Source organism: Typopeltis vanoorti, chromosome 14 (genome assembly GCF_054136105.1).
Source record: "Typopeltis vanoorti isolate ZY-2024b chromosome 14, IOZ_Tvanoo_1.0, whole genome shotgun sequence".
In the NCBI taxonomy this organism is placed as follows: domain Eukaryota; kingdom Metazoa; phylum Arthropoda; class Arachnida; order Uropygi; family Thelyphonidae; genus Typopeltis; species Typopeltis vanoorti.
Window position 1 is genome coordinate 708,815 of NC_143562.1, and position 72,089 is coordinate 780,903.

Here is a 72,089-nt window from a genome sequence, read left to right on the forward strand (position 1 = left end):
GGAGATATTCAGTTGTTTGCAGAGTAGATGCAAAGTTGGGATGAACCATGAAGAGTAGGAAAATGTTGTGGCCTTAGAAGAAGATGAATAAATTGAGTGATTGGGCACAGAAATGGAGATGCGAGTTCAATGTTACAAAATGTAAGGTTTTAAAATTTGGAAAACAAAGATGGGATGTAGAAGTTATGCTTGGTGAGAATATATTGTTGGAAGTAGAGGAAATAAGAGATCTGGGGGTGATAGTGGATAAGGATCTAAAATTTAGGGGACACATCGCCAAAATTGTGAAGACAACACAAAGACTTCTGGGAATGATGCGGAGGACACTGACGTGTAGAAGTAGGGAGATTGTTGTTCCATTGTATAAAGCTTTGATTAGGCCACACATGGACTATTGTGCCCAGATTTGGTCACCTGGTTTTCAGAAGGATGAAGAGATGTTGGAAAGGGTCCAAAGGCGACTGACTAAGGTAGGTTCTGGCCTCTGGAATGTCGAGTATGAGGAAAGATTGAAAAGATGTAATTTGCAGAGTCTGGTGGAGAGAAGGAAGAGGGGAGATATGATAGAGACCTACAAGTTGGTAAGGGGTTGTTATAGGATCAATGGTGGAGAAGTTCTACAGAGAATAGTGGGAGATCAGGGGAGAACCAGAGGTCATCCCTGGAAACTGTATAAAGAGGGTGTGAGTAGGGGAGTGAGAGGCAGGTTTTTTTCGTGCAGAGTTGTGAATGATTGGAATGCCTTGCATGAGAGTGTGGTGTCTGCAAAGAGTTTGAATGTGTTTAAGATGCGGTATGATGAGATGTGTGTGAGATAAAAGGACCTCCTAGATGAGTCTTTGACTCCATGAGGTCTTGTTTAATAATAATAATAATAATAATAATATAGCAGGAGAAGGAGTTTTAAGTGAAGGCTTTCTTTAGTATTGTTCACATAACTTTAAGCTTTCTTACATATTACTTTAATGGTTTAATAGTTTGGTTCTTTCGGCGTATTTTTCTCTAGGGTTTGGTTCTGTATTCGGTATATTAATTTTTTACTCTTTGATTACATTTTTTAATCTGATGCCATATCTGGTTTTCTCTATAGGTTTTAATATACTATCATCATTTAACCATGGAGATCTGTTTAGCTCTGTGGGAGTGGCATGTGCCGCTCACGTCGTTAGACCACTCGAAGGCTATTTCTATTCTATTTACCAACTAGAGAAAAGTCTTTTTCAATCAGTTACCAAGTTGGTCTATCTCTGGCACGGCAAGCGGATTTGTTGCCTGTAAAATTCTAGAAAATCGAAGGTAGAACATGTACTGTTTTCCACAGTAAAAAATAGTGTTAGGATTAGGAACTATGAGATGGCAGCACTTGTCAGCTGCATCTCTTCATTGGTGCCACTCTTGGGGCAGCTATCTCTGATTATCTACCGATAAAGATTGCACTGCCCATAAGTTATGAACAGGTGGGGTAAAATGGTTGTCATTACTTCCTTTTTCAAGGTTTCCTACAAAGCTTGCCTTTTATCCTGTTCAGTGCAACCACATGACACTTCTGCACATGCCTCCATAATTTAAACGTGTATCTGCTTTCTATTCCAAATCATAAGTTATACAAATTCTCACGAGTTGATTTGTCTGAAATTCTGGTTGTAATCTTCAGAAACATTGATTTTGGCTGCCAGTGTAGTAACCATCTGACCTCTGCAGAATAATGGTTATTTTATTCCTATATTTTGTTCCATTTTATTTTTATTACTATTCTTTTTTTCCTTATTGAATCTTAATATCAATTTTCAGAATCCCCATTTGTCATTTCTTTCTAAAACTGCTGCTTGCTCTCAAGTGCATTTACTCCTCCTCTCCAAAGATTTAATCATTCTGTTCACTCTCCCCCCCCCCCCCAAACACTATTCTGATTCATAAAAGCATAATTAAACAGGAATTGCATGCAAAAAAGAGACTATGGAAGAGATATAAGGAGAATTAAGAATATAAGACACAGGCCAGAAGAGTGACTAGTATGATAAGGAAGGTGAAACTGGAATATGAGACGAGATTGGCTCTAAGATCCAAAGAAAATCCAAGGGCATTTTTTAGCTATGTGGCCAGTAGGAGGAGAAATGACTGTGGAAGAATGATATTGTGGAATAGAAATGGGAATAGAGTGACTGATGCAGAGGACATAGTGGAATTGTTCAATGAACACTTTATTGGAGTATTTCATCCTGGAAGAGTCAGTTTTAATACCTAGAGGGATAGGGCAGGTTTGAGGTTTAGAGGTACAGGAGGAGAGTGTGTTTCAAATACTGAGTACTCTGGATGTCAGTAAAACTATGGGACTGGATGATATTTCACCACGAGTTTTGAGAGAATGTGCTAGGGAACTGACAGTGTCTTTGACCTGGCTTTTCAGTGAAAGTCTGGCTGTGGGAAAGGTGCCCATGGAATGGAAGGAAGGTAAGATAGTACCATTGCATAAGGGTGGTAGCAGGCTGGAAGTGTCTAATTATAGGCCAGTTTGTGTGTCATCAGTAGTTAGTAAGATCTTGCAGAAGGTAGTTAGGGATCGTATACAGCATTGAGCAGATGAGGGTAATATTATCTGTGAGAGTCAACCTGGATTTGTGAAGGGGCACTCTTGTTTTAGCAATATGCTAGCCTTTTATAATAAAGTTACAAGAGCATTAGATGAGGGAAAGGCATATACTGCCATTTTCCTTGACTTAGCAAAGGCATTTGACAGGGTGCCAGATGATAAGCTGATATTCAAGTTGCAGCACATGGGTCTGGATGTCAGATTGGTCAACTGGATTTAGGATTGGCTGTCTGATAGGTATCAGAGAGTAATGTATGGTGGAGCAATATCAAAGAAGCAGAGGGTTACAAGTTGGGGCCTCCCCAGCGCTCAGTACTGGGATCTATATTGTCTAACCTTTATATCATTGACATTGTCCTTGGATTGCAAGGGGACATATTGCAAAGGTAGTGAAGATAACACAGAGGATTCATGATGCGAAGCTAGGAAGGATTATTAATAATAGTGCAGATGTGGTAGCTCTGCAAGAGGATCTGAATAAGCTAGATAGATGGGCCAGTAAATGGGGGTATCTGTTTAATGCAGCAAAATGTAAGGTCTTGAGGTTTGGGAAACATCGATGGGACACTGCATACTCTATGGGAGGAGTTATACTGGAGGAAGTAGGGGAGACAAGAGATCTGGGTTCATGATTGATAGAAATCTGAAATTTAAGGGACATATTGCAAAGGTAGTGAAGGTAACACAGAGGATTCATGCAATAATGAGAAAGACACTGACCTGCAAAGATAAAAGGGTTATCGTTCTTTTGTATAAGTCTCTGATCAGACCACACGTAGACTATTGTTCTCAGATTTGGTCCCCAGGATTTGAAGGGGATAAATTAACTGTGGAAAGGGTATAAAGGTGGATAACAAAGATTCAGGACTGTTCAATTATTAGGATCGGCTGAGGGAATGTGGACTGTAGAGTTTGGTGGATAGAAGAAGGAGAGGTGATATGATTGAGACTTTTAAACTGTTGAAAGGTGGTTACAGGGTTGACACTAGGGTGTTCTTTTGCTTGATTGAACAGAGGAAAGAAGTGATGACAAAAGTCCATGCCTGGAAGTTACGAAAGAAAACCGTGAGCAAGTGGGTGAGGAGTGGTTGAACCATGGAATGTATTGCCTGATGAAGTGGTGAGAGTGATAACGGTCAATGAGTTTAAGGAGTGGTATGATAGAGATTGAGTTTCTTAGTGGGCGACCTCCCCTCGATGAGTCTTGATATACTTTGTGTTTCTTAGGAGGGACCTCCCACGATGAATCTTTTGACCCCGTGGCGGCCTGGATGGTAATAATAATAATAATAATATATTAGAACATTGCACTTCCCAAAAATCTAAAAAAATTACTACACTACAATACTTCCGACATGGTAGAATAAAAATGGGCCAAATAAACTGAACAAATGTAACATTTATTAATTTTTACATTCTCAGAAATTCAGGGATAAAAAATCCCAGTTATAAAATTATGATTTGACAAATGCTCTTAGAAATTCGTTATACATAATTTTTCCTGTCAGATTGGGATCATAATACTCTAATAACTGGAAACTGTCCTCTTCTGATAATCTTATTCCAACATTAGCAAGACTGCTTTTAAAGTCAGAAAATTCTATTATGCCTGACATCTTTGGATCTTTACGTCTAAAATTCTGGCGCAATTCTCTCCAATGCCTCACCACTTTGCTTTTCATTTTTATCAACACCTTATTAAAAAAAGCTGATTCAGTTCCTAAAATATCCTGAAATAACAACATGAATACATACAATATATAAACTTACATACATTTATATATATATATATATATATACACACACACACACACACACACACACAAGCACACTGCTTGGAAAGAAGTAAAGTACACCAAATATTGTCAATGGACATCACAATGTGAACAACAAACAGCCATGACACCCACCTTATTAAGATGTAGGAATTTTTTTTTTTTTTTTTGATGCAATGACTGCAACAATCCCACCAGGCATACTCTCCACATGCATACAATAGCAATCAGTGGGAATTTTGGACCATTCTCCCTGTAAGTATGTAATGAGATCCTGGACTGTTGTGTGGGTGGGGGGGGGGGGGAATGCCCCTTGACGTCACCAGATGCTCCAGTTCATCCTGAAGATGTTCAGTAGGGTTGAGGTCAAGCCTCTGTGGAGGCCAGCCAAGTGTAGTGACATTCATGTCCACACAACCACCCAGTTACAGCAGCCTTAATGACAATGAACACTGTCTTGCTAAAAGAAACAGTGGTCAGTTCTATATAAATGCCACATAGCATTGTGTTGTCTAGAATGTTCAGATACTTCTTGGAGTTCAATGGTCATTGCACCACAGAGGTCCGAGGCCAAACCAGGAAATACAGGACCATACTATCACACTGCCATCTATGAATTTCATAGTTGGGATTATGCGCTCTGTTAGGTGATGTTTGCTGGGCATCCCCAGCCATCCATCTACTCGATGGAGGGTGTAGCGTGATTTGATACTCCATAATTCCGCTTTTGAATCTTCCACATGAAAACGACTCTGCATGCTGGTTTGAGTAATGGGGATGGCATATTGCATTCCTACCATGGAAACCCATGTAAGCCTCAAATGTTGCAGTTGATGCCCAGGACTGCACATACATCATGTTGGCCAACAGGTGGCTGTTTTTTCACATTATCCTTTGTAGCACCCTATGGTCATGTTCAGTGAGTGTGATGGGTCATCTACTGAGGGCAGCACTTGCAGTTGATCTGTGTGATTCCATCTAAGGGTGATATCACTGATTGTTGACCTCAGATGGCCCAATTTGTGAACAAATTGCTGAACAGATAGATCTGTAGCATGGCATCCTATCACAACACTTCTTTCAAAGTCCATCAGTTCCCTTCTCGCAGCCATCTCACCACAGTTGCACTGATTTGGGAGCATCATAGCCCTCCAATTTATACTGGATACAAGCACGTGCATTGTTGCAATGCGCCTGGTCCACTGGGATGTCGACTTCTTTCCCTGCAGTATACAAACACGAGGGTCATTTCAAAGGTTGTGTATACTGTACACATATTCTTAAATCAAATACTAACAACATGACATTTACAGACATTCAATATAGTCGCTCTCTATTCTGTCCTATCTTGGCTGGCTGCTCAGAGTGTGGTAAGTCTTGTATTCCTGTCAGCAAACATTTTTGTTGACATGTCATCAGTAGTTGTTAAGATCTTGGAGAAAGTAGTGAGGGACCGTATACAGCACTGGGCAGATGAGGTTAATGTTATCTGTGAGAGTCAACATGGATTTGTGAAAGGGTGCTCTTGTTTTAGCAATATGCTAGCCTTTTATAATAAAGTTACAAGAACATTAGATGAGGGAAAAGCATATACTGAATTTTCTTAGAATTAGCTAAGGCATTTGACAGGGTGCCACATGATAAGCTGATATTTACGTTGCAACACATGGGTCTGGATGTCAGATTGGTCAACTGGATTCAGGATTGGCTCTCTGATAGGTATCAGAGAGTTGTGTATGGTGGAGCAGTTTCAAGGAGACAGAAGGTTACAAGTGGGGTCCCACAGGGCTCAGTACTAGGACCTATATTGTTTAACCTTTATATCAATGACATTGCCAGTGGATTGCAAGGGGATATTCAGTTGTTTGCAGATGATGCAAAGCTGGGAAGGATTATTAGTAATAGTGCAGATGTGATAGCCCTCCAAGAGGATTTGAATAAGCTAGATATATGGGCAAATGAATGGGGGTTTCAGTTTAATGCAGCAAAATGTAAGGTCTTGAGGTTGGGAAAACATCGATGGGATGCTGCATACTCTATGGGAGGAGTTATACTGGAGGAAGTTGGGGAGACAAGAGATCTGGGGTTGATGATTGATAGAAACCTGAAGTTTAGGGGACATATTGCAAAGGTGGTGAAGGTAACACAGAGGATTGCTGCAATTATGAGAAGGACACTGACCTGCAGAGATAAGAGGGTTATCATTCTGTTGTATAAGTCTCTGATCAGACCACACTTGGATTATTGTTCTCAGATTTGGTCCCCAGGATTTGGGGACCAAATCTGATTTGGATGACAAAGATGGTCTCAGGACTGTACAAGGATAGTTATGAGAATCGGCTGAGGGAATGTGGACTGCAGAGTTTGGCGGATAGAAGAAGTAGGAGAGGTGATATGATTGAGACTTTTAAACTGTTGAGAGGTGGTTACAGGGTTGACACTGGGGAGTTTTTTCACTTGATTGAACAGCGGGAAGGAGTGATGACAAGAGACCATCTCTGGAAGTTACGAAAGGAAACTGTGAGCAAGAGGGTGAGGAGTGGTTTCTTTGCATGGAGGGTGGTTGAGCCATGAAATGCCTGATAGAGTGGTGAGGACGAGAACAGTCAATAAGTTTAATGAGTGGTATGATAGACTTTGTGTTTCTTAGGGGGAACCTCCCCTCGATGATTCTTGATAGACTTTATGTTCTTAGGAAGGACCTCCCACGATAAGTCTTTTGACTCCATTGAGGCCTGAATAATAATAATAATAATGTTTAATAAGTTATTATTATTATATTACTATAGTACTGTAGTACTATACTATATTATATTACTATACGAGTGCTAAGAAATGCATAACAATTCTCGGTGTGACAAGGGGAATCTTTATTATTATTATTATGTTACACCTCCAGGGAGTCCAAAGACTCATCGAGGGAGAGTGTGCAAACAGCATTGAATGATTGAATCCCTTCCAACTACTAATTGCGCTCAAACTTGCTTAACTGTTTTGTGTAAGCCATTAGTAGCAGAGGCTCTAGCAATCGACCAATCTTTGCTGGCTATGTGGTTTTTCAATTGAAGTTGAATTAATCAATCAATTTCATATGGAGATTTCAGTTTAATTTTCTATTTCAGTTGCTTTAATATCATTTTTGGTCTTGGTAATTATCAGAACTTTTGAATCCCTCTGGTATTTACCCTTTTCCTAGTTTATAACAAGATGCATAGGCTTACTTGCCTTAATTAAATTAGATATGGGTTTTATAATATCCTGAAAAGAGTCCCCAAGGATAATGATGTCATCAGCAGAAGACAACAGGATATTCTCCCGTTCATTACCATCCTCACTTAGACTTATATGACTTTTCCAAGGCTAGGTTGAACAGGGCCAGTGCCCGAGCATCTTGGCGAAGTCCAGATTTTATTTCAAAACTTGATGAATATTCCTATAGGAAACATACCTTACGGAGAGTGTAGTGATTTTATAGTTGTATCATATTTACATACTTTGTGGTATTTTAAAAAGAGTCTCATTGCATTCCATAGTGCACTTCATGTATACTGTCATCTGCTTCTTTATAGTCCACAAATACTAGATGTAATTCTTTATCAAATTCATGATGCTTTCTAACAGTTGTTAAAGCATGAAAATATGGTAAATTGTGGACTTTCCCTTGCAGAAGCCACAGTAAAAGTCTCTGATGATGTTTGAAGTAAATACATTAACTCTTTTCTAGATCAGTGGGGATAGTATTTTGTAGCAAGTGCCCAAGAGGGAGCTACCTCTATAGTTACTGTCATCATGGAATGTTGGTTAGAAAAAAAAAATGCAATATAGTTGTATTCAAATTAACTAGGATTTTTTCATATGCCATATTAGCATGATAAGTTTATAAATCTCAGTTGAAGATTTCCTCAAAATTTTACATGTTCTGCTACAATTTAGTTTCACTAGCTGCCTAATTATTTTTAGTGCTTTAATAACATTCTTTATTTCATTTTATTTCTGGTGTAAAGATTTCATTTGGTAGTGATTGTGATGAGTTCAGTTGCCTCTCCAAATACTGTCTTAATTCCTAAACAGTTTTTTTTTTCCTTGGATAATTAAATCTGATTGGTTGTTATTATTTGAGTTTGTGGTTCATATCCTCTTTTTTTAAGTACCCCACTGCATCTGAAGAATCTCTTTGAGTTATTTGCATTATTTTAAATTTCTACAATTAATATTTTTTTCTGTTAGCCTTAATGCAATTTTTACTAGTTAATTTTCTAGTCCTACAGTTTTTTTTGGGATAATTCTTCTTCTTCTTCTTCTTCTTCTTATTATTATTATCACAAGACCCCATGGAGTCAAAGACTCATCTAGGAGGTCCTTTTGTCATACTCACAGCTCATTGTACCATGCATTAAACACACTCAAATTCTCTGCAGACACCACACTCTCAGGCAGGGTATTCCACTCATTCACAACTCTGCATGCAAAAAAAACCTGCTTCTCACTCCCCTGCTCACATCCTCTTGTTACAGCTTCCGGGGATGTCCTCTTGTTCTCCCCTGATCTCCTATTGTTTGCTGTGAAACGTCTCCAACATTGATCCTATAACAACTCCTTACTAACTTGAGGTCTCTATCATATCACTCCCTCTTCCTCCTATCTCCTAGACTCTGTAAATTGCATCTTCTCAACTTTTCCTCATATCCGACATTCCAGAGATCAGAAACTACCTTAGTAAGTCATCTCAGGTCCCTTACTAACATCTCTTTGTCTTTTTGAAAACCAAGTGACCAGATTTTTACACAAAAGTCCATGTATGGCCTAATCAAAGCCTTATACAATGGAACAAGAGATGGTAAGGGACCTGAGATGACTTACTAAGGTAGTTTCTGTGTGTCCCTTAATTCCAAGTATAAATTCTACATCCCATTTTTGTTTCCGAAATTTTAAAACCTTACATTTTGCAACATTGAACTCACATCCCCATTTCCATGATCATTCACTCAATTTATTCAAGTCTTCTTGTATTGCCACAACATCTTCTCTGCTCTTCATAGTTCATCCCAACTTTGCATCATCTGCAAGCAACTGAATATCCCCATCCAAATCTTTGCCAATTTCATTAACATACAGGTTAAACAGCAATGGCCCTAAATCAGACCTCTGAGGCACACCACTAGTGACTTTCCTCTTCTTGGATATTGCTCCCCAATATAAAACTTGCTAATGCCTATCAGACAACCAGTTTCCAATCCAATGCACTAATCTAATATCCAACCCCATCTGTTCTAGTTTGACTATCAACCTATCATGTGGTAATCTATCAAAAGCATTAGCATAATCTAAGTATCCTGCTGTGTGTCCCTCTGCTCTGTCCAAGGAAGCCATCACCTTTTTATAATAAATAAGCAGATTATTAAAATATGAGCTCACTTTAGCAAATCCATGCTGTCCAATAAAGATAATTCCATTGTTGTCAATGTCAACCTACTTCTAGATCCTGGTTATTGCCAGCTTCTCAAACAACTTAACCAGAACACCTGACACACACAGATAAGCATATAATTCAATGCCTGAGTTTTATTATCTCCCTTGTGAATGAGCACAATCTTGCCTTCCTTCCACTCCTTTGGAACTCATGTAAGACTCGTATTAAAAAGATATGTCAAGGTAGATGTCAACTCCATGGCACATTCCTTCAGAATATGTGGTGATGTATTATCAAGTTCCCACAGCCTTATTAACATAAAGTTTGCTGAATTCCCCATACACCTCTTACTCACTTACAGTCAATCTCTCCTCCTCATCATCTCTTAATCTCTCCATGATGTCACATTCACAAGAATGAAAGACCTTTATGAACTGATCATTAAGTATCTCAACTATATCTTCTGCAGTAGTTGTGCTTATACCATTTTCTCCAATGAATGTCATCTTTCCATAATCATTCCTTTTTTTTGCTTGGTACATATTAAAAGAATTCCCTAGGATTATTTTTGGCTGCATTAGCTAACTGCTGCTCATACTTCACTTATGCTATCCTTTCCAACCAAGTCACCCTGCTTGCCTGGTTTTTGTAATCCTCATTGAATTGGTTATTATCCCTTCTCTTATGCTGTCTCCATAATGCGTTTTTTTCTGTAATGCATGCTTAATTTCTTCATTCATCCATTTCACATCTACCTTATTTTACCTTCTGACCCTTGGAATACATTTAGACACTGCTTCTACTAGATAGTTCTTGAATATCCCCCAAGCTGCATTGATCTCTTTTCCAACTAACTCCTCATTCCATGCTACACCTGCAAGCTGTCTCCAGAGCTCTTCATGATCACTAGCCTTGTAGTTCCACATATCATATACTCTTTTCTCGCAGAGGTTTTCATGCTGCTGGCAGCCACTCAGTTAATCACTTCATTTTCATTCTCACCAACTCAAGAGTGATTTGACAAGCTGTCTCCAGAGCTCTTCATGATCACTAGCCTTGTAGTTCCACATATCATATACTCTTTTCTCGCAGAGGTTTTCATGCTGCTGGCAGCCACTCAGTTAATCACTTCATTTTCATTCTCACCAACTCAAGAGTGATTTGACACCTCCTTTATAATTACATCTTCTGATGATATGATCAAATCCAAGACACTCAGTCCTTGTGTGTCATCTGTTATACTGTCTGAGGTAGTTGTCCCTCAAAAACTCTAGAAACTCATTTTTTTTTTTTTACCTTTCATTTGCTATCTTATCATCCCATTCTATATGGCCATAGTTAAAATCACCCATAATAATCACCCTTTTCTTATTTGTTTGGCAAATTTGATTATACATTTCATAATCACTACTATCCACATTACCAGGTCTATAACAAACAACATCCAACTAAGTATTTCATTCTATTCACCTCTATCTCACACCATACTGCCTCAAAACTACTGTCACTATTTCCCTCTTGCATCTCTAATTTGTATGGACATAACTCTTTCTTTATCATCAATAGCACTCCACTTCCCTTTTTACCCTTTCTAACTTCACAAAATACATCATACCTTTCCATCTCATCAGAGGATGTAATCATAAATGAGGTGTCAAATCACTCACGAATTGATGAGAGTGACCATGAGGTGATTACCTGGGTAGTTGCCAGCAGTGTGAGGACCCCTATGAGAAAGGGATATATGTGGAACTACAAGAGGGGTGTGGTGATTATGAAGAGCTAAGGAGACAGCTTGCGGACATAGCATGGAATGAGGAGTTAGCTGTAAAAGAGATCGATGCAGATTTTCAAGGGGCTTTTCTTGGGGGATTTTCAAGAACTAGTAGAAGCAGTGTCTAAATATATTCCAAGGATCAGAAGGTTAAATAAGGTAGGTGTGAAATGGATGAAGAGATTAAGCATGTGATACAGAGAAAAAGGGCATTATGGAGGCAGCATAAGAGAAGTGGTCATAACCAATTCCATGAGGATTACAAAGACCAGGCAAGATGGGAGACTTGGTTGGTAAGGATAGCAAAAGTGAGGTTAATGAATCCAAAAATATTAGTTAATGAATCCAAAAAGAATCCTAAGGAGTTCTTTCAACATGTAGCCAGTAAAAAAAATTGATTATGGAATGTTGACATTGATTGGAGAAAATGGTATAAAGGCTGTTGTGGAAGATGTAGTGGAGATACTTAATGAACAGTTCATAAAGATCTTTCAGTCTTGTGAATGTGACTTCATGGAGAGATTGAGAGCAGTTGATGATGGGGAGGAGAGACTGACTGTAAGTGAGCAAGAGATGTATGGGGGAGTTGAGCAAACTAGATGATAATAAGGCTGTGGAACATGATCCAGGGAGTTGACAACTGCCTTGACATATGTTTTTAATATGAGTCTCGCATTGGGTGAAGATCCTAAGAAGTAGAAGGAGGACAAGATTGTGCCACTTCATAAAGCAGGTGATAGAACTCAAGCATCAAATTAGGGCCTATCTGTGTATCAGGTGTTGTGTTGTGTTTAAGTTGTTGGAGAAGCTTGTGAGATCTAGGATCCAGAATTGGGTTGAAAACAATGGTATTATCTTTGATGGACAGCATGGATTTGCTAAAAGGAGGTCATGTTTTAGTAATCTATTTACTTGTTACAATAAGTGATTGTTTCCTTGGACAGAGGAGAGGTATACACAGTAACATACTTAGATTTTGGAAAGGCTTTTGATAGATTACCACATGATAAGTTGATAATAAAACTAGAGTGGATGGGGTTGGATATTAGATTAGAGCATTGGATGAGAGAGTAGCTATCTGATAGGTATCATCAGGTTGTGTATGGGGAGCAATATCCAGGAAAAGGAAAGTCGCTAGTGGTGTGCCTAAGGGGCCTGTTTTAGGGCCATTACTGTTTAACTGGTATATTAATGATATTGGCAAAGATTTGGATGGAAATATTCAGTTGTTTGCAGATGATGCAAAGTTGGGATGTCGTGGCCTTACAAGAAGACTTAAATAAATTGAGTGATTGGGCACAGGAATTTGGATGTGAGTTCAATGTTGCAAAATGTTAGATTTTAAAATTTGGGAAACAAAGATGGGACACAGAATTTATGCTTTGTGAGGATATACTGTCAGGGGTGGAGAAACTCCACCTCCGACAGTAAGATCTTGGGGCGATAGTAAATAAGAATCTGAAATTTAGGGAACATATTGCAAAAATTGTGAAGACAGTACAAAGACTTCTGGGAATGATGCAGAGAATACTGACTTTAAGAAGTAGGAAGATTGTTATTTCCATTGTATGAGGCTTTGATTTGGCTGCATGTAGACTACTGTGCCCAGATTTGGTCACCTGGCTTTCAGAAGGATGAAGAGATGTTGGAAAGGGTCCAGAGGTGACTGACTAAGGTAGTTTCTGACCTCTGTAATGTCGAATATGAGGAAAGATTGAGGAGATGGAATTTACAGTCTGGTGGATAGGAGGAAGAGGGAGATAGAGACCTACAAGTTAGTAAGTGGTTGTTACAGAATCAATGTTGGAGAGGTTCTACAGAAAACAGTGGGAGATTAGGGAAAACCAGAGGTCATCCCTGAAACTCTAAAAGAGGATGTGAGCAGGGGAGTGAGAAGCAGATTTTTTTGCAGAGCTGTGAATGATTGGAATGCCTTGCCTGAGAGTTTGGTGTTTGCAGAGAAGTTGAGTGTGTTTAAAGCACAGTATGATGAGCTATGTGTATGATAATAGGTCCTCCTAAATGAGTCTTTGGCTCCATGGGGTATTTGTTGATAATAATAATAATCTCTATTCCTCTCAGTATGTCATCCTCATCCAACCAAGTCTCACTTATACCAATAATTTTTGCGTGAACAGACCCAATTAATGCAACCATTTCCTTTGCCTTGTTTCTTACTCTTTTAGTATTTGTATACAAACATAGTAAGTTATTCCTGGATTTATAACTAATTCAAATGACACCACTTATTTGATATGACTTTTCCATGCTTAACTCTAGCTATTTCTTTTTCTCCTTGTTCATCTTATTCATAATACACAGTCATGTTAATTTTCATCTGAGGCACAATGAGCATAAGACACAGCTCAGCATGAACATGTTAACTACTCTTCTGTTCGTCATTTTAGTTACCATTATCAATAAACAAATAGATGTTCCCCTTCAAATCATTCCCAATATCATTATTGTATAAATTAACGTGGCAGTGACCAAAGCATGCAGCCCTGTGGCATACCACAGGGCTGTCTCCTCCAAATGACTGCATTATGAACAAGTGTGTCCATATATTTCCTGCAGTTAAAATTTTGAAATAGGATGTTAAGACATTTTATTAGTTTTGATACTGTATTTAGCAGTATAATAAAATTTTTGCTTTGTTTTGCTTGTACCTATGTCGTATAGTGCCCTCTGTATAGTGTTTTATTCTATACAGTGTCATTTCATTCTATTTGTCTTTAATTGCACTGATTATTCTGTCACTAAATACATAGACTAATTGTTACTGTTCTGATTCATCTAGGATTACATCCAGTGATATAACAAAAGTTCTGTTTTGTTTTGCTTGTATCCGTTCAATATGGTTTAGGTCTGTGATGGGAGGTTTTTTGATTATACAAAGATATTTTCATTCCATTCTTCAGAAAGAATAGATGTAGTGAATAAAAAAGGAATTCAAACATGAATCATGTATATTTTACAAGAAATGAACTGCATCTGGTGATTGCCAACAAAATATTAGCATATCTGGGATTTATTAATATGTAAAAAAAGCATATACTGATCATAATAATCATTACTGAATAAAAGAAAATTCTTCTTAGAAAACATCATCATCATCATCATCATCAAATTCCTGCCATGTACCCTCAAGGGGTGTAGAGGATATGACAGTACTACATGAAAAAATTACATCATTATTAACTTCCTATCTACAATTTTCCGCCAAATCAGTCTGTTACTTGTCAATACTCCAACATTATCAGATCTTATATTTCTATCATCTAAGGCACTTTGTACCGTATCAATCCACCTATATCTTGGTCTTCCTCTGGGTCGTTTTCCTGCCAACCTGGCAGAGAACACTTGTTTTGCTAATCTTTCCTCTCCCATTCTATTTAAGTGACCATACCACCTGAGATTAGCTCTGCTAACGCATTCCTGGATGCTGACAATGTCAAGTTCTTTCCTAATATCCTCATTTTTAATATGATATTGCCATTGATGCCATCTGTTCACGCCTCTAATCTTTCTCAGGACTCTCATATCTGCGGTCTCTAGTCTTTGGTCAAGTGTTTTACTTCTGACCCAGCTCTCAGATCCATAAGTTAAAACTGGTTTGAACACTGTCTTGTATACAGCTAATGTAGTGTTCCGACTAATTTCTCTCTTATTCCATATGAATTTATTCAATTGACTTCCCACCATACCAGCTTTGCTGATTCTCTTGTCTATTTCTATATTTAATTTACCACCTTCAGTAAAAATCGTGTCTAAGTAGCTGAAATGTTTTACTTGTTCCACAGGTTCTCCATTCACAACACAGTTGACATTTTCAATGATTCTGCCTATTTTCATTGTCTCTGTCTTTTTATTGCTGACCTTCACACCATATCTATTACAACAGCTATTCAATTTAGTCAGAGAATCTTGCAGACTTGTAGCGGATTTATTTAGAAGTATAACATCATCCGCATAAAGCAAAGAGCTGACATTAACATCTCCAATTTTGATATCAGGTTTAATACCACATTCCTTCATAATGTGATCCATATAGATAATGAATAACAGAGGAGATAATGTACATCCTTGTCTCACACTAGATTTAAAATTAAACCATCCTCCTGTACTTCTTTCAATTCTAACTGCTGACTTACAACTCAAATAAAGACTAAGTATTGCTTGATATAATGCCCCATTGACACCATATAACTGCAGCGTATTGAATAGCTTCTCTCTTGGCACTTTGTCATATGCCTTTTCCAAATCGACAAAACTTAAATACAGATCTTTGTTATATTCCCATGTTTTCTCGACTATTTGTCGTAAAGTGAAGATCTGATCCTGACAGCCTCTATTTGACTTGAATCCAGCTTGTTCTTCACCAAGCTTTTCTTCCACAATTCTTCTCAACCGTTTCTCAAGTATACTTGCATAGATCTTGCCAGGAACACTCAGTAGGGAAATACCTCTATAATTCTCACATGCAGTTTTATTTCCATTTTTATATATGGGCACTATGAGAGCTCTACTCCAATCATCGGGAATTCGTCCCTCTGTCCAGGCTTTCTGAACTATGCAGTGCAGCCACTGTAAGACTCTTATACCACCATACTTCAGCATTTCTGGTCGAATATCATCTACTCCTGCTGCCTTTCCACATTTCAAGCCTTTGATGGCTTTTTCTACTTCAAGTATGGATATGTATTCCTGACTGCATGCCTGGTCAGTGTTTTTTATCACTGTGCTGTCATCACTGCTTGTTTCATTTAGCAGTTTTTCAAAGTAATTACTCCATACTTCAAGGATATCTTTTTCTCCTGTTTTCATGTCACCTTTATCATCTCTAATTCCTTTTACAGCACTCTTTTATCCATTCCTAAGCTTCTTCAACAACCACCATAATATTTTGCCACCTTCTTGATATTTATTTTCTATATTCTTGCCAAAGTCCTCCCATGACTTTTGTTTAGCTAGTTTTACACACTGTTTAGCTTTCTTACATTTGTCTCTGTATTCTGTAAGAGTAAAAGCTGACTTATTTGCCAGGAACTTTTGATATGCTTTCTTCTTTTCCTTCACTGCCTCTTTAACTTCCTGTGTCCACCAGGGAGTTCTGATTTTTTTATCCTTGCACACAACCTCACCACATGCCTCTCAGGCAGAATCCATCAATGTTTTCTTCAGAGTTTGCCACTGAATCTCCAAGGTTTGATTCCTGTTCTCAAACTCTTTCATTTTCTTTTCAATAATCTTTCTGTATTTTAGTCTACAGTTCACATCTGAGAGATGCTCAACTTTTATTCGCTTTAAAACTTTCTTACATGTTACTCTTTTCAATATGAAATTCAATTTTATCCTGCTCAAGACTAAATAGTGATCACTTCCAATTTCAAATCCTCTGTACACTCTGTTGTCCTGCACCAGGGAGAAAACATCACTATCAACAATAACATAGTCAATGAGACTTTTCTTATTCCTAGCCTCTTCTCTCCATGTGAATTTGTGCACATTTTTATGTTGGAACATGGTGTTAGTAATAACCAGTCCATGTCCTGAGCAGAAATCCAACAAATATTTGCCATTATTATTAGCTTTGCTCTTTTCTCCAAATTTTCCCAAAATATTTTTGTATGTCTCACAATCATTTCCTACTCTGCTATTTAGATCCCCTACAAGGACCAACTTTTCCTTTTTCGTTGTGTCAGTTGCTTTTTCTAACGCCTCAAAAAATTCCTCCACTTCTACCTTAGTAGAACCTTCTGTGGGACCATAGGCACAAATGAGTCTCATTGTCCAGTTCCCCATTCTCATATTTGCCCACATTACTCTACTTGAGACTGACTGATATTCAAGAAGATTAACCTCGTATTTTGTGTTGAATACTATGGCTACTCCTTCTTTTCCTTGATTGTCATTGCCTGAATATAACATTTTGTATTTATTGCTTAGAAAGATCTCACCAGTTTTGGTCTTTTTTGTTTCAATCACCCCTATTATGTCGATCTGGTACTTATCTAATTCCTCAGCTAGCTCCATTTCTTTGCCATTCATGCTTCTTACGTTGATAGTACCGATCTTTAACTCTGGTGATGTTGAGTTGGGGTTTGTTTTCAGATTTGTTCCAGTAGCTGACTTTTCGCTGTTCGCCCTGGTTCCCTGGCGAAAACAACGTGGGCCTTGTTTAACTGGGCGACGCCCCAGCCGGCATGAAATTTTGTCGTGTTGTACCATCATTTTTTATTTTGGTTTAACCAATAAGAATACAATTTGGTCGGCTAAATCCCAAATTGCCAGTCCATCCTCGTTCGTTCAGTATCAAAGTAGATACCCAACAGGGTACACCACGAGAAGGTGAGGATTGGACATTAGGTCAGAAGTCCTGGTCGGTTCTCTGCATTCCTTTAAAGGCTATGTGGAGGTCTCCTGTCAGTTATACAGCTTTGACCCTTAAGCACCCCTTTATGTTTTCTTAGAAAACATAAAGGTATAATAAAAATTAAAAATTAAAAATATAGAAATAAGCACACATAACAAGCAGAATATATAGGTGAATCATCAGATCAACATTGTTAGTTCAATGAATTGTGTAGCACTCCCTATGTTCATTTGCTGAGCTAATAATTTATACAGGCATGATTCGTTATTTATTGGTTAGTTATTTATATTTCATGAACACATCTCTCTCCCTCTCCTTATACGTTTTTAAAAAATTATGCCTATCATAAATGCATGTCTAAAAATTATACAGTGACATTTAATTCATTCTTCCCTACATCAGCTTACTGAAAAACATTTATAATACCCCAACTCCTACACTATCTTGAAGACACTCACCAAATGAATGACCATCAGTATGGATTTGGTTGGTAAGGGTAGGAAAAGTGAAGTATGAGTAACAGTTAGCTAACGAAACAAACAAAGATCAGGGGAGAACCAGATGGCATCCCTGGAAGCTGTATAAGTAAGGTATGAGCAGGGGAGTGAGAAGCAGGTTTTTTGCATGCAGAGTTGTGAATGATTGGAATGCTTTACATTAGAGGGTGGTATCTGCAGAGAATTTGAGTGTGTTTAAGGCATGGTATGATGAGCTGTGTGTATGACAAAAGGACGTCCTAGATGAGTCTTTGACTTCTAGGAGTCAAAGACTCATCTAGGTGGTCTTGGGATAATGGGGTCTTGGGATAATAATAATAATAATAATAATATCCCTTCTGCATAGCCGAAGTATGTTTTACAATGTTTTCAATATGTATGAATGAATGCTGCTAAGAAGGGGGTTAGGTCTAGATTTTTCTCTCATATAATGATGCGTGATTGAAATGGATTGCCATTTGATGTTGTGAGTGCAAGCAGTATGAATGAATTCAAGAATAAGTATGATAGTATGATAGTATGTGGAGTCCCTGACTCCCTGTAGGTCTCTCTTTATAATAATAATAATAATATAGCATGCCACTTTCCATTTATGTAAAGCAAATAATCACTTCTATATATATAACTTGAAATTAGACAGAGTTACATTTGAGATGCTCTGTATCATTAAAACAGTTTAGAACTATTATCATTATTATTACAGATATCTCTATGGAGTCAGTAGACTCATCGCAGTAGACCCAAGCTATCAAAACAATATCTATCATACCTCTTCTTGAATTCATTTACAGACGAAGAACTCACAACTGAGTCAGGCAACGTATTCCACTCATTCACCACCCTCCAAGCAAAAAATCTAGTTCTCACACCCTTGTTAACCACACTTTTCCTTAATTTCCAGGGATGACCTCTTGTTCTTCCATCACTATCACATAGCTGAAACATTTCCCCTGCATCAATCCTATAAAAACCTTTCAGTAATTTAAATGTTTCTATCATATCCCCTCTTCTCCGCCTATCAACCAACCTCTGCAATCCACAAGCTCTCAATCTATCAATGTAGGGAGCATTTTTTACATCACTCACCAACTTAGTCACTCTCCTCTGAACCCTCTTCACAACCTCCTCATCTCCAAGGAATCCAGGTGACCAGATTTGAGGACAATAATCCAAATGTGGAAGTGTCAATGCCTTATAAAGGGAGAATAATAACCTCTTTATCTCTGGATGTTAGTGTGTTCTTCAAAAACCAAGCAATCCTACGTGCAATCTTGGACATCTCAGCAATGTGCTCTCTGAACTTCATCTCCCTACTACCACCCTCAAGTCCCTAGCCTCAACAATCTCTTGGAGTACCGTTCCATCAATGTGGTACACAGCTGGTAATCTTTTAATCCCAAAATGCATAACTTCACAATTTTCCACATTGAACTGGCATCCATTACCTTTTGTCCATTTTGCCAGCTTATTTAAATCATCCTGCAAACTCTCAACATCAGCTTGATTTTTTTATTGCACTACCCAACTTTGCATCATCAGCAAACAACTGAATATCTCCCTTCAAGCCATTTCCTATATCATTTATGTACAAATGAAACAATAACAGCCCAAGCACAGAGCTCTGAGACACACCACTGGTCACCTGTCTCATCCTGGACTCTGCTCCGCCATACACTACTTTCTAGTATTTCTCCATGAGCCATTCTCTTATCCATATCACCAGTTTAGTATCCATCCCCATGCTCTAACTTGTGCAAAAGCATTCCATGTGGTATCCTGTTAAAAGCCATACCAAAATCCAGAAGTATCACTGTGTATCCATTCCCCTTGTCCAACTCAGATGTCATTCTGTTGTAAAAAGTTAATAAATTATTAAGGCATGATCGACCTTTAACAAAACCATGTTGGCCCTATAGATATCATATTCTGATCTGCCCATGCTTGAATTCTGTCCATAACCAACTTTTCCAATACTTTTACCACCACACCCGAGATGGTGATTGGTCTGTAATTAACTACCGCAGTCTTAGAGCCACCTTTATGCAAAGGAACCACTTCACCTTCCTTCCACCCCCTAGGGACCATACCAGAGTTCAAACTTAAGTTAAATAACCAAGTAAGAGGTGTTGACAATTCCTTTGCACATTCACACAAGACCCTAGCTGATATTCCATCTAAACCTACAGCAGTGTTTGCATTTAAATTCTGCAATATACTAAGTACCTCTGATTTATTAACTTCAATTCTCACATTAGTTATTGCTACAGGTAAAGAGATATCCTCACTTGGGTGATAGATTTTTGAAAAGTGATCACTCAGTAACTCTACTATTACATCTGAATTGGTCACCTCAGTACCATCAGCACACATTCAGGTTATCCTTCCAAAGTCATTCTTCCTTTTACTTGCCACATAGCAGAAGAACTCTTTGGAATTACCCTTGATCTCCTTGGCTAAGGTCTTTTCATAATCTGATTTAGTTTTTCTTACTTTGCTGGTAACATTTCTAGCTTGAGCCTTGTACTGCTCATGGGCGTACTGATTGCCTTTCTCCTTGTAAATTCTCCATAACATTTTCTTTTTTTCCAGATCAAGCCTCATGCTACTACTACTCATCCATCTAACGCCTACCTTCCTGACCACGGGAATATATTCTGATATTGCCTTCCTCAGACACCTGCTGATTATATCCCATGCACTGCTAGCATCTTTCCCCTGCAATATATTCTGCCGTGGAATGGCTGTAAGCTCACTCTGAAGCTTGTTATAATTACCTAACTCGTAGTTCCATATATACCCATTCTTAAGAGAGAAATCCACAAATTTTGCAATCTCCCAAGTCAATACCACATGATCTCTCTCAACAATTGGAGGTAACGAGGACACTTTATTTAAGCATATGTCCTCTGAACCTATGACTAGATCCAACACTCTCACTCCACGAGTCGCTTCAGTTATTATTACTATTATTACTATTATTACTATCCCCAAGATCTCATGAAGTCAAAGACTCATCTGGGAGGTCCTTTTATCACACACACACACACACAGCTCATCATATCGTGCCTTGAACACATTCAAACTCTTTACAGACACCACACTCTCAGGCAAGGCATTCCAATCATTTACAACTCTGCTCGAAAAAACCTGCCTCTCACTCCCTTACTCACACCCTCTTTATACAGTTTCCAGGGATGACCTCTGGTTCTCCCTCGATTTCCCTGTATATTCTGTAGAACTTTTCCAGCATTGATCTTATAACAACCCCTTACTAACTTGTAGGTCTCTATGATATCTCCCCTCTTCCTCCTGTCCACCAGACTCTGCAAATTACATCTTCTCAATCTTTCCTCATACTCAACATTCCAGAGGTCAAAAACTACCTTAGTCAGTCTCCTTTGGACCCTTTCCAACATCTCTCTTCATCCTTCTGAAAACCAGGTGACCAAATCTGGGCACAATAGTGCATGTGTGGCCTAATCATAGAATCTCCCTACTTCTACAAGTCAGTGTCCTCTGCATCATTTCCAGAAGTCTTTGTGTTGTCTTCACAATTTTTTCTCTGTGTTCCCTAAATTTCAGATCCTTATCCACTATCACCCCCAGATCTCTTATTTCATCCACCTCCAACAATATATCCTTACCAAGCATAAATTCTGCATCCCATCTTTGTTTTCCAAATTTTAAAACCTTATTTTGCAACATTGAACTCACATCCCCATTTCTGTGCCCAATCACTCAATTTATTCAAGTGTTTTTGTAAGGCCACAACATCTTCACTACTCTTCATGGTTCATCCCAACTTTGCACCATCTGCAAATAACTGAATATCCCCATCCAAATCTTCACCAATATCATTAATATACAAGCTAAACAGTAATGGCCTTAAAACAGACCCCTGAGGCACTCCACTAGTGACTTTCCTTTTCCTGGATATCGCATACACAACTTGTTGATACCTATCAGATAGTTATGTGCTGTTTCAAGTAATTACCTCTTAGAAGGTGCATGAATTCAATTTCCTTTTCGCCATGTGATATTTCCTCCTTCCAGTTGATATCACCATAATGAAAATCCCACATAATAATCACTAACCCTGCACTCACTGTACTAATTTGCTGATGCATGTGTTGCAACACAACCAACTGTATATTTAATTGTGTTGGTCACTATTTCATCTTTGTTTCTTTCCAGACCGCCTCAAATGAACTATTATTCACACATAAAGTTGCCTTTAATTATTATCCTTTATGTGCGTTGTTAATTCCTTAAGCTAATTACCAGTTATCCTCTTGATATACTACTTTCTTTGGCTGTAGCTCATCAGCTATCATCAACAGTACCCCTCCCCCATTCTATCTTCTCTATCCTCCCTGGAAATACCCATCGCATTCAATTCCAGCCACATCTTCTGCTGACAGCCAAGTTTCACTAATGCCTACAACTTTTTGTGAGATTGCACTGACTAATGCCAAAAATTCTCTCCTCTTATTTCAAATGCTTCTTGCATTAGTATACAAATATTGCAGATTCCCTTTATTTCTTCCAAACTTCTACCAAAAAAAAACTGAAACCAGAATGCCATATACATTGAAGAAAACTTTATAAAAATGCACATATCCAATGATGATGAGACATAATACATGGTCATGTGATTATAGCTTGATGTGAAACATGGACAAGATATATCCTGCCATGGAACATGTTAACTACTTCCCTTTTTCAGTTTAGTGTTATGAGCAAATGAATGAATATGTATTCCACTTCATACCATTTTCAATATGCTTATTGTTCAAATTAAGAAGCAATGGCTAAAGTAAACATCCATGTGGCATGACACCTGGATGGGTACTGGCTACCTCTTTTCTCCCTGATTCTACACTATCACATACTACTTTTTGATATCTGTCCATGAAAATCAGCTTCTAGTAGTTTTACATCTATTCCCATTGGCTTCAATTTACATAATACATTGTCATTTAGTATCCATTTAATATCAAAATACATTATAAGTAACTGAAAAATTATAATAATGTATTACCTGAGGCTTTCGATCTGGTAGTCTTTTCCTAGCCCATGGATCATTAGTAGGCTTCTTATCAATTTGTAAAATAAATTTTGAGAGAAAATCCCAATAATTAACCATTTCATTTCTTGTAAGTCTATACCTAGAGGCTAAGTAGTTTTCCTGTGGTTCTGTCAGAGTGACTCCGGACTTATTAATTATTTCTAAAACAAATTACATTTATCAGTCTATAAAAATTTGAAAAGTAAATATAAGATCATCAATATTATTATTATTATTATTAATATTATCAGCACCATCTTCAGACTTCCCTTGCTCACACCTTTCTTACTCAACTTCCAGGAATAAGCTTTTGTTTTTCTCCCATCTCTTGGCATTCTATGAAAAACTTCCTCAATGCTAACCTGATAAATACCTTTTATCAACTCATATCTCTATCACATGCCTACCTACTTATCTTCAGATTTCTGCTTTCATAGAAGTTTGAAGATTGTTATTATTCTTCAGGCCTTCACGGAGTCAAAGGTCATCATGATGATCTCTCTCTCTCTCTCTCTCTCTCTCTCTCTCTCTCTCTCTCTCACACACACACACACACACACACACACACACACACACACACACACACACACACACACACACACACACACACACACACACACACACACATCATCCATCATTGCTTAAATACATTCACATTGTGTGTGGGCAGCACACTCCAGCAATGCATACCAATAATTTGCTACTCTACGTGCAACAAAATCTTCTCACTCCCTTGCCAAAAGATCATCAACTTATGAACTTTCAGGGATGATCTCTTGTTCTTCCTCCATCTCTTACCATTCTAAGAAAAATCTCTTCCATATTAATATGATATAAACCCCCTTACAAATTTATGTGTCTCTATCATGTTGAAAGTTTTTCCACTTGGTTATACTATAAATTAAAGGTGCCAAGAAATTATATTATTGGTTTAATCCTTCATCCAAGTGTAAGCAAACAAGGTTTGCACATGAAGTAATTTCATGTGCAAACCTTGAGTCTATATACGACTGGACAACACGTATATAGACACTAATAAAATGTGGGAGCACATGTTTAACATAACTTATTCACGGGCACCACATATTGCATTCTCTTGTTTGAAATTTTCTAAATTTTCTGAATTATGTTTGCATGTGAAGTAATTTCATGACTGGACAACTCGTATATAGAGGCTAATGATTTCACCTCATTTGCCTTTGTATATCATAATACAAAGCACATGTATAATGCTATGCATTATGCAAAGGATAACTACCCAGACTGGTTACGACTTTTATTGAGGTCTCATCAGTGGGAGCCAGACCCAGAAGTGATACCAAGGTTAAAGTAATGCAGAAGTCATATTTCCATGTACAAGTAGCCAAAAGGTGTCACACCTTAAATACTTTGGATTAGAGATAGATATTGAAATTTTTTTCACTTGGTTGTTTTTGAGATATTGTTCACCTGTCATAGTTACTTTTCCAGCACTTGTAGCTTGTTGCATCCATTAATCATAATGCTTCACTACACTATGACCCCAGCACTGCTGTATCTATCTTTTTCAAGAATATTATTATTTATTATTATTTCGTGACACCTCCAAGGAGTTCAAAGACTCATCAAGGGAGGACACCTACTCTACAACTCGCCATCACCAACTCCACCAACTACACCGAACCTCTACTACCATCATAATCTACATCAATGCCATCTACTGCCCACCACCACTACTAGTATTTTTTGTCTGTAAATTGCGTGTTCTGAAGTGCTGGACTTTTCATATTGTTTTTCATATTGTTTGTATGCAATATGAAAAACCCGAGTTTACAGGAGAAAAAACCCTGCTACCTCCATATGAGATTGGCTAAAGATTCCTCCCATCACAATGAGAATCGAACTTCTTAGGCCTTTTCCAATCAAAGGGCACAACATACTGTCGTTCTTCCAATTGCGCTCATGATGGTAAGCAATACCACTTTAATGCCAGATCATGTCATTTAGAATCAGAGGAAACACTAAAATGACTCGCATATGTAATGAGTACATTAGCCAATTGGTGTCTTGTCCAATTTTTATGGATACAACACCATTGAAAATGTGCTCTAGTATTTTAATGAGCTGGGCCTACTTGTTGCAGGCATCTTGTCACACTTTTTTGAGATAACTGCATACCTGTGCTTGAATGTAGCTGACTTGCAGACTGAACTGCAGTAGTGCATCGATTACATTTTGCTGTTATAACCAAAAATCCATCTTCATGCTCTGTGGCAGAGTTAGGGCGACCTCTTAGCAAATGTCCAGAACACATTCCATTTGTCTGAAATACTGCCTAGAGCCTGGATAAAGCTATGTGAGAGTCCAAACTCTCAGACAATATCAATAATTCTGTGGCCTTCTTCAAGCTTTTCAATAATTATTCCCCATGTGAACATCTAGACAATGTCTTTGAGACATTACAAAACATCCAAGTTTGCAACTTTATTCCTTCACAAAAAGAGCTTCCTTCAACCAAAATTCACGTAAATTCACTTCATCACAATTCACACACAATTCACTTCATCAAATTGTCACAAGCTGATTTGTCTGAATTTGCAATTGTAATCTTCAGAAATAGTGTTTGTCCTATAGGTTTTGGTCACCAGCATATATACAAGGTATGTTCAGGAAATTCCAGAACTGTTATTATTATTATTATTATTATGTGATGCCTCCCAAGTGTTCAAAGACTCATCAAGGGAGAGCACCTACTCCACAACTCTCTGTCTCCACCACTCAATCCACCAACAATAATGAACCACAACTACCATCATCATCTACACCAATGCCAATGAAACAATATAGAGCATGAAAAATCACAGCAAGTGAGATTTTCAAGAAAAAGTTCTATATGCTTATATGAGGAACAATCAAATCAACCTTGATGATTAATTTGCCCTCCTGGTTGGCCGGGTGGTTAGCATATCCGCTGTCTAGCCAAAATGCACGTTCGAATCCTGTCATGGGCATGAATGTTTTTGATTGGCTGTGAAAATACTAGTGGTGGTGGTGGTGATGGGCAGTAGATGGCATTGGTGTAGATTATGTGGTTTGCAGTAGTTGTGGATTGAGTGGTGGAGAGGGAGAGTTCTAGAGTAGGTGCCCTCCCTCGATGAGTCTTTAGACTCCCTGGAGGTGTCAGGTAACAGTAACTTAGTTTTGGATGATGAAGTTGATAATATTTTTTGGTCTGTTGGCCGAGCGCTCAGCGTATCCTCTCTCCAGCCAAAGGGCTGTGGGTTCGAATCCTGCCATGAACATGGATGTTTGTGATTGTCTGTGAAAATACTAGTGGTGATGATGGGCGGTAGATGGCATTGGTGTAGATGATGATGGTAGTTGTGGTTCATTGTAGTTGGTGGATTGGTGGTGGAGACAGAGACTTGTAGTGTAGGTGCCCTCCCTCGATGAGTGGACTCCCTGGAGGTATTATGTAATAATAATAATAATTAGCTGGCCTGGTTGGCCTAGTAGTTAATATATCTGCTCTCCAACCAACAGGCTACAGGTTCAAATCTAGCCATGGATGTCTGTGATGGCTTTTAGTTAGGAGATAAATTTCATTGCTAGTATGCCACAGCTTTCCTGCTTACTGGACACCTGAAGTGGCTCAAAAACTCTGTTTTTGAGCCACTTCAGGGTTTAGGCCATGTAAAAAATAAATACAAAATATATACAAAGAATAATTAAAATCCTTAGCCCACTCAAAGCATAAAAGCACATTAAGAATAAGAGGGCACAAAGAAGGCTAAAATAACATTTTGTACTATTTGTACTATCAAGGGTACATTCCAGAAAGGATAATGATATCAAATGCAGACAGGTAATGAATGCGACATTTACTTCATGAAGTAAATGTGACATTTACTTCATGATACAGCTTTTGCACCCCCCCCCCCCAAAGTAATTTCATGAATGCTATTTGAACCCTGAAAACTGCATTTTAAAGTGAGCAAACACCTCATCTAAGTAGTTCATGGTTTACAACTTCTTGTGGATGGGAGTCACATTAAAAAGTAAATAAATTAAAAATTTCTTTATTTACTTTTTTTTTAATTTACTTTTTTTTTAATTTACTTTTTTATATATTTTTGAAGTAAAAACTTTAAAAATTTATTAACAATAAATAACGATAAAAAGTTAGATAGGGCTAAATGGCCTCGCCTACTCCCTGTACGGGAATAAAAAGGCATTAGCTGATTTTATTATTATTTTTGAAACTTTTTACCAGGATCTATTATATCCATACAAAGTAAGATCAAGTGTTGAATTATTGTTGAACTGTTGAATTATTACGCCAACAAGTGCTACTAGCTGTGTGCTTCATATGCTGCAATATTGGGAAATAGCTTAGTGAAAACTGCAACATGATATTTTGCTTAGTTATTATACCACGTCTGTTTGTGTCAGCATGTGTTCGGTGCATCTGGTGATTTTTGTTGTGTTTAAAATGAACGATTTTCATGATCAGCAAATTTGTGTGAAGTTTTGTGTCAAATTGGTAAAATCTTTCACAGAGACATTTGAAATGTTAAAAACAGCATTTGGGAATGAGGTTGAACTCAAAGGTACAAGTGGTGGAAACATTTCAAAGAAGGCCAAACTTCAGTCGACAACAAAACCTATTTAGGGCAACTGTCAACATCAAAAATATTGCAAAAGTTTTGTGAAGTCATCAGTTCAAACTGCTGTTTAACTTTTTGTGAGGTAGCTGAGGAAGTAAACATATCAAAAACTGTCTGTCATGATATTCTCATGGAATATTTAGGAATCCATCACATTGCAGCTAAATTTGTGCCTGAATGACGATCAAAAATAAATTCGAGTTGATGTGAGTCAAGAGCTTTTCAGTCAAGCTTAAGAGGATGAAGGGATGAAAACTTTTTTAAAAAACATCATTACTGGGGATGAGATGTGGGTTAATGACTATGACATCAAAATAAAAGCTCAATCATCACAGTGGGTATCAAAAGGATCACCATGAGACAAGTGCAGTGAAATGTCAAAGTGATGATGATAGTTTTTTTCCGATTCTGAAGGCATTGTTCATCATGAATTTCTTCCACAAGGAAGACAATGAACAAGGAGTATTATCTTGAGGTAATGCAATGTCTTCATGATGCTATCAGAAAAAAAATAGCCTGATGCTTCACACATCATTACTAGCCCATCAATTTTTAGCAAAACATGAAACAACTGTCGTTCCATTAGCTCTCTCATCTGAACTTGCACCAGCAGACTTTTTTTATTCTCCAAATTGAAAGTGGCATTGAAAAAAAAAAAAGCATTCCAGAAATGTGTCAAAGGATGGAAGAAACACTAGCACCGTTGTATACAAAGTGGAGGAGAGTACTTTGAAGGCAACAAGGCCAAAGAGCTTCTAAATTAGGCAGAAAAATTTTTATTTAAAAAGCTTCGGGTTTCCCAGACAAACCTCGTATATATATAGAGAGAGAGAAATCAAGTTACATTACAAATCAAACAGTATGTTAAAGTAAGAATGTTGCTGTTAAAGTTATTACTCTTAACATGATATAGTCTCCATAATATTACCAGAATGAATGCTGATCACCATGTAACATTGAAAGAAAGGATTATCAGATGGCCAGTCCCGACTAACATATTAATCAATTATCCAACTGCATCCATTACAATTTAGCCATCAATTTATCATGTGGCAATCTATCAAAGTCCTTTGCAAAATCTAATTATACTTATGCATCTGCCCTGTTCAATGCATAAGTAAGCATATAACTAAAACAAGACTTTTGTTTAGCAAATTCATGCTGTCCATCAAAGAGAATGCCACTGCCTCAACCCTATTATCAATCTTGGCCCACACTAACCTCTTCAACACTTTAACTGCAACATTTGACATACAGGCTATAATTTGAAGCTTTAGTCCTGTTATCTCTCTTATGAAGTGGTACAATCTTCCCTTCCTTCTGCTTCTTTAGAACTTGGCCCATAGTAAGACTCATATTATTATTATTATTATTATTATTATTATCAACAGACCTCCATGGAGTCAAAAGACTTATCGTGGGAGGTCTCAGTCACACATGCATAGCTCATCGTACCTTGACTTAAATGCATTCACTGTCACTACACTCACCACACTCTCAAGCAATGCATTCCAATCAGCCATCACTCTCCATGCAAAAAATCTACTCCTTACTCCTTTGCTCACACCTACCTTTACAGCTTCCAGGGATGGCTTCTCATTCTCCCTGTCTCCAGATATTCTATGAAAAATCTCATCCAGGCTAATCTGGTAATTTACTCCTTGCCAACTTATACATCTTGATCACATCACCCCTCTTCCTTCTATCCACTAGGCTCTAATTTGTATTCTCTTAATCTGTCCCCATATTTAACATTCCAGAGACCAGAAATCAACTTAGTCAATCATCTCTGGACCCTCTCCAACATCCTTTTGAAAGGTGACCTGGTGACCAAATCTATGTACAGTAATCCACATGCAGCCTGATCAAAGTCTTGTACAATGGAATCAAAACATCTTACTTCTACATGTCAGTGTTCTCTGCATCATTCCATAGTCTACTGTATCATCCTCACAAGTTTAGCAAAATATCCACGAAATTTCAAATATCTATTCACCACAACACCCAAATCCTTCATCACCTTCACTTCCTCCAAAATATCCCCATCAATCCTATACTCTGCATCCCATCCCTGTTTCCCAAATTTTAAAACCTCACACATTGCAACACCAAACTGATATCCCCACACACTCACCCATTCAGACAGTCTATTTAGGTCCCCTCGCAAAGCTACACCATCTGCTCTACTTCTCATAACTCTCCTCAACTTTGCATCACCTAAAAACAACTGTATATCACCATCCAAGCTCTTTCCAATGTCATTTACAGAGAAATTAAAAAACAGTGACCCGAAAACATACCACTGGGGCACACCATTAGTGACTTCCCTCCTTTGGGACACCACTCCCCCCCCCCCACACACACAGCCCACCGATACCCACCAGACAGCATATTAAACAAGTATGTCAAGGCAGATGCTAACTCCCTGGCATATTCCCTCAAAAACACACATGGCAATATATCATCAAGCCCTGCAGCCTTATTAACATCAAGTTTATTCAATTTCCCATATACTTCTTACATATTAACAGTCAGTCTCTCCTCTTCCATTTCCACTGCACTCAAACTCTGTATGATGTTACATTCATAAGGACGATTTCTCAACTACATCCTCTGCAGTGGTGATCCTTTTATTATTTTCACCAACCATTATCATCATTCATTCTTCTGCTGGCTGCATATCTAAAGAACTTGATTTTTTTGGGTGGGGTAGGTGGTCTGCACTTTTCTTATCATTAGTAATGAAGTCACCCTCCTTGCTGTTCTTTGTAGTCCTCATGGAACTGATTATTACTCTTCTTATGCTGCCTCCATGACTTGTTATTACTGCCTCATTATTACTCTTCTTATGCTTCTTCCTCCAGATTGCATATCTAATTTCTTCATTCATCCATTTCACATCTACTTTATTTAACCTTCTGACTCTTGGAATACATTTAGACATTTCTTCTTCTAGACAGTTCTTGAACAGCACTCAAGCAGCATATATATTTCCTTCCTTCCTTCCTGCTTAACTCCACATCCTATACTACAGCTACAAGCCATCTCCTAAACATTTCATAATTGCCACATATATTCTCTCATCACAGAAGTCCTCATATAGCTGACCTCCACCCAGATAAACATGGTTATTCTCTTTAACAATAATCAACTGGAAAACTCAACACCTAATTTATAATGACATCCTCTGATGTTGTGATCAAATCTAAGACCCTCGATCCTTGCTGCCCTCTGTTATATACTCCCTAAGGTAGTTGTCCTTGAAAAATTTGAGAAATTAATTTTTTTTTACTTTTGGATGCCACCTTATTATCCCAATCTAGATTACCATATTAAAAATAACCCATAATCAGCCTATTTGCTTATGCATTTCAATGCCACTTCCTTCCACATTACCAGGCCTAAGCAACATCCAACTAAATATTTCATGCCATTTCACTTCCATCACACACACACACACACACACACACACACACACACACACACACACACACACACACACACACACACACACACACACACACTGACTCAAAACCACTGCTAATATTTCCCCCTTGCATCTCTACCTTGCAATTGCACAACTCCTTTTCTATCATCAACAGCCCTGAACATCCCTTTTTGTCTTTTCTATCTCCACAAAAAACATCATATCCTTCCATGTCTATTTTATCAGAATGTTGTCTTCATCCAACCATGTTTCACTTATTCCAACAGTTTTTGGGTGAACTAACTCAATCAACACAGCAATTTCATTCCCCTTATTTGGGATACTTCTAGCACTTCTCATAACATAATTCATACCTGTTAATTTCTGGGTCTATAACAAGTTCCACTGATGCCACTTATCAGATGTGACTTCTCCATTCTTCTTCTTCTTCCAGCCATTCCTCTCTTACCCATACCAGAACCCTCTCTAGACCCAAATGCATCCCCCACATCACAGGCTATCCCATTCCTTTCTTATCTACTCACACCACTTCCTCTTCAAGTATCAACCTTTTTCATTCTGTGTATCCTCCCCCCTCTGTTTCCCTGTTCATCTTACACTTTCCCTGTTGTCACATTCTCCACTCTCATGCTACGCTCTTCTCAATTCATAAGCACTCCCACATTCCCCCTCCTTATTCTTCTGCTCTTCCACATCACTTTTTACTTGCCCAGATCCATTCTCTGCAGTCATTACTCTCCCTTCCTCTACAAATGACTCACATCAAAAACATTCAAATGCGGTCCATCACTCTTATGTAGTTCCATTATTTAATTAAACTCATCCTGCCATTCGCAAATGACACTCCTTTGTCTTCATAACATTTCCACTAACGTAACCATTCATAATCTTTGCTCTCACCACTGTATACTTGGCTTGAACTCACTATTATCTTTTATTCTCCTCAACAACTTCCTGATATCCATTCTTGCATTCTTATTTCACACCAAGATATTCATCCATCCCTGCTACTATCACCAACTGTTTTGCTTGCTTACTCCTCATATCCAGTGCTACAATAATTTCACTCATTCTACCTCCAGGAATACACACCTTATGTATCCTCTTCTTCATCCCACCTGTAGTAATCAAATTCCCATTTCATGTCACTGGAAAGTCATTTGTTTGCTTTCTTCTTCCATATTATCTTCTTCTTCCATATAGTTATTATTCATTTCAGTCATTGGCACTCTTCCATATGTATCTACAATATGCTTCATCTCCTGTATCATCTTTTCAAACTCAACTTTGAAATCTTGCACCACTTGTTCACTATCATTCATTCTCACTATCTTATTTTCAGTCATACATGCTTTTTTGCAGTCAGTTCTGCTCACTATCTTACCATTAATTGCACTCCATTTTTCACTGCCATCATTATCACACCATTTCTTATTGTCAGTCACACTCTTTTCTTTGACAACAGTTTTACACTCTTCTTTAACAGTCACACTCTTTATTGGCATCTGTTTTGTTTATTATGCCATGTTCTATACTGTGATTCAAACAAGTCTTGTGGTTCATAATCATGTCTCACTTATTGCATATCCACACTGTTTCATCTCTCTTATTCAACCTCTCACATAAACATCTGCAACATCTCCCTATGCATACATATTACACTTTTGGCACTATACCATTCTTGAAAAATCCATGCTGTTCACTTTATCTTTCATGCCAATGTGTGCAGTGGTTTTACTCTCACTACCTTTTGGTCTAAGAGTGCTAAACAAGAAACAAAGATTTTAAACTAATATTGTCTAACAAATTTAATGAAACATCACATATCGCAAATATCACATAGCAACACTCAATCTAAAAAATTACACAATGTTGTCACAAAAAATATAAATTAACTTATCTTGCTGCAGACATGATGTTCTTCATAGACTTGCCACCTGGCATTATACTTATGCAAGCAATCACAAACTGAAATTATTATTATTATTATTATTTTATATAGAAAATATAAAAGCCAGCTTAGATCTTGTCCAAGAATTATTCGATAAACAGAATAAACATATAAAAAAATTAGCAAATATGAAGAGTTTGTTAAATTTAATAATACAACAGTCGAAGAAGTCTTACAAACAGTAAAAGACATTAAAACCAGCATTAATGTACTAACTGACAGGCAACACAAATTGATAAAAGACACATCTGAACTCCGTCAAGAATTTAATTCCCTAAAACTACAATATGAATTTTTAAATCAACAACAACATAAAGAAGACCTTGTCATAAATGGTCTTCCAGAAAGTGAATCCACACAAAATCTCAGAGACGTAGTTATAAAGTTAGGTCATGCAACTGACATCCCCCTACAGCATAATGATATTCAGACCATAAATCGGATTCTCGGGAAGTAAAAAAAACAACTCGCATGACCCCGCACCAGTCATAGTTCGTCTGACAAGCAAGGCTACAAGAGACAATCTCACAAAAGCCAGCAGACTGAAAAAAACCAGTTGTCAAGGCCTTAAATGCAATGCAAGACAGTGCACCACTCATTCTATGTGAATATTTACCACCTTTCAATCAGAATCTGATGTACCAAGCAAGAACAGCAAAAACAGAAAAAAATTATCAATTTTTGTGGATCAAAGACAGCAAGATACTCTTGAGAAAGTCACAAACTTCAAAGTCTATACAAATAAAAAGCTCAGAAGACATAGATAGCTGCCAGAGTGAAATAAATGACTCCAATTTAGTTCAAAAAGAAGATCTCAACACAACAAAAATGAATGTGAACCAGATAGATGTAGTCACACCAGAATACAACAGCAATTGTACTTTCGACTCGCTTGATGCATGGAAACAACACACAGTGCAAGTGAGAGGACTCTCAATCTTGCATATTAATATCGGAAGCATCCGAAAACATTGGTTATTGTTACAGGCTTATTGAGGAATTACACCAATATTATTGATATATTGATTCTAACAGAAGTATCCATAACTAATGACGAAGCGACTGCTTCCCAAATTCCAGGCTTCCAACAACATAGATCATGCTGCCAAACAAAAAGAGGGGGTGGAATATTAATATTTATCAAACATAAATTAATAGCAAAAGAAATTGCCTATCAATTTGAGCATGCTGAAACCCTTTGCCTCGAAATCACTAATACAACAAATAGACAGCATCCCATAATTCTAAATGCTATTTGCAGGCCACAAAACTTAAACATGATAAAATTCTTGCACGAACTCCATTGCTGGCTTTCACGCCAAGAAATATGCTGAACCGAATACCTAATGATAATCGGCAACATAAACATAAACATTGCAAATGAAAACCAGAACAACACTGTACAATACCTAGACACACTATCCATGTATAATCTAATACCAACAATAACATCATGTACTAGAGAAGAAATATTCGGAAATACTATCACGGCCTCCTGTCTAGATCATATAAACGTCCGAGCACCACCAAACAGTTACACTGCATCAGTCATAAAATGCAAAGTAGCAGATCATTACTTCACGGCTCTAAACCTGCACACTAAGACAATATCCATGCAATGCCCCACAGAAGAAAAGCAACACAAAACAATAATAGATGAAGAAGTAGTCAACCACGAAATAAGAAAAACCAACTGGGAACACATGGCATCAGATTCTAATGTTGCTGTTGTATAAGATACAACAGCAACATTAGATTCACACTGGAGGAAATATATAAGAAAGCTGCAAAGAAAGTCAGAATTCACTCAAAAACAACCCAAAATGCTTGTATAACACAAAACTTAATCCAAGAAATACACAGAAAAGATGCTCTATGGAAAGAATTAAAGCGATATCCAAATAACACAGCTTTAAAAACTGAATATAGGATAACAAGAAATCGCTTTACAACACAAATAAGAAATGCCAAAAGAAACTACTATAGAGAATAAATTAACCTCTGCACGAAACAAACCTGGCACCTGATCAACGAGATACTAAATTGTGCTCCCAACACCACCGCCTCCAATATCATAAAATACAGCTTCATGAAAGATGCAAAATCCTATCCAACAACTAGCAAATGATTGTAACCAATATTTTGCAGACTCCATCCAAGAACTGCACAGAAATATTCCCCCAATCACAAAACGTGATCCTCCACTTGGACCACAATCAAAACAGACATTATGGTAACAGACAAAGATAAAAGAAGCAGAATTTCTCTCTGCAATATATCAAATCAAACCAAACAAAGGCCCAGTAATTGATGGTATAAGACCTAAGAATATCAAGCAACATGCAACTAGCTTAGGTCCTATCCTACTAAAATTAATAAACAAAATATTTAAAACAGGACAGATACCAAGTATGTTAAAGACTGCCATAATCACACCCATATACAAACATGGAAAAAGAAATTTAAACAGCAATTACAGACCCATAGCATCAATTATCAATCAAATTATGGAGCGGATCATACTGAAGAAACTCACAGCATATACAGAGACCTTTCATATTATCCCCAAAACACAATATGGTTTTCAGAAAAATAAGGGAACATCTCTCTTGGAAGACTTTACAGACATAATTAATACCGCCTTAAACAAAAACAAAATTGCCATGGTAGTCTTTATTGATATAACTAAAGCATTTGATATACTCACACATCAAACATTGTAAGAAAAGCTGAGCCATGTTGGAATACATGGGCCTCTGCACAGGTGGTTTATAAACTACTTCCAAAATAGAAAGCATATCACATGTATCAGGTCAAACCGAAGTAGAGAGCTACCAGTAACCTATGGAGTGCCACAGGGAGCTGTACTCTCCCCAACTCTATTCAACATTTACACGCACAATATTAATCAGCTACCTCTCAAAGGTAAGATATTCCAATACACAGATGATACAGCGATAATATCCATCCATAATAACACAAACATAGCCCAAGCAAATATGCAATATGACATAAATCTGATCACAGACTGGCTCATGAAAAACTCCATACACCTAAACTCAGATAAGACAAAATTAATGATATTCAGAAATCCACTGACTCGACCAGTTGATAACAAATATATAACCATCCAACATAAAAAACACACAGAACAGTGAAACCACTATAATCACTCAGATTGAAACAATACGATACCTTGGAATTTACTTCGATGCAGATATGAATTGGAATAGCCACATAAACCATCTACACAAACTCCAAACAATAACTGACAAACTCTACAGGTTAAAAGACATAGTTTCCCTAAAAACACTAATATACAAAGCACTATTCCAAAATATGCTAAGATACGCTATAACAACGTATGCTTTCGGTGCACCCTACAAACTGAATAGATTAATTTCGTTACAGTACAAAATCATAAAACCGATCTTTTGGGAACAAAGAGACAATAACGACTTTATATACACTGCAATGTCAGAACACAAAATACTGACAGCAAAACATTTATGTCACTATGCAGCTTTGCTAAAACATTATTTCGATGCCAACTACAGGACAGTCAGAAATACATACTGTATAACAAGACCTCAGACAACTAATTATATCACGTATAAATACAATAATCACTATGGAAAAGCCACACGAAACTTCTACATCCCAGACATGATAAACAAATTACCTTTTGAATACAGAAACCTTACCGACTACAATAGCCTGAAAAGAGCTCTAAGGACATACTATGAATAAGAAACATGCACCCAAAATACCATACAAACTTAACGAAACACAATATATTCGTTCAGGCTTCCAGTTCAGCGACGCATCAATACATTCCAAGTTATAGTATGTGTGTGTGTGTGTGTGTGTGTGTGTGTGTGTGTGTGTGTGTGTGTGTGTGTGTGTGTGTGTGTGTGTGTGTGTGTGTGTGTGTGTGTGTGTGTGTGTGTGTGTGTGTGTGTGTGTGTGTGTGTGTGTGTGTGTGTGTGTGTGTGTGTGTGTGTGTGTGTGTGTGTGTGTGTGTGTGTGTGTGTGTGTGTGTGTGTGTGTGTGTGTGCATGGGCACGAATTTCTCAATCATATATTTCGTAGCTCCCCAACACAGCAAAAAAACCAATAAATAATAACCAACTGATGTCATCCTCAGATAAGCTTACATATAAGCTTCAAGGATGAAAGCAGAGAAATTACTTCTCATCCAAGATGTATCATATGTAACCAAATGCATGTAATGTACATATCACATGTAAACCAATATATGTAATGTATGTATTATATGTAAACAAACGTACATAATGTAAGTATCATATGTAAATAAATGTAAGTAATGTATCATATGTAATCAAACGTATGCAATGTAATAAAAAAATTTAAAAAAATGTAAATCATGAGTTTACACTGTATGTTTGTGAGAATTAGGAAATATAATATTTTGATTGTGTATGTGTAAATACTGTTGTATAATCACACCTTTTCAAAGTTGGAAAAAAAAAAAATATATATATATATATAGTAAACTACAACATGTAATATTATACAACTTATGTAACTGTGAAAAATAGAATTGTAAATTATTACTGTGATAGTTATTTAAAAAAAAATGTTATCATCATTGCTATTTAAATCTCATTATATGTAGCACAAACTGATGAACCTTGTAAAATAATATACTGAATAGATGATCATTGTACATATGTAAATATGTGAAAGAACAATAAAAAAAAAAAAATATATATATATATTATTATTGTTATTATTCAGGCCTCCATGGAGTCAATCACACCATTCCCTGAACTCATTGACCATTCTTGCTCTCACCACTCTATCAGGCAGTGCATTCCACGGTTCAACCACTCTCCATACAAAGAAACAAGTCCTCACCCTCTTTTGGTCTCAGAGTGCTAAACAAGAAACACAGATTTTAAACTAATATTGTCTAACAAATTTAACCAAACATCACTTATCGCAAATATCACATAGCAACACTCAATCTAAAAATTTGTACAATTTGTATAATTTGTACAATTTCTGCATGTTATCTGGAATGAAAAGGTTACAAACTAGGTATGACTGGATTGTGAGAAAGTGATAAAGCTAGAGTGGTAGACATTAAGTTGTGGTAGATAGAAGAAGGAAGGTGATATGATTGAGACTTTTAAACTGTTTTAAACATAGTTGCAGGGTTGACACTGGTGGAACAGTGGGAAGGAATGATGACAAGGGGCCATACCTGGAAGTTATGAAAGTGGGAGGGTGGTTAAACCATGGAATGCATTGCCTGATAGAGTAATGAAAGCAAAAATGGATTCCATGGGTTCAGGTAGTGGTGTGATGGACTTTGTGCTTCCTGGGAGGGACCACCCATGATGAGTCTTTTGACTCCATGGGGCATGAACAGTAATAATAATAATAAACTCCATGGGGGCCTAAACAGTAATAATTTTTTTTTTTGAATAATGAATTTTTTTAATTCTAATTATAATATATTAATAATAATAATAATAATTTTTTAAAAAATATTAAATTATTGATTGCTAAAATATTTACATATACAACAAACATCTTGAGTGACATTGCAACTTATAGTTTTACAGAATTCAGCACTAAGTGCTGCATTTTGTACATTGGATTGCCATTAAAATTTTTAATAATACTTTTTTGCCTCTATATTATGTATTTACAACACATGTTCTTCTAATATTAACAATAAAGATTATATAGAATTTTTTTGTATAATATTTTTTTTTTATTAATAATGATAATTTATTGGTTGCTAAAATATTTATACATACAATAAACATCTTGCACCTTATAATTTTACAGAGTTCAGTGCTAAGTGCTGCAATTTCTATACTGGATTTCAATTAAAATTTTTAATAATACTTTTTTGCCTTTATATTATGTATTTACAACACATCTAATATTAACAATGAAGATTATACAGAATTTTTTGTATAATTTTTTTTTTTTTTTTTCAAAGTTTGAGAAAGAGTGATTATACAAAAAAATTTCTACATTTCTTTATAAGGATTACTTGTAGTTGAGTAAGGCAAGTTAATCTCACCTACTTCGAAGTTTGGGTTAGCTTTTATGAAGAGAGTGGGATTTAGCCCTCACTATTTGTGTTGTTGCTACTGTTTATGTATGGGATGTAGGCATTGGATGCTAGTGATTAGTGATGTGTATATTAGTGTTAACCACGCTACCGGCCAAGACGTCTATAGACGTTCAGTTTATCATGGATGCGAAGTGCTTATTAAAATTGTAATACCATTGTTATAACAATGAAATATATGATGGATACGAAGCGTATGCGGATTCGTATTTGATCCATAACGGCCGGTAAGGTGGTTAATGGTTTCTTAACTTTGTTGGTATATTTTCCAGAGTTCGTTTTTTAATGTTCTGTAGTTATCTATGTTTTAACTTTCTTGGTAGGTTGTTGAGTTGCGTGAGTATCTGATGTGATCTCACAATAGAACCGTACGAGTTGTTGAAGCGTGTGGGGATGTAGAGAGTCGTTGTAGGTCGTGTTATACGTTATGTGTCTCTGTTGTTTCGATAGGTGATGTTGAAGTAATTCCTTGTTAATGTCATGTAGTGTTTCAGGTTTTTAATGCTCAAAATTCTGTGTATTGCCATATGCTTGTCGGATATTGGTTGGTGCATGTAAGGTGTCCAGATCACTGTTCACACGATTTTCCTGTGTAATGTTTCTAATTTTGTTAGGTGGCTGTTTGATGTATTTGCATAGACTGTTATTCCATATCTGAATAGGGATTTGCAGATACCATGATATAGGAGTTTTTTTTATGTTGGATGGAATAATGTCTTTAACTTGGAAGAGTTCTGCTGCGATGATCCGGAGTTTGTTGTGTAGGTATTCTATATATTTTGTCCATTTAATGGGAATCTATATAGAGACCGAGATATTTTGCATGAATTACAGGTTTGATTTCAGAACATTGGCAGGTATTTTTGTTGTTAATGCAGCGGTATGTGTGACAATATATCGATAGTGATGCGGGGCTTATGATTCTTGGGTTGTGTATTATCAACATTTGTGTTTTGGTGCCGTTGATTAGAATTGTGTTTTGGTGGAAGTATGTTGTGATTTCATTTTGGTATTGTTGTGCTTTGCAGAGAGCTGTGTTAATGTCTGGGTGGAATGCTAGCAGTGCAGTGTCATCTGCATATTAAAATATTTGACTTCTTACGGATATGTTATGAACATCGTTAATGTATATGTTGAATAGAGTGGGTAATAATATGGCACCTTGAGGTACACCGTGTTTTATTTGTATACTCCGACTGTCACATGTACCTATTTTTGTTACTTGTATTCTGTTTGAGAGGTAGTTCTTGAACCATGTATGCAGTGTTCCTCTTATACCTATTGAGTATAGTTTGGTGAGTAGTATGTCATGTTTAAGTGTATCAAATGCTTTGGTTAGGTCCAGTAGTATAAGGATGGCGTACTTGTTTTCGTCGAGAACTTTGTTTATTGCATCGCCGATGTCTTCTACTAAAGTAATGGTGCTTTTTGTTTTCTGAAAGCCGTATTGGTTTTGTGAGATGATGTTGTATTTCTGTAAATAGTTCTGTAGTCTGGTGTGTATTATTTTTTCTAGAATTTTTGAGACGACTGGTAGTATAGCTATTGGTCTGTAGTTCTGAGTATCATTTCTTTTGCCGTGTTTGTATATTTGCATAAATACTGCAGTTTTTAGTTGTTGTGGAATAATGCCTGTATCGAATATTATGTTCACGAGTTTCAAAAGTATTGGATTTATTTGTTCAAAGTGTGTTATAAGGTCTGTGTGTCTTATTTTGTCTATTCCTGGAGTGGTCATTGGGTTTTAGTTGTAGGATTGCTTCTTTCAGTTCCTGTTTTGTTACAGGTGGAAAATACATTGTTTGTTGTTGACTTTGTGCCGGTAGTTTTTTGTTGATTGTTGGTAGTTGGTCTTTTTTGAGTTGTGTGATGTTGTTTGTGAAAGCATGGTTGAATGAGTCTGTTATTTTCTCTTGGTTTGTGTCCTGACCGAAGCATTTTGAAATAAAATCTTGTGCTGAAGTGTTCTTTTTTCGAGTTACTATTTAGTTGAGTGTAGCCCATGTTTTCTTAATGTTGTCGTTATATTCCATGAATTTTTGGAAGTAATAGCGTCTTTTTGCCCTCTGAATTTTTGTTGTTAGTTGATTTCTTGTGTTTTTGTATGTCGTCATTTATCCATGGATTGTTGTCTGGTTGTCGCCTCGTTTGTGTAGGTTTTGTTGCTTTTTTGTATATTTCTGTGAACTTTAGTTGAAAATTCTCGTATAATGTTACAGGATCATTTATTTTAAGTAGGGAATTCCAGTCTGTATTTTTTACTTGGTTATCGACAATGCTTGTTAGTATGATTGAGTTTAGTTGACTTTTGTGGTGGTGGTGGGGGTAGGAAACGTAATAAAACAAAGTTGAATCAAAGCAGTGATAAGCAATTTTGACGTTAATTACTGATCATGTATGGATGGGAGCCTGTATGTCGATATGATCAATGCATGATTGTGTTAGTGAGTTATTGAGTATTTCTTCTCTTGTTGGGGAGTTAATGGTAGGGTTTATGTTGTACTGACTTAGTATATCTAGATATGTGTTTGCAGTTCAAGAAACGTGGTCAAGTGTATTTATGTGTTAATGTCTCCTATTAGGATGAGCCTGTGTGCTGTATGGGGTCCGATGCTGCTTAGCCATGTTTCTAACTCATGAAGAAAACTGAATGGATTATTATTATTATTATTATTATTATTATTATTATTATTATTCAGGCCTCCAAGGAGTCAAAAGACTCATCGAGGGAGGTCCTTCCTAAGACATAAAGTCTGTCAAGACTCATCGAGGGGAAGTTCCCCCCTGAGAAACACAAAGTCTATCATACCACTCTTTAAACTCACTGACCGTTCTTGCTCCCACCACTCCATCAGGCAATGCATTCCACAGCTCAACCACCCTCCACACAAAGAAACCACTCCTTACCCTCTTGCTCACAGTTTCCTTTCGTAACTTCCAGGGATGGCCTCTTGTCATCACTCCTTCCCACTGTTCAACCAAGCGAAAGAACTCCCCAGTGTCAACCCTGTAACCACCTCTCAACAGTTTAAAAGTCTCAATCATATCACCTCTCCTTCTTCTATCCACGAAACTCTGCAGTCCACATTCTCTCAGCCGATCCTCATAACTGTCCTTGTACAGTCCTGAAACCATCTTTGTCATCCGTCTTTGTATCCTTTCCATGGTTAATTTATCCCCTTCAAATCCTGGGGACCAAATCTGAGAACAATAGTCCAAGTGTGGTCTGATCAGAGACTTATACAACGGAATGATAACCCTCTTATCTCTGCAGGTCAGTGATCTTCTCATAATAGCAGCAATCCTCTGTGTTACCTTCACCACCTTTGCAATATGTCCCCTAAACTTGAGGTTTCTATCAATCATCAACCCCAGATCTCTTGTCTCCCCTACTTCCTCCAGTATAACTCCTCCCATAGAGTATGCAGCATCCCATCGATGTTTCCCAAACCTCAAGACCTTACATTTTGCTGCATTAAACTGAAACCCCCATTCATTTGCCCATCTATCTAGCTTATTTAAATCCTCTTGCAGGGCTACCACATCTGCACTATTACTAATAATCCTTCGAAGCTTCGCATCATCCGCAAACAACTGAATATCCCCCTGCAATCCACTGGCTATGTCATTGATATAAAGGTTAAACAATATAGGTCCTAGTACTGAGCCCTGTGGGACCCCACTTGTAACCCTCTGCCTCCTGGAAACTGCTCCACCATACACAACTCTCTGATACCTATCAGAGAGCCAATCCTGAATCCAGTTGACCAATCTGACATCCAGACCCATGTGCTGCAACGTAAATATCAGCTTATCATGTGGCACCCTGTCAAATGCCTTCACCAAGTCTAAGAAAATTGCAGTATATGCCTTTCCCTCATCTAATCTTTATAATAATAATAATAATAATAATTTTATAACAATTATCTGGGGTTCTGTATATTGTGTTTATTGTGTATTTGATACTATTGTGGCTATTTGTGATTTCCAAAACTAGTGTTTCCGCATGTTCGAAGTGAGTTTGTTTTTCAGTCACATTGTATTTTTCTTTGATAAATGCCACTTCCTATTTTGTTTGGTCTACATAAGTTGTAGGTTTGATAATTATTTATGTTGTATGCATAAATTTCGGTGTCGTTTATTGCAACTTTGGTCAGTATTAGCGCATCTATGTTTATCATGGTATAATTGAGCTGTGTTATCAATGTAAGCGAGTATTTTTTTTACTTCTTATATTCGTGTGTATGATAGTGAAGTTGGTATTGGTGGAAATGTTGTCTGACCATTTCTTCAAAGAGCCAAAGACCTTGAAGTTTATGTTGTCTAACTGGATATTATTATTATTATTATTACCACCCCACGACCTCATGGAGTCAAAGGCTCATCTGGGAGGTCCTATTATCACAACACAGCTCATCATACCGTGTTTTAAACACATTCAAACTCCATATGTTAGCCTATGTTTGAGATCTCCATTATATAGTTTTTAAATGAGTTCTAATATTATTCTTAAGGATGTGAAAAGTTAGTGTTTTATATCGGTAGGCTGTGTAAGTTGGATTCACTTGTAATTATGTATATTTGAGTGTTTTCATTCTTTCTGATAAATATCTGAGAATTCTTTGTCCCAGTAATAATAACAATAATAATAATAATAATAATAATAATAATAATAATAATAATAATAATAATAATAATTAAGTTGAAGTTCAGATAACATATTGCAAAAGCTAGCAATATGTTATCCTCAGATAACATATTGCTAGCTTTAGGATCTTGAAAAACACAGAAGTGGAATTAAGGAAGTAAATGTTCCTATTTATAGAGGTATGATATAACCACATCTGGACTAATGTGTACAGATTTGGATTTCTGGATTTCTTCGGAATGACGAAGTGGTGGAGAGGAGCCAAAGATGGTTATCTTACCAACCATCAATTCACTGGTTGGTTGGACAGTGGGTGGGTTATGAAGCTAATAGACAGAACTGTGGGGATGTGATAAAAACATATACAGGTATCCCTCAATTAACGCGGTTAATTAATCCCTCGATGTTACCTCGTATATCAAAATTGCGTTAATCAAATATAATAATTAATGATAAAAATTACAATTCGTCCTTGTTCAGTTACTGTATTAATAATTCGTTTTATATGGTACTCTTTTAGGAAAGATAAAAAATGAATGCAAAGTAAATGTTTAATAAATACTTGTACCTACATTATTTACTGCATTTTTTTATCAAAAGAAGTTATCAAGAGTCATTTGAACAGTTTTAGTTTTTTTCTTATCGGCATAAATTCTACGATAATAAGCAAAGTGACTCTCCAGATCTCTTTCAAACAAACAATAAAACATAAAGAAAAAAACACTATAAATATAATACATGATGGTAAAAATTAAGTGGATATTGAATCCAACATTATTTCATAGCCGAATATAGAAACTACAAGAGTTTCGTGCCGAATATATAGAAACTAAAAATTTCGGTGGATGCAAGCATAAGCAACCTTATGGACAACTCGTAGTAAAGGTGGAATAAGCTCCAAATCACTTTCCTTAGTATTTTCCATAATGTATAGCACATCTCCTAGAGGACATGTATGATAAATAAGCCTTTGGCGCTCTATTTCAATAATACATGATGGCTTATTTATTTTCAGTTACAATCTAGAAATTATTGAACAAAGAATAAAAAAAAACAAAAAAAAACTAAACCATACTATACTGACATCAGAGGTTGTGGTATCTCTCAGATACAATTTACTGTCAAATAACACAAAACTTTACATAACATGTGTTAAACCAAACTGACAGCAAAAAACAGTGTGGAATATCACTCGTAACCTATGAATGCACAGCTACTCATGACCTCCAAGCTATACACTGAATTGTGTAAGAATATTTATATTAAACATTTTGCATGTATCTGTCAGATCAGCTGTGAGCACCGCAGGGTTCAAGGCATTTTAATCAAAACTCCTGCCGCATATATCAAGGGATTGCCACAATTAATTTCATCACGTTAATCAAATCCCGCATTAAGCAAAACCATGTTAAGCATGGGATACCTGTACATTATTAAAATGTTTTTATAGGACTGAGGAAATGTTCAATACATGACAAGGAGGAATCCCTGGAAGTTGTGCATGAGTAAGATTAGTATGAGTGTAAAGACTACACTCGCAGAAAAAGAGAGAATGGCATATGAGTGGAATGGGTTGTCAAAGAATGGTGCTTTGTCAGCAATGCATTTAAGTGGAGAATGGATGGATAAAATAGATCTCAGCCTTATGTGGTACAGAGCATGAAGCAAACAGGTAGGTGAATTATTATTATTATTATTATATGTTATTATTATTATCCAGATGCCTGGATAATAATAATAATATGGCTAACACAGGACATTATTTCTAAAAAAAACACATTAAAAGAGTGAATATGAATTGCATACTACAGTCTTTCACTTATGCAGTTTGATTATGGTTAAGGCATGGTTAGATGATCTCTTTGCAAGAAAGGATCTTCCTCAATGAGTCTTTCTGACTCTATGGAAATCTGATGTTAATAATAATAATAATATCATGAATTAGTATATAGAGGCTATATACTATTTTAATTTTAATTTTAATTATGGAAGAGAACATTGAGGATGAGGAAAGTGACTTTCTTAATTTCTTTGAGGGGGGACAGCTATCTTGGCAATATGTAATGGAGGATATATAACAATTGAGAGCCTTAGATCTGATCATATCATCAAGGATGTATAAACGAAATGTCTGATTACCCTCTATTTCAAAGGTATTTGCCTGGTTTATAGCCATCCATACAAGAACTTCTGTACAGAAAGGATTTATCATCATCATCATCATCATCATTAGATCTTCAGGGTGATAAAACATACATTGCAAGAGGTGCCACTTTCAATCACATGGCTCATCATACTGTGATTTAAATGCATTCGTTCTCTCTGCACTCACCACACTTTCAGCCAATGTATTCCAATCACCAAAATTTCTATCTACCATTACCTGCAGATCTTTCATCTCCTCCAAGTTATCTCCACCAATCTTATACTCTGCATCTCATCTTTGCTTCCCAGATTTTAAATCCTTATATTTTGCTACATGTTGAACCATCATTTTTTATTTTGGTTTAACCAATAAGAATACAGTTTGGTCAGTTAAATCCCAAATTGCCCAGAATGCGTTAGCAGAGCTAATCTCAGGTGGTATGGTCACCTAAACAGAATGGCGAGGAAAGATTAGCAAAACAAGTGTTCTCTGCCAGGTTGGCAGCAAAACGACCTAGAGGAAGAGCAAGATATAGGTGGATTGATACGGTACAAAGTGCCTTAGACAATACAAATATAAGATCTGATAATGTTGAAGTCTTGACAAGTAACAGACTGATTTGGAGGAAAATTGTAGATAGGAAGTTAGTAATGATATAACTTTTTCATGTAATACTATCATATCCTGTACACCCCTTGTGGGTACATGGCAGGAATTTGATGATGATGATTATGATGATATTTTGCTATATTGTACTGTTCGCCCAACTCACGTTTCCATTATCCCAGTCTAATGTATTATTATTATTATTATTATTATTATTATTATTATTATTACATGGCATGTCCAGGGAGTCTAAGGACTAATCGTGGGAGGGCTCTCTACTTCACTTCACTAAATACATCTCATCCTCTCCACTACTGCTTAATTCTCCTACTACTACACTGCTACCATCAATGTCATCTACCGTCCATCACCACCAACAACATTATTTTTTTCCTATAAATTGCATGTGATTTGAAAACCAATTTGTCTGTATGTGGGATGAAAAACCCCTGAGTTTCCAGGGAAAAAAAAACTATATATTCAAGTCCTCTTTTTTTTAAATATTTTATTTTATTTGTTTATATATCTGATCCACACATGAAAGGCCACAAGATCTATAGCACATTAGTGCTGCATGTCAGCAAGAGGAATAAAAGAAAGCAGGAATCTGTTCACATTTTGCTTGAACAGCTGAGGGTTGTAATCATTGAGGGAGACAGAGTGGGGGAAGCCTGTTCCAAAGGACAGAAGGTTTTAACACATATCTGTTTTTCATTTATAGCAGATGTATTTCCTCAACATGTTTTGTTGTCTATATAGGTAACAGCAGGAGGTTCCTTAATGTAAATAAAAAAACAACAACAAAAAATGTTTTCTAGTAGCTGATAATATCTATAAACTAAAAAGACTGGAATGATAGCTTAATCATGAATATCATTTGGCATGTTACTTGCAGTCTCGACATTGTTGTGTAAACTCTGAATGTGATTGCTGGCTTTTAATGTTGCACACAGTAGTTTTCAATGTTACACAGTAAGTAATGACTTTCAAATATTACGGAGGATCATTCCACGGTTTCTATTTATTATTATTATTATTATTATTATTATTCAGGCCTCCATGGAATCGAAAGACTCATCACGGGAGGTCCTTTCTAAGAAACACAAGTCTATCAAGGCTCATCGAGGGAGGTCCCTCCTAGGAAACATAAAGTCTATCATACCACTCCTTAAATGCATTGACCGTTCTCGCTCTCACCACTCTATCAGGCAATGCATTCCATGGTTCAACCACCGTCCATGCAAAGAAACCACTCTTCACCCACTTTCTCACAGTTTCCTTTCGTAACTTCCAGGGATGGCCCCCTTGTCATGACTCCTTCCCGCTGTTCAACCAAGCGAAAGTACTCCCCAGTGTCAACCCTGTAACCACTTCTCAACAGTTTAAAAGTCTCAATCATATCACCTCTCCTCCTCCTTCTATCCACCAAACCCTGAAATCCACACTCCCTCAGCCGATCCTCATAACTAACATTGTACATTCCTGAAACCACCTTTGTACCCTTCCCACAGTTAATTTATCCTCTTCAAATCCTGGGGGCCAGATATGAGAACAATATTCTAAGTGTGGTCTGATCAGAGTCTTGTACCAAAGAATGATAACCAAACGTGTCACACAAACGTGTAACATTAGCTACTAGTTTCTTTACAACGTTTTTATGTTCCTTTCAATTTGCATTTACTAGTTTTTATGTCTTTCCATAAATGCCTTGAAAAAGCTAGAGTTTGCTGGCGAAACTGGTAGGCTATAATGTAAGATGTTTCTAAATGGTCAGTATTAAATAAGTTTGTATTTTTAGAATGATAACCATTTTATCTCTGCAGGTCAGTGTCCTTCTGATTATTGCAGCAATCCTCTATGTTACCTTCACTACCTTTGCAATACGCTCCCTGAATTTCAGTTTTCTGTCAATCATCACCTCCAATTCTCTTGTCTCCCCTACTTCCTACAGTACAGTTCCTCCAATCGAGTATGCATCCTCCCATCGATGGATCCCAAACCTCAAGTCTTTACATTTTGATGCATTGAACCAATATCCCCATTCATTTGCCTATCTGTCTAGTATTATTATTATTATTATTATTATTATTAAACAAGACCTCATGGAGTCAAAGACTCATCTAGGAGGTCCTTTTATCTCACACACATCTCATCATACCGGGTCTTAAACACATTCAAACTCCCTGCAGACACCACACTCTCAGGCAAGGCATTCCAATCATTCACAACTCTGCACGAAAAAAACCTGCCTCTCACTCCCCTACTCACACCCTCTTTATACAGTTTCCAGGGATGACCTCTGGTTCTCCCCTGATCTCCCACTATTCGCTGTAGAACTTCTCCACCATTGATCCTATAGCAACCCCTTACCAACTTGTAGGTCTCTATCATATCTCCCCTCTTCCTTCTCTCCACTAGTCTCTGCAAATTACATCTTTTCAATCTTTCCTCATACTCGACATTCCAGAGGTCAGAAACTACCTTAGTCATTCGCCTTTGGACCCTTTCCAACATCTCTTCATCCTTCTGAAAACCAGGTGACCAAATCTGGGCACAATAGTCCATGTGTGGCCTAATCAAAGCCTTATACAATGGAACAAGAATCTCCCTACTTCTACATGTCAGTGTCCTCCTCATCATTCCCAGAAGTCTTTGTGTTGTCTTCACAATTTTGGCGATGTGACCCCTAAATTTTAGATCCTTATCCACTATCACTCCCAGATCTCTTATTTCCTCTACTTCCAACAATATATTTTCACCAAGCATAAATTCTGCATCCCATCTTTGTTTTCCAAATTTTAAAACCTTACATTTTGCAACATTGAACTCACATCCCCATTTGCTTGCCCAATCACTCAATTTATTCAAGTCTTCTTGCAAGGCCACAACATCTTCACTACTCTTTATGGTTCGTCCCAACTTTGCATCATCTGCAAACAACTGAATATCTCCATCCAAATCTTCGCCAATATCATTAATATACAAGTTAAATAGTAATGGCCCTAAAACAGATCCCTGAGGCACTCCACTAGTGACTTTCCTTTTCCTGGATATTGCACCCCCATACACAACTTGTTGATACCTATCAGATAGCCAGTCTCCAATCCAATGCACTAATCTAATATCCAACCCCATCTGCTCTAGTTTGACTGTCAACTTATCATGAGGCACTCTATCAAAAGCTTTTGCGAAATCCAAGTATATTACTGTGTATCCTTCTCCTCTGTCCAAGGAAGCAGTCACTTTATTGTAATAAGTAAGTAGATTACTAAAACACGACCTCCCTTTAGCAAATCCATGCTGTCCATCAAAGATTATACCATTGTTGTCAACCCAACTCTGGATCCTAGTTCTCACAAGCTTCTCCAACAACTTAACCACAACACCTGACACACAGATAGGCCTATAGTTTGATGCTTGAGTTCGATCACCTCCTTTATGAAGTGGCACAATCTTGCCCTCCTTCCACTCTTTAGGGACTTGACCAAGTGCAAGACTCGTATTAAAAAAATATGTCAAGGCAGGTGTCAACTCTCTGGCACATTCCTTCAGAATACGCGGTGATATATTATCAAGTCCCACAGCCTTATTTACATCTAGTTTACTCAACTCCCCAAACACCTCTTGCTCACTTACAGTCAGTCTCTCCTCCCCATCATCAACTGCTCTTAATCTCTCCATGAAGTCACATTCACAAGATTGAAAGATCTTTATGAACTGCTCATTAAGCATCTCCACCACACATTCTGCAACAGCTGTCTTTATACCATTTCCTCCAATCAATGTCATCCTTCCATAATCATTCTTTCTTTTGCTGGCTACATATCGAAAGAACTCCCTAGGATTCTTTTTAGCTTCATTAGCTAACTGCTGTTCATACCTCTCTTTAGCTACTCTCACCAACCAAGTCACTCTCCTTGCCTGGTCTTTGTAGAACTCATGAAATTGGTTACTTCCACTTCTCTTATGCTGCATCCACAATGCCCTTTTTCTCTGTATTGCATGCTTAATCTCTTTATTCATCCATCTCACACCTAACTTATTTAACCTTCTCACCCGTGGTATACATTTAGACATTGCATCCACTAAATATTTTTTGAAAATCCCCCAAGCTGCATTGATCTCTTTTCCAGCTAACTCCTCATTCCATGCTACACCTGCAAGCTGTCTCCTGAGCTCTTCATAATCACCCCCCCTTGTAGTTCCACATATACCCTTTTTTCACAGGGGTCCTTGCACTGCTGGCAACCACCCAAGTAATCACCTCATGGTCACTTTCGCCAATTGGTGGATGATTTGATACCTCATTGATAATTACATCCTCCGATGAGATGACCAAATCCAAGACCCTTAATCCTCTTGTGCCCTCTGTTACATACTGTCTGAGGTAGTTATCCCTCAAAAACTCAAGAAACTCATTTTCTTTACTTCCAGTTGCTATCTCTTCATTCCAATCTATATTGCCATAATTAAAATCACCCATAATGATCATCCTTTTCTTATTTGCTTGGCTTATTTGACTATACATTTCACTATCACCACCATCCACATTACCAGGTCTATAACAACATCCCACCAAGTATTTGAATCTATTCACCTCTATCTCACACCATACTACCTCAAAACCACTGGCCCCATTTCCCCCTTGCATCTCTACCTTGTATGGACATAACTCTTTCTCTATCATCAATAGCACTCCCCCTCCCTTTTTACCCCTTCTATCCTCACGAAACACATCATACCTTTCCATCTCTATTCCTGTCAGGATGTCATCCTCATCTAACCATGTCTCACTTATTCCGACAATCTCTGGGTGCACAGACGCAATTAGTGCAACCATTTCATCCGCCTTGTTTCTTATACTTCTAGCATTGGTATACAAACACAACAACTCATTTCTGGATCTACAGCTAGTTCCACTGATACCACTCACTCGATGTGATCTCTCCATGCTGGACTGGGGCCATTTCCCTTTCTGCTTCTTCATTTTAGAACCCTTTGCAATTCCATCTGTTTCCTTTTGATCCCTGATCATCCCATTACTTTCCTGCCTACACATTCTCTCACCTCCTCTTGGAGCATCCACCTTTCTCACGCTGTGTATCCCTGTCCACCCTGAGCCTCCCCGTTTCCCTGCTCCTCTTGCACACCCATTCTCTCATTATCTATACTCACACCACTCACTTCCACATTCATTTCCACTCCTTCAATCTCTCCTGTCTTACTCTCCTGCTCTTCCACATCACTCCCCTCTTGATCTGATTCATTCTCTCTATTCACTTCTCTACCTTCCAGCAGCAGTCTCTCCAAGCGACTCACACCATAACCACTCAAATGCAGTCCATCGCTCCCATACAGCTCACTTCGTCCCTCAAACTCATTCCACACATTAACAAACTGTACTCCCATCTCCTCACACATTTCAGCCAGAATATCATTCATAATCCTTGCTCTCCGCCTCATTTCACCACAATCATACCTAGGCAACACACTGACCACCCTTCCTGTCACACTATTCTCCTTTATCTTTCCAAGCAGTCTCCTGACATTCATTCTGACATGCTCCTTGTTCTCTCTCAAATCATTCGTACCAATTAATACAATTAACTCTTTTGCTCGTTCCCGCCTCATATTCAATGCCTCAATCACTCTACTCATTTTACCGCCTGGAAAACATACCTTGTGCATTTTATCCTCTAGCACACCTTTAATAATGGAGTCACCATACAATGCCACTCGCTCATCTTTTGTTAACTCTTTCATGCCATCATGATTTATTTTAATAGTTTTGACCTGCATTCTCTTAATTTCATTCCGCATCCATTTCATTTCTTGCTTCATCCAATCCAATTCACCTTCTGAACCTCGCGACACATTCACTCTATCATTAAATCTTTCTAACTTTCTAACTCTCGACCCTCTCTTCTCACTTTCCCTCTCATTCATCCTTCTTTGTTTCCGTACTTTCGGTCCAACATACGTCCAACTTTCACTGTCATTCTTCTCACTTTCACTCTCACATATCTTTCTTTGTTTCCGTACTTTCGGACTAACATGCGTCCAACTTTCGCTATCATTCTTCTTTCTTTGGTTCAGTACTTTCGTTCCAACATGCGTCCAACTTTCGCCATCAGTCATTCTTTTTTCGCAATCATTCATTCTTTCGATTTTTTTTACTTGCGATTTCTGCACCACGCCATTTCTACTTTCATTCGTTCTCTCAATTTCGTTTCTTTCCGCCTCACTTTCGTCCCTTTTAACATCCGTTACGGTTGTCAAATCGCTCTTTTTCTTTTTTCCTGATTTTTTAACATTTTTTCGCCTGTCTTTCCCGCCATCCTCTTTCAAACGTGCACTCACGACACAATCGGTACTAGCACTTTCTGTTATCAACTTCATATTCGCATTCATCAATTCCTCGTTCAGGTCACATTTCGCACACACCCTTCTTCCATCCGCACTAAACATCCACAAATCATTTATGTAATCGAAGGAATACATATAACAGACCTCACACTTAACGAACCTACTGAAATCCAAATTAAAATCATGGAATGACAATGCAGCCGCCATTTTTTTCTCTCTGCAGGTTACTAGGTCTAATATTAACGTTTTCGTATTTAGTTTAAGCAAGAAAAAAAACCCCACACTAATAATATCGGTAGCGTACAACGTTTACAGCCGCTCTTACTTAAACAATTACGCATATATACTTAATTATTCCTAGTAAAACTTATCTGAATCAGGAGCTCTTCAAAGCACATTCGTAGCGCGTGACCCACTAGCGCCCTCTTCCAATTCCATTATTCAAATCATCTTGCAGGGCTACCACATTTGCACTATTACTAATAACCCTTCCCAGCTTCACATCATCTACAAACAACTGAATATCCCTCTGCAATCCACTGACAATGTCATTGATATAAAGGTTAAAAAATATAGGTTCCAGTAATGAGCCCTGTGGAACCCCACTTGTAACCTTCTGCCTCTTTGATATTGCACCACCATACACAACTCTCTGATCCCTATCGGACAGCCAATCCTGAATCCAGCTGACCAATCTGACATCCAGACCCATGGGCTGCAACTTCAATATCAGCTTATCATGTGGCACCCTGTCAAATGCCTTTGCTAAGTCTAGGAAAATGGCAGTATATGCCTTTCCCTCATCTAATGCTTTTGTAACTTTATCATAAAAGGCTAGCATATTGCTAAAACAAGAGCACCCCTTCACAAATCCATGTTGACTCTCACAGATAACATTACCCTCATCTGTCCAATGCTGTATACGGTCCCTCATCTAGTGTCTTATGAGCACATCACCTCAGAGGACTCCTTGAACAACCTGTTGAAGTAATTCTCTTCTAAGTACGGCTTGTCAGTTTACTGTGTGATGTTCTTAGCCATATAGACAGAGAAACATGTTAAGGAAATACATCTAATATAAATAAAAAAACATAAATGAGTTAAAACCTGGTTATCTATTATTCAAACAAATATATTCATAGTGAATAGCATATAAAAGTTTCTACACTCACCACATGTCAAGCAGTGCATTCTACTCACCAACCAACTCTCCATGCAAAAAAAAAAAAAAAAAAAAAAAGTGCTCCTAATTCCCATGCTCAAACATTCTTATATAGCTTCCAGAATGATTCACTTGTCTCTGTCTACTCTATGAAAATCTCCTCCACATTAATCTGGTATCAACCCCCTCACCAACTCATATCTCCTCTCCTTCCCCTCAATCTGTCCTCATATCCCATTCCACATTCCTGATAAATTATAATACTGGAATTAACTCTCATAAAATATTATTTATTAGTATAATTTTCACCTGAGTATCACAGGCATCTTCAGTAGAAGGTTGAAAAATAACTGACAATTCCAAAAGGTGCTGCCTAAGTGGCTAATGCAAGATAACTAAAAACCGTCATTAAATTTCCTAACTCATTAAAAAAACTTATATAAAATAAAAAATAAATAATTAATTAATTACACAATATATATATATATTTAAAAACTGCTATCTCCTACAAAGGAGATAGACATAGCCCATCGGATCCATTTAAGTTAGGAGAGTGAAGTAAAGTTTCTCATGTTTCTTTATAAAGCCGTTCCATGAGGAACCGACTTTTGTGAAGGGCTCTTGTCTTGTTCCATTGAACTCTATGTCTAGTGTTGATGGCATGCTCTGCAAGTCCAGACTGTCCAGGTTCAAGGTATTGAATATAAGACTTGTGTTCTTCTAGCCGAATAAAAGCAGATCTTCCTGCTTGTCCAAAATAACATAACCCACAGGAGCAAGGAATCTGGTAGACACCTGGATAATTGAGATGTGGAAGCCTGTCCTTTGGAGAAGTGAGAAAGATGGAGATTTTTCTGATAGGGCAAAAGGCAACAAAAATATTTAGTAGTTTTAAAACTTTTGCTATGCATTCACTAATGCCTTGCACATAATGGATAGGAATACAAGTTATTTCTTCTGTATTTAAAGAGGTAGAGATACCAAAACTGCTCAAAGCTCTTTTGATAAAAGAATTCTTATAACCATTAGATAAAAAAAAAGTGGAAATAATATGTTGCAATTATTTCTGTAATAACTGATCTGCAGAACATAAGGAGTGGGCCCAATGAACCAGTGTTTTAATAGTGCCAGCGTTTTGACTGGGATGGTGATGAGATACAGCATGGATGTAATGGCCTGTATGAGTCTTCTTCCTAAAAACTGAGAAATGTAGGTAACCATCTGGTTGTTGAAGAATTAAAAGATCTAAAAAGGCTAACTGCTTATTTACTTCTTCCTAGGTGAATTTAATTTAATTTAACTTCATTTAGAGAGAAACTGTTGTAATTCATAAGAAGAGCCATTCTACATAGCAAAAATGTCATCTACCAATGAGTAGGTCTAGGTAAAATGTTGTCAAAAATAAGTTGTTCAAAGTGCTCCATTAAGAAGTTGGTGATAGCAGGAGAAATAGGATTGCCCTAAGTTTGCTAAAAATTTTGAAATTTTATTATTATTATTATTATTAAACAAGACCTCATGGAGTCAAAGACTCATCTAGGAGGTCCTTTTATCTCACACACATCTCATCATACCATGTCTTAAACACATTCAAACTCCTTGCAGACACCACACTCTCAGGCAAGGCATTCCAATCACTCACAACTCTGCACGGAAAAAACCTGCCTCTCACTCCCCTACTCACACCCTCTTTATACAGTTTCCAGGGATGACCTCTGGTTCTCCCCTGATCTCCCACTATTCTCTGTAGAACTTCTCCACCATTGATTCTATAACAACCCCTTACCAACTTGTAGGTCTCTATCATATCTCCCCTCTTCCTTCTCTCCACTAGACTCTGCAAATTACATCTTTTCAATCTTTCCTCATACTCAACATTCCAGAGGCCAGAAACTACCTTAGTCAGTCGCCTTTGGACCCTTTCCAACATCTCTTTATCCTTCTGAAAAGGGTATATGTGGAAGTACAGGGGGGGGGGGGGGTATTATGAAGAGCTCAGGAGACAGCTTGCAGGTGTAGCATGGAATGAGGAATTAGCTGGAAAAGAGATCAATGCAATATAAGTGGAACCTATACAGTCTATGACTAGTTTTAATGGAATACCTGTTTATGAACTTTTGGAAGAAAATACAATCTAAGTGTAGGACCAAAGACAGTTTTAAGTTTTTCTTTTGATCCTCATTCCATGTAGGTACATTATCATAAGAGAATTAAGTCTTTTTAATTGACTACCTATAGGATCTGATGTAAGGGGCCTGTAAGTTGAATAGTTTCGAAGTAATAAAGACATTTTTCTCTCATATTCTCTTCTATCTTGAATAATGACAGCCTTTTCTTTGTCAGCTTTCATAATAATTAAATTATTATTATTATTCAGTGATTTCAGTGATTTCAGTGGAAGAATGACATTGTGGGGTAAAAATGAGAATAGAGTGAATGATGCACAGGACATAGTGGAAATGTTCAATAAACACTTTATTGGAGTATTTCATCCTGGAGGAGTAAATTTTAATACTAAAGGGATAGGACACTTTCGAGGTTAATAAGTGCAAGAAGAGAGTGTGTTCCAACTACTGAGTACTCTGGATGTCAGTAAAGCTGGGGGACTGGATGATGTTTCACCATGAGTTTTGAATGAATGTGCTAAAGAACTGACAGTTCCTTTGATCTGGCTTTTCAATGAAAGTCTGGCAACTGGAAAGGTGCCCAGGGAATGGAAGGAAGGTAAGATAGTGCCATTGCATAAGGGTGGTAGACTGGAAGTGTCTAATTATAGACCAGTTTGTGTGTCATGATGTTGCTAAGATCTTGGTGAAATTAGTGAGGGTAAAGCACCTTTACCCTCACTAATTTCACACAGATAACTTTACACACAGATAACTTTACCCTCATCAGCATTGGGCAGATGAGGGTAAAGTTATCTGTGAGAATCAATATGGATTTGTGAAGGGGCACTCTTGCTTAAGTAATATGGTAGTCTTTTATAATAAAGTTACAAGAGCATTAGATGAGGGAAGGCATATACTGCCATTTTCTTGGACTTAGCAAAGGCATTTGACAGGGTGCCACATGAAAAGCTGATACTGAAGTTGCAGCCCATGGGTCTGGATGTCAGGTTGGTCAACTGTATTGAGGATTGGCTATCCGATAGCTATCAGAGAGTTGTGTATGGTGGGGCAGTTTCAAAGAGGCAGCGGGTTACAAGTGGGGTCCCACAGGACTCAGTACTGGGACCTATATTTTTTAACCTTTATATCAATGATATTGTCAGTGAATTGCAGAGGGATATTCAGTTGTTTGTAGATGATGTGAAGCTGGGAAGTGTTATTAGTAATAGTGCAGATGTGGTAGCCCTGAAAGAGGATTTGAATAAACTAGACAGATAGGCAAATGAATGGGGGTATTGGTTCAATGCATCAAAATGTAAAGTCTTGAGGTTTGGGATCGATGGATCCCAAACGGGTTCCTCCAATTGGGTATGCATCCTCAAGGAGGATGCATACCTGATTGGAGGAACTGTACTGTAGGAGGTAGGGGAGACAAGAGAATTGGAGGTGATGATTGACAGAAAACTGAAATTCAGGGAGCATATTGCAAAGGTGGTGAAGGTAACTCAGAGGATTGCTGCAATAATGAAAAGGACACTGACCAGTAGAGATAAAAGAATTATCGTTCTGTTGTATAAGACCCTGATCATACCACACTTAGACTATTGTTCTCAGATTTGGTCTCCAGGATTTGAAGGGGATAAATTGACTGTGGAAAGGGAACAGAGGCAGATAACAAAGATGGTTTCAGGGCTGTACAATGTTAGTTATGAGGATCAGCTGAGGGAATGTGGACTGCAGAGTTTGGTGGATAGAAGAAAGAGATGTGATATGATTGAGACTTTTAAACTGTTGAGAGGAAGTTACAGGGTTAAAACTGGGGAGTTCTTTCACTTGTTGAAACAGTAAGAAGGAAAAATGACAAGGAGCCATCCCTGGAAGTTATGACAGGAAACTGTGAGCAAGAGGGTGGGGATTGGTTTCTCTGCACAGAGGGTGGTTGAACCATGGAATGCATTGCCCCATGGAGTGATGAGAGCCAGAATGGTCAATGAGTTTAAGGAGTGGTGTGATGGACTGTGTGTATCCTAGGAGGGACCTCCCATGATGAGTCTTGATAGAGTTTGTGTTTCCTAGGAAGGACCTCCTGCAATGAGTCTTTTGACTCCAAGGAGGCCTGAATAATAATAATAATAATAATAATCTAAGGCGTTCTTGATATAAACAATTTCTCTATTTAAGAGGGCTAGAGATTATTTAGCTTTGTATAGCTGATAATTTAAAAGTGACCTACTAGACTTTAAATAAATCCAATAAGGTTTTCGAGACCTGGAAACTTCTTTTATTTTACAGCAGGTAGGAATAACCAGCTATCTTAAAGCACTTTAAGAATATTACACTGTTAATGTATTTAAGGGTTAAGGTTCCTCGTGGAATGGAATTATAAAGAAACGTGAAACTTTACTTCACTTAAACAGATCCGATGGTCTATGTCTATTCCGTTTGTGGGAGATAGTAGATAACGTATATAAAAATGAATTTAAATGACTCTATACCATTAATTATTATTAACATTAAACACTTTTCTTTCTCGGTATAGAGTCATTTAAATTCATTTATTTATATATATATATATATATATATATATATACTGAGCATTCATTTTTACTTGGTAGAAAATATTATAAATTATTTTAAATGACTGATACCTAGAGATATAGAGATGACATGGTTTATTTAAAAAGATACTACTAGTTTAACTCAGATGAAGGCCGCCAACACATTGTGAACTGGACACAAACTTCTAATATCTATGTGTACTATGATGAACTTGAAAGAAAGATTTGTCGAGTCCAGAGAAATTGCCTTAGATTCTTCCCATATCAATAACTCCCTAAGTTTCAATCTGTCTGATGCACACATTGCCTCTGTTCAATACTGGCTCACTCGTGACAGCACGTAGTCAACTTTTATTTGGAACTCAAGCTCGCATTACTGTTTTCAAAATGTACTACTGTTTTTTTTTGGACTAGTACTGTTAATGCCATTTTTAAGTCTCTGTTATTTTTTGTATATTTCTTTGATTATGATACCTGAAGAAGTTGATCCATTCAACGAAACTAGTAAACTAGTGGTATCTTTTTAAATAAACCATGTCATCTCTTTATCTCTCATTATCAGTCATTTAAAATAATATATATATATATATATATGATGATGATGATGGTTTACAAAAATACCTACATTTTTTAAGAAATATAATCATAATTGTAGTTTTTCATACATAAAAAAAAGGAAGTTATTTCGATGTCAATGGTTTCATAAAATCTAATAGATTCATCTGATGGCATAATGTCTTTTTCTTGTCACGCAAAATTTCTTCATAGCAAGCTAATGATTTTTTTATTCCTTGCCTTGTGGCTACAATTCATTCCTCGTTAGAATCTATGTCCTCCAAAATCTGTAAACCTTTCCTTTTGATTGTTCTTACTGTGGATTCCTGTAGATCAAACTTCTTTGCTAGCTCACAAATTTTCATTCCGTCTTCCAAAGTCAATGTTTTTCTTTTCTTGCTACCTGTAGAACAATTGGACTTGCTTCTTTTGGATGACATTATTATTTTTTATGTGATAAAATTTTTATCAAGAACATAACATTAAACAATCGCAAGGTTTGTAGACTATAAAAATCATGTATGAATGGAGACTGCGTGAAACACGTGAGTGCTTGTTCACAGCATGTGCGACACTGGCGAATGCGGCTGGTGCCTGAAAGATACGACTAGTGGTGAGGCGTGAAGCAGGACGGGAATACATACATATAAGAAACTGCGTAAGTCGGGATAGCGTAAGTCGGGGTATGACTGTATATATAAATTAATTAATTATTATTTTTTTATTTTATGTAAGTTTTTTTTTAAATGATTAGGAAATTTAATGACCTTTTTTAGTTATCTTGCATTATTTGCTTTTTTTTTAACTTTTTTTTATCATCATCATCATCATCATCATCATCAAATTCCTGCCATGTACCCTCAAGGGGTGTACAGGATATGACAGTACTACATGAAAAAATTACATCATTACATCTTTTTTTTATCATATGGTTATTACATTACAAGGAAAACAATCATATACAGTATAGATAACAAATATAAAAATATGTATAAAATTAGAATGTAAAATAGGCTTGTATATATATATATAAAGTCTAAACTCGACATCTCTAAATATATGGATGTAACACAAACACATTAAATATACAAACAGCACCAGTAAAAATTACAAATACGAAAAATTAAGATGCTTCTGTCAATCAGATATTACAAGTTTATATATAAGTTATTAATCAGTCGATGGTTGTGGATGTTGGAACTAGGAAATCTTGTTCCTTTCCTTCGTATGCTCTCAGTGGGCATTCTTGGAGAATATGGTGAATGGTCTGCTTCTCACTTCCACAGTCACATTGTGGGGAACGAATTTTCTGTCACTTGTAAAAAATGTCTGCACATCGACCGTGGTTAGTCCTTAGCCAGTTTTGGGTAACCAAAGTTTTGCATGGAAGGTCATTTCCAGGTGGTTGTTCTTCTATGCATGGAAGGTTCTGCAAGTCTGGACTTGCAAACGACTCCCATTGGCGTCTCCACTCTTGATTGATGTCAAAATTATCCTCCAACAGCCTTATAGCAGTACTAAAAGGAGGATATATCGATTTCAATCTATTTATTAGATTTGAAACATCTCTATGCACTGGAAGACAGGGGTTTTTCCTGGATATTTCTATACTCCCTGCATAAAGGCATTGGCCCTTCTCAATGGTGGGGAAGGAATATGGCTTAAAATAGGGAGCTATTCTGTGGGGGTGCTCTTAATTGTTCCTAAAATAAGGCACATGGTGTTACTGATCTGTTTGTCAACCAGGTGGGTGTGTGCGTTGTTAATCCACACTTGATCTCCATATTTCGGTGGTGGAAAATACAATGCCAAGAGCTGAGCATCTAAGCGTCATCGCAGAGGCTCCTCAAGATGTTCGAATCAGTTTCTGAATTATATTGATTTTAATATAATTCAGGTCTTGATTTTAGCCAATGTGTTCATGAGGTGTTTTTTAAATGTCAGAGACCTGTCGAGGGCTATTCCCAAGTACTTTGGGGTACTATTATGATGAAGAAGATGTCCACTAAGGTAAACCTGAAGTTCTCTGTTGCAAGTTTATTATTAAGGCGAAAGCAGCAGGTCTCAGACTTGTTGGTATTCTGTTGAAGACACCAATTCCTGAAATATCTACCAAGAGAGTCCAGGTCAGTCGTCAGTGTTGCCTCTGTGGTTTCTCTTGAGCCACTGCTTGTTGCCAGAGCCCAATCATCTGCATATCCAAATTTTCTGGATATAGTGTCCGGCATATCAGCCATATATAAGCTGAATAATATTGGAGAGAGGACAGAACCCTGGAGAAGCCCATTATTCTGTAATTTGCTTCCACTTATTTTAGGTACCCATAATGACCTGGAATGACCTATTACTCAGCATATTATTGATAAGCACAATTGTTGTTTTACATCATGTGACTTTTATAAATAAAGCCCTGCCTCCAAACCATATCATAGGCAGAAGTGAGGTCTATAAAAGCAACTGATGTCTTAAAGTGCTGCTGGAAGCCTGCTTCTATATATGTAGTGAGAGATAGGACCTGATCTGTAGTGCTTCTGTTTGGTCTGAATCCTGCCTATTCAATAGGTATATGATCCAATACTTTTGGACCTATTCTGTCAGTATAAACCTCTCCAATAATTTGAGGCATGTGCATAACAGAGCGATTGACCGATAACTCTCTACCTGCTCATCTGGCTTACTGGCTTCAAAATAGCTATTATTTTTGATCTTTTAAACTCTGAAGGTAGATGTCCAGTCTGTAAAATATCAGAGTAAATCTTTGATAGCCAAACACATGCATATTTACCACAGTGGAATAAAAATTCAGGGTGCATTCCGTTGAACCCTGGAGACTTACCCAACTTCATTTCTTCCAATGCATCTGATACTTCGGTAACAAAAAAGGGGAAAGAATAACAAGATTCTTGGTTACGTTACACGTCTCTTTGAAATTATGAGATCGCTTTTAACTCGAGTGTCATGGCTATTATTCCAGGTGCTCTGGATAATGATAATATTCAATTTGCAACTTTATTGGGAGACACTTTGGATTCATGGCGTACTGTCAGAGAAACATTGCCCAGTTTTTGTAGCTAACCCCATGCTTTGCAGATAGAGTGCTTGAAATCCAGAGACTCGACAGTCTCTGTCCACTTGAGCCGACAAGCATCATTGAGGCTATGCAATAATTCATCGGAAATTTCTTGGTCTTAGCTATCCAGAAATTCTTGATAGAGGGTCTCACTCCTTTCATCCCATCCCGGAATATACTCTTTTGTGAAACCTCTCGGGATATTGTTTTTGGCAAATGTAATAACAGCATTTACAAATCTGCTATAGTTCCTAGCTGTGGGTGGTATCCAACCAAGACATTTGTCCAGATCTCCTCTTTTCCAGCGAGGGCGAGGAAAAGAGGAGATCAACAGTACTTGCAACCCCACTTCGATGAACACAGGTTGATGTTGACTATGGGGAAAGTCCTCCAAGACTTTTCTTTTAGACATCAATGGCTCTCCGTTAATACCCTTAGAAATGAAACACAAATCTGGATTGTATTCCTGATTCCAGGCTTCAGAATTAAAGGTACCCCTATCTTTTGCATCAAAGATCAAATAGTAGTTATTATCTTCAGCCCAGTTGACAAGGGATTCACCATTCAAGTCATTAGTCCTATATTTCCAAGTTTCATGGTGGCTATTGAAGTCTCCTAATATAAATTGAAGGGTGGGCTTCAGTCTCTAAAACATGTGTTTGCATCAGAGATCAAATAAATCAAATAAAGATCAAATTGGCCACACCATACTCGGAGGTTTGTATACATTGATGACTGTGATTTCTTCTATTTTTGTAGTCACAGTATGGATATTTCCTTGGGTTGACGTTGATAAGAGACAAGCATTATCAATCTTGTTCTGAACATATGTGGCAGCGCTATATACTTGGTGGGGTGTTGTGCCGACTAGATCATACCTTGGAAAATTGCCCCTTTTTTGAAAATTATCTACTTAGGTAGTGCCTTTTGGAATTGTCAGTTATTGTTCAACCTTGTACTGAAGATGCCTGTGATACTCAGGTGAAATTTATACTAATAAATAATATTTTATGTGAGTTAATTAATTACGGTATTATAATTTATTTAAATATTCCTACTCATGCTATTTCCTTACTGAACCACATACCTGAAATTAACAAACCAACTTAGTGAACCTTCTCTGGACCCTCTCTAATATATCCTCTTCCCCTTGAAAACCAGGTGACCAAATATGTGTATATGCATAGTAGTCTATATGTGGCCTGATCAAGGCCTCATACATGGGAATTCTAACCTTTTTACTTCTGCATGTCACAGTCATCCTCATCATTGCCATAGTCTGCTGTGGGGGGTTCTTACAATTTTAGCAAACCCCTGTAAAACTCTGTCCATTATCACTTGCAGATATTTTCTATCTCCTTCAAAATTTCTGCAACCCAGACTTTTCTTCCAAATTTCAAGACATTACCCTTTGCAACATTAAACCGGATAGCTCCACTCATTTGCCCACTCACAGTCTACTGTGATCATCCTGCAACACCACAACATCTGCTCTGCTCCTCACAGTTCTTCTCAACTCTGCATCATCAGCAAACAACTGCATATCTCCAGTTAAACCTGCCCAGATATCATTAACATACAAGTTAAACAACCATGGCCACAAGACTGGCCTCAAATGGGTAGTGCCTGAGAATTATTACTCCAGGAAAACACTTGTAATGATTATTACAAGTGTTTTCCTGGAAAATTATCCTTTCTCTCTCTCTCTCTCTCTCTCTCTTTATGTTCACTGGGCATCTACAGATGCTGTATGGTCACTCAAATGCTCGGTGATGTGCCACACCAGGCCTCACCATGTAGTTTGTTTGTTTTTCTGGCAGCCTCAACTCTCTGAAGATCAGTCACTCCACGCACATCATCCATACATCTAATGGTCTACCCCTGCCTTTTTTTCCAGGAACTTTACCTTCTATTACTGTTCTGAGAAGTCCCCCTTCCATCCTTTCTATGTGTCTGAAATATTTTAACTTTCTTCTGTTAATATCCTTAAGGAGCCTTAAAGTTCTACTGATCTTTTCTAACACACATTCATTTGTACGCCTTTCAGTATATGATATTCTCAACAGCCTTCTGTAACACCACATCTCAAAAGCAGCTATCCTTTTCTTATCTGACTTCTTTAGGTTCCAAGTCTCACATCTATAAGTCACTGTTGGAAAAACAACTACATCCAAAATCCTCAACTTTGTTCTCATGGAGATAGATCCATCCTTCCAGATTTTAGACAGGTCTCTGACTGTTGTTTTAGCCATTCCTAACGTCTTCTGAACAGCAGTTCTTCACATTAATAATGGATCCCAGGTACTCAAACTTGCTGACTTCCTCAATTCTTTCTCCATTAATGTACACGTGTTTCTCAAGAGCTTCTTTGTTTGCATTTCCTTTGAGAACCATAATCTTTGTCTTGCTAGGATTGAGTTGAAGTCCTCTGTTATTACTGATCTTGTTAACTTTGTCAAGAATTAGTCCTAGTTTTTCCACGTCATTACAAAAGAATACTGTATAATCAGCATACCTCAGATTGATCAATCTACCTCCTATCCTAATTCCTGTCCTGAGCTCATCCACTGCTTTACGCATGATTTCCTCTGCATATATACTAAACATTCTTGCCTTACTCCTTTTCCAACCTGAAGCCAGTCAGTCATGGCTTTTTGCTCCTTATACAAGTTGGCTATTAATCTGATAGTGTGTTGAGGAAAACCCATTCTTTTCATTACTTCCCACAATTTCACATGTTCAAGCTTTAGAGTAGTCTAAGGAAACACATTACCAGAGGGAGTCTGAATTCTCTATATTTTTCTATGATCTGTCTAAGGCAAAGGCTCTGATCTCTGGTGCCCTTACCTTTTCTAAAACCTTGTTCCTCGAGCATCTCTGCCTCAACTTTGGCCTCAATGCTATTTAGCATGATCCTCAATAAAATTTTGCTTCCATGAGAAATCAAACTAATAGTTCTATAATTCTTGCACATCTTTCTTATGTAGTGGTATGAAAACTGACTTCTTCCAGTCTCAGGCCATGATCCTGTTTCCCATATCCTTGTAATCAATCTATGAAACACTCTTATCCCTCCGTCCCCTGTGGCATTAATTAACCATCTGCAAGCAGATGAAAATTACCCAATAAATGAAAATCATAACAGTGGATACTAAGGTGCCAATTACTTCTATACAACCCGTAAGTACTTATAGTGCATTATTTACTCATTTAAATATCAGCCACATGCAAGTGCTCACTATGCCTACCATGTGAAGCAAAAATGGTGTCAACAAAGGTCAACAATGGCAGAATACTATGGGTCTCACCAGCTCAGCACTGTTGATCACTGAAAACCCCAATGATTGCGAAAAGTACCGCAGTTGCAAAATTCATATTGCTGACAAGAATAAAGTTCTAGTGTGTAATTTCTGTTGCCACTGGCTGCATGCTTCCTGTGCAAAAATACAGGAATTAACAGACAAATAACTCATCAACCTGAAATGGTCAAGTGGTTAGCATATCTCCTCTCCAGAGAAAAGGCTGTGGGTTCGAATCCCGCCATGGGCATGGATGTTTGTGATTGTCTGTGAAAATACCAGCTGTGCTGGTGGGCGGTAGATGGGATTGGTGTAGTTGTAGTTCATTGTAGTTGGTGGAACTGAGCAAACTTTATGTTAACAAAGCTGTGGGACTTGATAATACATCACCACATATTCTGAAGGAATGTGCCAGGGAGTGGTATCTGCTTTGACATTTTTTTTAATATGAGTCTTGCACTAGGTTGAGTTTAAAAGAAGTGGAAGGAGGGCAAGATTGTGCCGCTTCATAAGAGAGATGATAGAACTCAAGCATTAAATTATAGGCCTATCTGTATATTAGGCACTGTGGTTAAGTTGTTGGAGAAGTTTGTTAGAACTAGGGTTCTGAATTGGGTTGACAACAATGGTATTATCTTTGATGGACATCATGGATTTGCTAAAGGGAGGTTAGGTTTTAGTAATCTACTTATTACTTATTTAGTAATCTTACTTACTATATACCAATAAGGTGACAGTTTCCTGTCACCTGATTGGCTAGCTGATAGGTATCAAGAAGTTGTGTATGGGGGAGCGATATCCAGGAAAAGGAAAGTCACTAGCAGTATGCCCCAGGAGTCTGTTTTAGGGTCATTGCTGTTTAACCCGTATGTTAATAATATTTGCAAAGGTTTCGATGGGGATATTCAGTTGTTTGTAGATCATGCAAAGTTGGGACGAACTATGAAGAGTAGAGAAAATGTTGTGGCCTTACAGGAAGACTTGAATAAATACAGGGAATGAGACTTCCAACATGAGTGAATGGGAATGGAGATACCAGTTCAATGTTGCAAAAGGTAAGGTTTTAAAATTTGGGAAACAAAGATGGGATGTAGTATTTATACTTGGTGGAGATATGGAGGTGGAGGAAATAATAGATTTTGGGGCGATAGTGGATAAGGATATGAAATTTAGGGAACACATTGCCAAAATTATGAGGACAACACAAAGAATTCTGGGAATGATGCAGAGGACACTGACTTGTAGAAGTAAGTAGATTCTTGTTCCATTGTAGAAGGCTTTGATTAGGCCACATATGGACTCCTGTGCCCAGATTTGGGCACCTTGTTTTCAAAAGGAAGAAAAGATTTTGGAAAGGGTCCAGAGGCAACTGACTAGTTAGTTTCTGATCTCTGGAATGTCAAATATGAGGAAAGGTTGAGAAGGTGCAATTTGCAGAGTCTAGTGGATAGGGGGAGGAGGGGTGATATGATAGATACCTATAAGTTGGTAAGGGGTTGTTATAGGATTGATGTTGGAGAGGTTTTACGGCAAACAGTGGGAGATTAGGGAAGAACCAGCCTTGCCTGCCAGAGTGGTGTCTGCAGAGGATAAAAAAGGACCTCCTAGATGAGTCTTTGATGCCATGGGGTCTTGGGATAATAATAATAATAATTATTATTATATTCTTGGTTTCATCCTTTATCCAAGTGTAAGCAAAACAAAGTTTGCATATGAAGTAACTTCATTAACTGGGCTAAACGTATATAGAGGCTAATAATTTCAAATCAATTGCCTTAGTATTGCCAGCCTGGTTGGCTGAGTGGTTAATGTATCTGCTCTCTAGCCAAAAGACTGTGGGTTCGAATCCCACTGTGGGCATGGATGTTTGTGATTGTCTGTGAAAGTAGTAGTAGTGGTGGTGGTCAGCGGTAGATGGTGTTGGTGTAGGTGATGAAGGTAGTTGATGGATTGAGTAGTCAAGATGGAGAGTTGTAGAGTAGGTGCCCTCGATGAGTCTTTGGACTCCTTGGAGGTGTCACATAATAATAGTAATTGGCTTAGTATCCCATAATGCAAAGCACATATCCTTACTGACAAGTGTCATGCTGTGCATTATGGGAAGGACCACTACCTAAACTGATTTTTACCTATTTTATCCTATAATGCATAGCATTATACTCATTCATTAGGATATGTGCTTCTTTGCATTATAGGATATCAAGGCAATTGATGTGAAGTCATTAGCCTCTATATTGCCGGCCTGGTTGGCCAAGTGGTTAGCGTTCTCCAGCCAAAAGGCTGCGGGTTCGAATCCCACTGTGGGCATGGATGTTTGTGATTGTCTGTGAAAGTACTAGAGATGGTAGTCAGCGGTAGATGGCATTGATGTTAGATGATGAAGGTTGGTGGAGTAGTAAGACAAAGAGTTGTAGAGTAGATGCCCTCCCTCGATGAGTCTTTGGACTCTCTGGAGGTGTGATGTAATAATAATAATATAGACTTCCAACATCTATCTCTAACCTAGACTATTTTAGTAATAAGGTGTGACACCTTTTTAATATTTGTATATGGAATATGATTTTTGCATTACTTTGACCTTGGTATCACATCTGGGTCTGCTCCCACTGATAAGATCTCAATAAAGGTCGAAACCTGTCTGGGTAGTGACCCTTCCCATAATGCATAGCATACTGCTTGTCCATAAGGACATGTGCTTTGCATTATAGCATACTAATGCAACTGATGTGAAGTCATTAGCCACTATATACAAGCCATATATACCTCTATATGTGGGGATGGAAAATGGATGTCAGCAAATCTAAACTCGTGCACTTTGGCATTATTAGATATTCAATTTTGTATTATATTGGCGGGATTATGCCAGAAGAAACTGATCAGGCTATGGATCTTGGAATGTTAGTAGATAGGAAGTTGATGTTCATAGTCCATGTAGAAAAGATTGCAAATACAACAAGAGATATTGGAAGTTTTTTTTTTTTCATTTCATTAGACTATAATAAATTTAGTTTAATCCTTTATCCAAGTGTAAGCAAACAAAGTTTGTGCCTGAAGTAGCTTCAGGCCTGAGGCAACTTGCGGTGAAGGTGGACCAAGCTCTCATCACTCCTTGTCTTAGTATCTCCCATAATGCAAAGCATATCTCCTTGCAGACATATATAATGCTATGCATTAAGGGAAGGGCCACTACCCAGACCGGTTTCAACCTTTATTGAGGTCACGTCAGTGGGAGCCAGACCCAGACCCAGAGGAGATGATCCCAACGTGGAAGCAATAGAGAAATCATCATATTTACCTATACGAGTTGCCAAAAGGTATCTCACCTTATTATTAAATTACTCTGGATTTAGAGAAAGATGTTGGAAGTTTTTTCCCACTTGGTTAGATTATAATAAATTTAGTTTAATCCTTTATCCATGGATTAAACTAAATTAAAGCAAACAAAGTTTGCGTCTGAAGTATCTTCAGGACTGAGGCAACTCATGGTAAAGGTGGTTCATGCTCTAATCACTTCTTGTCTTAGTATCTCCCATAATGCAAAGCACATCTCTGCATTAAGGGAAGGGCCACTACCCAGACCGGTTTCAACCTTTATTGAGGTCTCGTCAGTGGGAGCCAGATTGTGTCCTTAAAGTATAGCATTATACATGCAAGGAGATGTGCTTTGCATTATGGGAGATACCAAGACAAGGAGTGAGGAGAGTTTGGTCCACCTTTACCACAAGTTGCCTCAGTCCTGAAGATACTTCAGGCGCAAACTTTGTGTGCTTACGCTTGGATAAAGGATTAAACTAAATTTATTATAACAAGAGATAATTACAATGGTGAAACGACTGTTACATGTAAAGATAAGATTTTGCTGTCATTTCATGTTTCTAATGTCTTATAAGACTCTCTTGGACTATTTTGTGCAGGACTGGTTTCTTGGTTTCTGTTGTGATTCTGATACAATGGAGAGAGTGCAAAGGAGAGTTAAAAATGATATCAGGATTGTGCAATATTGATTATAAAGACAGATTGCGAATTTGCAGACACTAGCAAACAGGAGAAAGAGTAGTGATATGTTGAGACTTACAAACTTCTTCAAGGCTCATACAGGATTTCAGTTAATGGAATTTTCCATTTTATGAAGGGTGGGGGAAAGACTAGAGGGCACCCTTGGAAACTAAGAATTAATGCTACCAAGAAGGGGGGGGGGTCTCGATTTTTTTTCTCATAGAGTGATGTGTGATTGAAATGGATTGCCATTGGATGTTGTGTGTGCAAGCAGTGTGAATGAATTCAAGAATAAAAATGACAGCTGGTGTATGTAGTATATGGCCTCTCTCGATGAGGCACTAACTCCCTGGAGGTGTCTCTTATTAATAATAATTAATGTGCAGCTCTCTCTATTCAGTGAATTCATCACCTTGTTGTAGTATATAAGCAGATTGATATAACATGACCTCCCTCTAACAAATCCATGCTGACCACGGAGAATACTGCTATTATCAACCAAATTCTGAATTCTAATCATCCATCCTCATCAACCTATGACATCTTATCAACTCCAAACACACAGATTGGCTTATAATCCACATCAGTGTTATCCCCACTCTTACTTTGTGAAGTGGAACAGTTTTTTTCAAACTTTCCACTTCTTTGTGACTTGTGCTGTTACAAGACTCATATTAAACAGGTATGTATAACATTAATTACCCAGAGAATTCATTTAAAACATGCAGTGATGCATTGTCAAATCTACTGCCTTATTAACATCAAGTCTGCTTAATTCCTCATACATCTCATACATTGTGAAGGTGACATTGTGAGTCACCCTCACAATTATGACATACTCCAATAAACTGGTCATTGAATACTTCAACTATATCCTCTGAATCAGCTACTGATCTATCATTAACTGTCATTAATTAACATCATCCTTTAATAATCGTTCTTTTTACTGCTTGCCATATATTGAAAGAACTCACTGGGATTTTTGTTTGTTTCATAATTTCTTATAGAGTAAAATAAACACTGTAACCACAAACTTCCACAACTAGTTCTCATTCAGAGTATTTAGTAATAAGGTGATACCATTTAAAACTGTATGGTTGATTCTGTATTGATTTACCTTGATATCTTCTCAAATCTGAATTCTATTGATGAGATCTCGATAAAGATGGAATATTGCAGGATTCTGTACTTAACTCTGAGACTCCTACATCATTCTGATACAGATATTCTTTTCATTAATAATGGTAAAAATTTGAATAATGAAATACTCTTTAAATTCTTCCACCACAAACTTTCATACTTGGGTACTAGCAATGACACTGGTAACTTACTGAATTTCCAAGGATACCCAACAGGACTGACTGTGCATGGAGAATTGCCTATGGTCATCTTTTAGTCATAATTTATGTAATCATTGACATGCATACATGTCAAGACCAGTATGGTAGTTAAATTATTATTATTATTATTATTATTATTATTATTATTATTACTTGACTCCTCCAGGGAGTCCAAGGACTCATCGAGGGAGGGCACCTGCTCTACAACTCAGTCTCCACCACTCAATCCACCAACTGTCTGCAACTCCATCAATGCCATCTACCGCTGACCACAACCACCACTACCATTTCCACAGACAATCACAAACATCCATACCCATGATGGGATTCGAACCTACAGCCTTTTGACTGGAGAGTGGACATGCTAACCACTCAGCCAGCCAGGCTGGCATATTTATTTTATATGTTATGTACTATAGTACAAATTAATGAGACAAAATTAACATTTTGTCTCATTAAACTGGTAGCCATTATCCTTTGTCCATACTGCTAGTCTACTTGTTCTGCAGGATCTCTATATCATTTTTAGTGATTATTGCTCTTTCTAACTTTGCATCATTAGCAAACCTGAATATTTCTGCTTTA

At 37.4% G+C, this 72,089-nt stretch overlaps 1 protein-coding gene across 1 annotated transcript; it reads right to left on the minus strand.

Moving 5' to 3' along the window:
• Positions 1–4,044: 4,044 nt before the first annotated feature.
• LOC150099117 (EF-hand calcium-binding domain-containing protein 6-like) lies at positions 4,045–23,984 on the minus strand. Its single transcript, XM_090404491.1, has 2 exons — positions 23,464–23,984; positions 4,045–4,320 (listed from the first exon to the last, which is right to left on the minus strand). Exons 1-2 carry the CDS (start codon positions 23,566–23,568, stop codon positions 4,045–4,047), a joined length of 381 nt encoding a protein of 126 aa, XP_090260617.1. The 5' UTR covers positions 23,569–23,984.
• Positions 23,985–72,089: the final 48,105 nt, after the last annotated feature.

Coding starts and splice junctions, on each gene's coding strand:
- LOC150099117 (XM_090404491.1), bottom strand. CDS start 23,568: ATGGTTAATTATTGGGATTTTCTCTCAAAATTTATTTTACAAATTGAT. Junction 4,321..23,463: donor TACCAGATCGAAAGCCTCAG/GTAATACATTAT, acceptor TTGTTATTTCAG/GATATTTTAGGAACTGAATC.